At 37.4% G+C, this 72,089-nt stretch overlaps 2 protein-coding genes across 3 annotated transcripts; one reads left to right on the plus strand and one right to left on the minus strand.

The window, feature by feature from the left end:
• Positions 1 to 8,078: 8,078 nt before the first annotated feature.
• LOC131059852 (uncharacterized) lies at positions 8,079 to 57,049 on the minus strand. 2 transcript variants are annotated; one of them, XM_057992902.2, is made up of 4 exons: positions 56,893 to 57,006; positions 23,299 to 23,572; positions 8,969 to 9,122; positions 8,079 to 8,784 (listed from the first exon to the last, which is right to left on the minus strand). In XM_057992902.2, the coding sequence occupies exons 3-4, from the start codon at positions 9,104 to 9,106 to the stop codon at positions 8,524 to 8,526; spliced, it is 399 nt and encodes a 132-aa protein (XP_057848885.2). In that variant the 5' UTR covers positions 9,107 to 9,122; positions 23,299 to 23,572; positions 56,893 to 57,006; the 3' UTR covers positions 8,079 to 8,523. The 2 variants fall into 2 exon arrangements, with proteins under 2 accessions (XP_057848885.2, XP_057848884.2); XM_057992901.2 differs by lacking the exon at positions 23,299 to 23,572 and having other exon boundaries at positions 56,893 to 57,049.
• On the plus strand, positions 33,997 to 35,304 carry LOC131059865 (uncharacterized). The gene is made up of 3 exons (XM_059212358.1): positions 33,997 to 34,552; positions 34,634 to 35,008; positions 35,132 to 35,304. The coding sequence occupies exons 1-3, from the start codon at positions 33,997 to 33,999 to the stop codon at positions 35,302 to 35,304; spliced, it is 1,104 nt and encodes a 367-aa protein (XP_059068341.1).
• Positions 57,050 to 72,089: the final 15,040 nt, after the last annotated feature.

Genomic DNA, 72,089 nt, shown 5'->3' on the forward strand with positions numbered 1-72,089 from the left:
TCCAATTTGAAATCATATAAGAATCCCCCGGATTGGCCAGAGGAAGGAGATGTTGCAGTGCCAATGGAAATGTCATAGCCTACAAGAGACTATTATTGAAAAATTGGGAGAGCAAAATATGGGTGTTCAAACAAAGGATGTTGTAGAACAAATAGAGGAGGAAGAGATTGAAATATATAATGTGGAAGAACCCTAACCTAAAGCAAAAGAAGTTGCACCACCAAAGAATATTAATTTAGATAGGTTGGCGGAAATGGCTATTAGGGAGATAGATGAGGTCATTGATACCATCCTAAGATAAGAATTTGCCCTAATAACATAGCCACACATGGAAACTATTGTCGGCACTCAAGTTCCACACATCCCTTCCTCAATCTCTTGGCCTTCTATCATGCTCAAATTGTGGAAACAAGTGAAATAGTTACAGCTACGAAAAAAAGGATTGATAAGAGAAAAGGAGAAAATGCTAGAAATAATGGAAAAGATGCTATAGGAAAAAGAAATAGAAGTTGCAAAACTGAGGAATAAGGTCGACACTATGGTTGTCATGGTTCCACAAATTGTCAACTGCTAACCACTAGCACAGGTATATATGTTATTTCTTTGGGAGCAATTGCTTAACTTCCAATTTATGCAAATGTATTTAGATTTGTCTTTTTCGATTGTCTCTCCTAGAGATTTCATTCATGTTTTTCAAACAGCTACTCTAGAATTACAGAATATCTTGTGCGAGTTTTATATCCACACCCTTGTTGTGCCATACAACACTAGATGGAACACCATTCTATAAGTAGGAGATGTTCAATTAAGAGCATTTTGTTCTTACTTAAAGAATGAAGAAAATAGAGGTAATCAAATGCTCACATATAAGGAGATTGAGAAAATGGCTTCACTATCCCTTTGGGTTGAATCAAACAATGCGGATGCTAAAATGAATGAGTGAGTGTTTCTCATCGGTAAGCCTGTTATTCAATAGCATATACGAGCATCTAAAACATAGATTTATTCAGAGTATGAGAGAGTGATTCATACATGGGTCAGGGATATTCTAGATTGTGTTGCAACATGTTGGCAAGAACTCACAAATGACTTACAACAGAAAGAACCTCATTCCCTATGCAACTTCCATGTCACTATTCGCAGAGCTAGGAGGTATATAGAGTTGGCCAAGGAGTAAAACCTGAAGTTGATGTCGCTTGTTTTCTATTCTCTACTCCTTTTGTGGCCCACACTAGATTACAAAGGGATTGATCAGTATAACAAGGACACTGAGGAACCTAGGTGGCAAAGGATTGCAAAGTAAAATGGATTGTATTGTAATCCTTCAACAAGAAATTTAGGAGTAACTGCTCATTCTGATTTTAGAGAGAGGTCTTTCATACAAAATAAGTTAATGGGACCTACTTTGGAACAAGCAAGAACCTAAGTTGGGGAGGATGATAGATCTTTGATTTGTTCATCTTTTATCAATTACATTGCAGACTTCAATTAAGTTTGATGGCGTAAGTGTTATGAACCTGAGTCATAGTATGACCTATTATGGTATTAAGACTTCATTTCAACACTTTTAATATGTTTAGTTAATGACTAATGTAATGTATATATGCGTATAAATGTGCATGTTATTGGATGGAAATGGTTAATTGCTATGATTTGCAATGTCGTATGTACTAACTTGTTGTGCAACACTTTCTCTCGAGTTGGAAGTGATTGTTCCTATAGCTAAGCATTGTGTCAACTCCCACAGCATGGACAGAATCATCATTGATTTGGCCCAAAGCAGTTTTAGGTGGACCAAGCTATCTAAGGGTGGCACTCACACATGGATGTCCTCCATCATGATCTAAACCACCTGGGAACGTGTCATTTAGTAGTTTGTTGACCTGATTCAAGTGGATATCAACATCTTAATTGGTTGTTAGTTATTGCAATCCTAATGGGACTCTTCTTCAATGTATGGTTCCTTTATTCAATTAACAAATCTCTCTCTAGATCTGGGGATCAAGAAGTAGTTAGTTAGAGAATTAGTCATAGGTGTAATAATATAAATAAAGCTTGCATTCTACCTGAAAAGGTTAACAATTTTGTGACTATACCAATAGTTATGTTTTGAAGCAAGTATGTAAATCATAATGAATATAATACAATGCATTTATGAACCAGTTGTGTAATCTTGTGATTTTATAGAGAATACTTACCCAAGGGGGGCCACTTGAAGTAAAGCTACTCTTAGTATTAGTTTAGTTGGTTTTGTCTTAGAAGTTTAATATTGAAGTAGTTATTTTGATTTCGGTAGAGTAAATAATTTCATTGTTTACTATTTTTGTAGCAACTAGAATAGATAGTGCAAGTATTAGTTAATAGTTGCTTTGCTTTATAGTACTTAATTGTTTGCTTTGTTTAATTACCTTAGATTGAATTGCTATAGCATAATGTTTAGTTTACATTGCACACTTGTTCATTCTTTGATATTTCCATTTCAATAATAGTTATCTTCAGCAATTGTTTTCCATCTTTCTCTTTTACTACATTTTTTGCAATTAACATAGGTTAGAAACCCTAGATAGGTTTGTAATGCACGTACAGTGTTGCACCATTTCAAGTTATACGACAGCAATTGTTTTCCATCTTTCTCTTTTACTACATTTTTTGCAATTAACATAGGTTAGAAACCCTAGATAGGTTTGTAATGCACGTACAGTGTTGCACCATTTCAAGTTATACGACCCCTAGTTGACAAGTAAATGTGGTCTTTTAATTCATGAAGGATTGCTCAACAAGGATAGATATCCCTAAGTTGCGAAGATATGTTGTAATCTCAATTGGAATTATAAGGCTCGACACATCCTCTATGACCTATCGAGAACATTTGGTCAGTCTTGTGCATGTGATATGCTCAAAGGCCCACAGATGTACAAGCGTGCAAGTCGTGAAGCTATAATACTAGCACTGGCTATGCAGCAATGTAAACAGCACCTCATAGCCCCCTACTTCTTAGCTCTCCTTCTGTCTTCCGTGCCTGCCTTCTGTATATGGTGGCTACAGTTTCGAGGGGACCGAATGAAGTCCATTCCCATCGTGCACTTTGTCTGCCCCGCTCTCTGGCCGGAAAGTCTCCCTCATCATGCAACGTGACTAGGAGAAGGGGCCCCTTAAAAAAATAATTTGCAGGGGACATTTAAATATTAAAAAAAAATTATTTATATTTTTAAATATATTTTATTTAATATTTATTATATTTCATTTAATAAATTTTTAATATTATTTTTAGTAAGTTTTTAATATATTTTATTCAAATTTTAAATTTTATATATTTTATTTAATAAATTTTAATTATATTTTTAGTTGATTTTTAATATATTTTATTTATATTAGATTTCTTTTATTTTTTAATAAAGTTTATTATAATTCAAAAATGTATTAAATTTCATTTATAAAATTTTATTTATAAATTTAATAAAGTTCAAAAAAAAAAATTATAAAATTGAATAAATTCTATAAGCGAATAAATTTTCACTTTAAATTTTATTCAAAAGTGAATAAACTTCCATTTATAAAACTTACAAAGTTTTCACTTATAAGTGAAACTTTTTTCACTTATAAATGAAAGTTTATTCACTTATAAGTGAAACTTTTTTCACTTATAAATGAAAGTTTATTCAATTATAAGTGAAACTTAATAAACTTTATTAATCTTATAAGTGAAACTTTATAAGTTAAAGTGTGTTCACTCATGAAGTTTATTCATTTTTATAAAATTAAATATAAAAGTATGTATTCAATGACCCTAACCCTATTCTAGCCCCAACCAAATGACCCTAACCCTATTCTAGCCCCAACCCTAATTCTAACCCAAACCCTAACTATTATCTAGCTGTCATCACCTACTATCTTTAATTGCAATCCTAAACCTAGCCCTAATCTTAGCCCTAATCCTAATTATAGTTCTAACCCTAACCCTAATTTTATTTATAATTAATAATTATAATCTTTAACCCTAACCCTAACACTAATTTTATTTATAATTAATAATTATAATATTTAATCCTAACCCTAATTATAATCACTATGATTAACCCTAAGCCTACCCTAATTTTATTTATAATTAATAATTATAATCTTTAACCCTAACCCTAATTAAAATCACTATGATTAACCACAATCCTAATCCTAACCCTAACCCTAATCCTATCAATTTTAAACTTTATTAAATTTATAAGTAAAAATTTATAAGTGAAAGCTTATTCATTTTTGAGTTATAATAAAATTTATTTTAAAAATAAAATATATTAAAAATTAACTAAAAATATAATTAAAATTTATTAACTAAAATATATAAAATTTAAAACATAAATAAAATATATTAAAAACTTGGTAAAAATAATATTAAAAATTTATTAAATAAAATATATTAAAAATTTAACATGTTGCGTGATGAGGGAGACTTTCCGGCCAGAGAGGGAGGCGGACACGGTGCACGATGGGAAATGTACTTCATTCAGTCCCCTCGAAACTGCAGTCACCGTATACAGAAGGCAGGCACGGAAGATAGAAGGAGAGCTAAGAAGTAGGGCAAAGAAGTAGGGGGGTAGGGGCTATGAGGTGTTGTTTACATTGCTACATAGCCAGTGCCTATAATACTCATGGTGAACATATTGTTTGAGCTCGTGCTAAAGATGACCCAACATGCTCCAACCCCAAACAAATAGTTTGTCACTGCTCTATGTCTCGGATACAATGGAAGAAGCCCCCATGCAAACGGAAACCTCAAGAGTCTATGACGACGCAAAGTGCCACTATAGAAATCATGATCCTACGAACCTAGGGCAATGCGGGTCACCCCTACTTGAGGCACCTCAAGTAGATATGTCATATCTTGTCCTCGGGAAGGACCCAGTCTATGCAAAAGAGTTGCATTACTCACACGTCTCAAGTCATTTGTCCCTCCTCATAAATGACTCTCCCTTCGAATGGAGAATCTCCAAACCCAATAGACAGCAACCAATATAATGATCATCTTCCCTATTGGGAGATGAAACAAGGAGTTGCATCCCACCTCTCCATGAGAGCCATTAGCTTGGTTGGGTGGAACCAAATCTCTGGCATGCCATAGACCAAGCAGAGCCAACCCATTGTAGCACTCTACGCTCAACATCTATAACCTCATCTTTGTGGCTACAAAGCAGAGATAAGATGGCTCCACCAGTATGCCGACTAACCTCAGGCAAGCCATGTAAAATTGGATTTATATTATGCAAAATATTCTACCTATATCCAATCTACTTACTCTTACTAAGAAATCTTCAATCAATACATACTCCTTGTGCAACTTTCTATCTTTCTAGCTGACTGGACACTTACCCTAACCTTGGATGCCAACATGCCTCAGAGACAATAGCGCGTACAAGGGACGACAATGCGTCAACAATGTCAATGCATCTGTGGGATGCCTACGCAATGCATCTTTTTCTAAGCTAAAATAATAGTACTAAATGAAGATGAAAATGAAAATTTCTCGCATAACTCATCAAGTGGCTCATTGCTCTCACAGTAGATAAGAGCTCCACGCATGGTATCCATAAATCTCATCTATGAGGCATATTTGTTGAGGCGCTATAGAAAACTCAACACATGTCCTCATCATGAATAGTGAAAATGACCCCTAAGGGACAAACCTTTGGAGTATATAATCAATTTTTTGCCCATTTTTCAAAAAAATTGTGACAAATACGACCTTGACTCCCTTGCCTTCTTCTTTTCACCCTCTTCATTAGAATTTCTTTCTGACCTAATGCATTCTTTAGGTCATGGTAGCTTCTACTATTTTTGGGAATTGGCATTTTTTGATTTTGTAGAACCCAAATTTCATGTCTGATACTATGGTTTTTTGCTGAGCTAGAACAATGGGCGCATCATCCACATCCGCTTGGTCCACCTCAGTGCCCTCTATAATATCTTTTTTCAGTAATTAACGTACTTTTTGTAACTAATACTTTATATAACTTTTCAACTACTTTAGTGCAATTGATCTGTTTGAATGATCAACTCACTAAAGTGGGAGCTAAATGTAGTGTTGTAAATTGCATCTTGTGCCAATTCCACGCGCATTGCACCCAATATATTTATGACAAAAACTAAGATAGGAATTTCACGATTCCGATTTCATAGGCGACAAAGATGAAGAGTTAAACAAAAATAATGTTTAATAAAAATTAACACATTTTTTCCTACAAACTTGTTCTGAACTTCAACGAATATTTTTTGATTCCTGAATATTTGACGAATTTCGAACTTCATGATAGAAGTTCACCGAATGTTGTGACTTAGTTTGAGAGCCCATCGTCTTGAGAGTAGTGAATCCCTTCCTTTACACTTTGATACATACACAATTGCATCTGGCTTCAAAGTCTAAAGCTATTATAAAAAAAATGTTAAGGAGACTAAAATACTAACAATAATACTAAAGAGAAATGCTTATAAATAGTATTCATCAAAACAAATCTAAGCTTCATCGTGAAAAATGATCTATCAAAACCCTTAGCTGATAGAGAACTCAATTCAGCTCCTTTTCTATTTGCAAGTGTCCCAAAACTCCTTATTGATTGTGCAAGCAATTCAATTATTTTGGCTTATGCAAAATTCTACATTGCATATCATATCATATTTGCTCAAGAAGGCTCAGCAAAAGGATCTTACCCTACTTCATTGACTCCCCTAATATACATCCTTTTAAGCATCTAGGAATTGCTTTCATCATTTATAAATTAGTCATAATTGTCTTTATTTTTCACCATGTGCAATATGCTATTGCAAGAAATTCACTTTGGAAGAAAAACTGTCAGATATTTTATGAAATATTAAACAGTGGTCACTTTTTTGAAGATTTCCCATCTACCACATCCTTACATCTACCGCATGCCATATGGAAACATGGCACTACGCAAGGCCACTTTGGATCCTCTCTCTCTCTCTCTCTCTAGATCACGCTCTTGGGGGGAAGTTGTTGCCCAACAGGGTCAAGCATAGGAGAGAGGAAGTTCAAGGGTGGGTAGGACACTGCAAGGTGAGTAGTTTATCTAGGGGAGATGCCTCCTAAAGAGTCATGAAGGCTGCACTAGCCCTCATGTGCAATCTATTTTTTTAGATCAATAGTAGACGCTAATTTTTTTGTTGAGTTGTTTTTTATTGAAAGTGATTGACAATAGGTCTATCTCAAGGACGCTTTTGATTTTTCCTTAACCAAAACTAGAATTCTACAACATTTTACGGCTGAAGTTATCATCAAAGCCAAAGCATTACAGCATGATTCTTTATACAATAAGAGGCACCAAAGCCAACTTTATGAATATCTAAGCACACCCAACCATCACATATGTTGGGGAAAAGTCCACATACATACACAAGCAGAAGCACATATTTAAGGCATATTTTGATCACTCCCTAATTTTTGTATTTGATGTCCCTATTCACAAAATGCAAGGGATACAAGTAAAAATCTTAAACCTAGAGACACGTCCCTTCCAAATACTACACTACTTAGCAATTCTTTTGATAGGTAGGACTTCTAATATGTTTTGGTTCTATGGTGTAGGCCTTCATTCGGTTTATAGGGTGCCTAATTGGACCTTTATCACAGCCCACTCACCAATTGCCCTTTTTCCCCTTAATACAGATTTGGGAAAATTAATACATGTGCCATGCACAATTCGGATATTTTTTATGTTCCAAATGGGCAAATCCAACATAAATACATCTTGCTCAGTTTTGAAAAAACTTTACTTCAGAGATTGCTGCAATACAACATGCAACAGTCACATACAATTTAATATGCCAATATTCTTCCAAAGAAAATAACAGCACAAAAACATTAAAAACCCAAACCAGAGACGATCAAACATTATTAAAACAAAACTCAAAAAAAGACACTTCGGAGATATTTTTGCAAAAACGACTTAAACTTACATCATTAAAATCTAAAATAGCAAACAAGATGACTGTGGGCAAGCTAGCTGGCATAGAATATTAAGGATGCCTGAACCATATGACCTGAGTAGCTACAAATTTTGCTTTCTAGCACAAGAAACAATAGGGAAATTCTCAATATAAAATGCAAAATTCTTATAGAACAGAATAATTCATTAGAATGAGCAAAACCTTTTAAATAAAGGTTGAGTGAAATTATTTGTCCTGTATAAATGAATCGGTGCGGCTAAATTTTCATGCCAAAGACCTAAATGAATCTTGTCCTCTGAAAGTATCTGACCGATAAACGAGAGCTGGTTCTTGTTTGCTGCCAGATCATCCTGTTTATTCAATTATTTCTAACAAAAAAAAGTATTTTTCTTTTCCTACAGGCTACAGGATTATTCATTAATTAACAATTCATTTTTTGTATGATATTTATAAAAAGCTGATAAAATCTAATTGATATCAACTCCATAACAATATCCAATATTTTCCATGCAAAGCAAATAAAATCACATAATGGGTATTTTCTAGTACTGGCATTCAAGTCTTGCCATTTCATTCAATCCAATAGCCTTGATCTTGGAGTTCTTCAATGACCTCATCCCGCATTCTAAGCCATAACTTTTGTGATTCTCTTTCAAATTTTTCCTTCTGATGTTTGATCTGAGGACTGTCCCCAGTATTATCCACAAACCCTTTGGGCCCTATTGTTGTCCCAAAGGAACCACCCTTTGCAATGAACTCCCTAACTGCTTCCTCGTCACCAGGGTAAGGAAATTCTCTACGTTCATAAAGATGTGCCATTTGTTTTTCTTCCTACTACCAAATGTTCAACTGTAAGTGTATAATTTATGCTTATTTCTAAAACACAAAAGATGAACACAAGTTTCTCAAATAAGAATGAATAATTTTTTAGCAAAGAACATCTAAAGCCTATCCTCCACAAATTTGAGTAAGCATATCACAAGTACTATCTTGATGAAAATAATGAATGCTAGACCTTAGTTCGAGGCTTTAACGTCCACCAACCAAGAGGTGATGTTTCATTCCATAACCATGCTGCTCCACCAATAGCATAGACAGTAAGAAGTGCTTTTCCCAATTTTCTCATTTGATTCCAACACCAAAAGTCAGCCATCTTTCATGTAGGTTTTCTGTGAAAATTCAAACATCATGTATCACATAGTTACATAGTTGCCATGTTTATAGAACATTAGTCAATCATCTTCAAGGAATATTTTCCTTCTATTTTTATTTCTAATTAATTCAGGGCAACATATATAATTAGTGAAGAATTACATTAGAAACAAAATTGAGCCCTAGCCCTTGGATGGGAAATCTTACATTTTGAATGGAAGATCCTAATAAATCCTGAACAAAAAAATACTTTGCTGGGTTCTGTATTCTCTTGAAATCTACAAAGGATTGCATATAATAGACAAACTGTAGACAATTACAATTTCTAGATGTTTTATGACACATCTTAAGCCTCATCAAATGAGAACCGATCAAACTGATTTAATACCATTCAAAATTTGAGAAGACTACAAATAGGATTTAAAAAGAAGGAAAAAATGATGCAAATTATCAAAACTTCTTTGAGAATTCCCTAAGTTGCCAATTTGGGTACGGGTGCAGGTACAATAACTGGAACCCGGTATGATGGTAAAGCAAAAAAATATTCCATATATATATATATAATGTTCAAAAATATAAATTATAAGAACAATGATATTCATAATTGCCAAAAAATAGAATATTTAAATACCTCAAATTCATAATTTGCAAAAACGAAAATACTCAAGTCGCAAAATGTCATTAGACAATGAAAATTCAAATTACAGTCGATATTTATATTCATATTCTTCTTCATTAGAAGAATCGAGCTCAACATCAACATTTGGTTCAATTTTATTTGAACCACAATCAGTTGGATTGCCACTCCCAGCTGTGTCAAGTGCAGAAGCTGCTTCAATTTCATTTTGCAAAAATTTGAAAAAATGTCAAATCATTAACAATACAAGGAAAGTGATTTCACAAAACATAATCAAACAGCTGCTACATATGCATAATGTAAATCAACTGAAATCAATCTCATTAATGCTGATATAAAGTTTAGTAACCCCATGTTCACAGGTACAGCTCACAAAGTTAACTAAAAATGATATTTAATTGCTTGCTTACTGGCATATTCTGATATAAAATGCTGTTACAAAGTTACGATACAGCTGGGAATGGACAGAAAATGGCATACCCTAAATGATGGAGAATGAAATTGAGGTTATAATGTATCAAACTACACTTGGGTACGGCACTGGGTTCTGCCTGGATGCCTGGGTTCGCTGTGGGTCCTCACAGAAGGACCCAAAATGAACCCAGGCGCCCAGGAAGTACCTTGGTCATACCCGAAGCCATACCCAAACCGTACGCATACCCATGCCATACCCATACCAGGACCAGGGCTTTACCAGCAGTACCTGGTAACAAAGAGAATTCCATATTCATTTATAGAAATCTGCTAATATTCCATCTCCTCTGTTCTGTAGAATTTCAGTAATAAAGCTCTAGTCCTGCAGAAAAATTGCATAGATCATTGCCAACAAAGTTTGAAAGATCAATTTTGGCAGGAAGAGTCTAGTCAACTGCTAACCCTTCATTACTAGTAGAGCATTAAACCTTGTCTTGGGCATACTTAAAATTTCTAGAATTAAGAACTTATCACTCACACTCTACACAAGTTAATTATTGCCAATTTTGCCATCATATGCCTGGGAAACTTCCTTCAGCCCAACTCATTTTGATGGCTGCGAATTTCATTAGAATTTTTAGTCATGATACAAGTATTTCTCCTTGCACAAGATAGAACTGAAGATTTTTTTCTTGATATTTTGTATCCATGCCCCCTTCCCTTCCTCCTCATTCTTGGTAGCAACTACAATTTTGACTGCTACTTTCTTCTCCTTTCCTAAAGTTAAAAGAATGTATAACTAGCACTTGCACCTCAGCGAGGTGCAATGGTTACGCCGATAGCAAGATATGCTTTGGATAATGTTGACGTGTTTTTTATGACAGCATCGAACACAGAATAAAGTTACCAACGGTCACCTTACCCTCTCTTGATCAAAATTAGTCTGTATGCTAAGATTGCACAAAAGTTCAAACGGCTAATTCCAAGGTTCCTCCAGTGTGTGGACGTGACTCAGTTGATTGATGGGTTTGTTGTTAACCCAAGGGGCCTTACATATGTTCAATTGAAGAGATAATAAACTCATGCAAGTTCAAGGATTTCTATATGAATAATTTGCAATGAAAGCCCTAATTTTGGATTTTTTGAATTTTCGAAATATGCTGAAAGTAAATGAGACTAGGGTAGAGAGAACTATGCTAAAGCTAATCTAATCCTAAGAACAAGAGACGGGATCACTCATGCAAAATCAAACCACACTTCGCTTCACCAACAGAGAACAACTACGCGAAGGCGGTGCAATCTTCAAAGGGTGTGTAGAAGTTTTTTCAGATCACCAATGTAGACCATCAGATCGAACAATCTCCACTGATAATCGAAGCTAAACATAGACTCATAACAAAGGCTCAAACTAACTTTGCACAGTATGCAACAATCAGTTGCACACCAAAAGTATGAGCTCGGACTCTGCAACAAGTAATCCTATCAAATCCAGTTCTCCTCACAACATGTAAGCAAATCTAACCTATGAAGAGAGCAAGACCATGCAGATTGCTAAAATAGAACAAGAATACACCATCAAAATCGAACAATGTATTAAGTTGGCTACTTCAACAATCGTGATGCAACAATCTCAAATAATAATCTCTCCTCCTTTACAAATGAGGGGGTCACCCCTTTATATAGGCCTCGGGCCATGCAAACCCTAATTAGGGTTTCACCCTAGAAGATTCCCCACTCAAGATGCAACAAGGTGGAAATCAGCAATAAATACCCCATAAAGCCCATATACAATTATTCCAAGAGCCCAAAATGGCACCCACTAGTGCATTAAATGTACCCCACTACATCTAACATGCCCAAAATACAATAAACATCCCCATGCAAGAAATAAATGCCCATCATTCTTCATGCAACGGTGACATGCACGAAGAATCTGTCATAGAATCATAAATAAGGCGGCTACATGCAAGAAGATTCCTCATGCATTCAACATGCATTGACCGGACCACCAATTAGTCAAAAAAAAAATACCCCGGCAGTAAATACGCCACCACTATTCAACTAAAAGATTCTCGTCCAAGAATGGACAACCATTATCCCGTTCATTTATGGCGTATGCAATGAATTTGTTGACAACTGCTTCCAGCTCTCCGATGGAGACACTTGGCACGTTTTCAATATCGAATTCCATCAAGGCAATTTCTTCCTCGCTCTTGGAAAAGAAGCTTTCCCATTCCATCATGATTTCCTGTGTCTTCTTCATTATACTAGAAAATGAAGAAACATTTGCAAAATGTTCCTTTGGGAATGAGCCTACGAAGAACTCGTGCAACTAAGACTTCAGGGAGTTCACTATTATTCCACTGTTATTGAGTTTCCTTACGAACAGTGCCTCAATTGCACTGATGATTTCCTCCTACACCCCTTTGATTGAATCTTTCAAAGTTAAGGACTCTACGCTGAATTTATCGAAGGTGTTCTTTCCTGAGTAAACGGCGTAGAACCGTCGGGGAAAGTCATAAGCTTCATTCTCCTGAATTACTTTCCCATCAATTAGAATTTGCCTTGGAATCTTTGTCTGAGCCCTGAGCCGCAGAATGGTTAAGTCCTGGTATACGTGCACATCTTCCCACAATCCTTCCGCTGTCTCCAATCTGCTCAAGAGTTAAATGAAGCTGAGCCAGCTCTTCGATGAATTTTCCCACTTCTGTGTAAACATCTTCTATCCATTCCCTGGAATTTTGTGCCATTGCTCTAATTATCTCCGCATCATCAACAACTTCCTTAGGAAGGGAAGGAGGAATGAATGAAGGACCTGCCTCCCTAAGTGGCCTTTTAAAACTTTTGATGTACTCGCATAGGGCTCTATTTTCTTCCCTCAACCTCTTACACTTCGCCTTTGATTTCAGCATCTTTTCCTTCACGGCTAAGGAAGATTCTTCAAAGTCTCCCATTACTTGACCTATGGAGGCATGACCAAGATCAATTTGTCTGATAACATAATCTTCCTACCTGATTTCGCTCCTGTCCTTATCCACTGCAAGTTCAGCAATGTGCAGGGTCCGGGATCCATACTCATCCCTTACAACCTTAGAAAATTTTCAGGGAGCCTTCCTTTCTACTGGCTGATCCATCTTTTTCAACAACTCTTCTAATTCCCGAGCTGGATCAATTTCTTTTTCTGATTCCTTCCTCAGCCTTCCTATCAACCAATCTGGAGCGGGAATGGAGTGACTATGAACTTCCATGTGTTCCTGCTCCTGTGATTCTTCTTCCATTTCACCAAGGATGACTTCCACGAAGCTATCCTGACGAGTCTCTTTCTGGTGTGGGGGACTTTCTTGCCTTTAACTTCTTGGCTGATTGGGTCCGTGCGAAGCATTAACGCTGAGTATATCTGGTGCCAGAGTGTTTTCTAGAGGTGGACTTGCTGGATGTGCAAACATCTCTACTTCCTGTACACTCGAGGAACTCGCCGGTGAATGCTCCCTCTCTATCCTTGCTCTCTTTTGCGGAGGTTCTTCCTGTTGGACTTCTTGTTGAACCTCCTGTAGAACTTCTTGCTGAATATCTTTCTTCCTTGCCATCCTTGGTCTCTTTGGGGCATTTTTCCCTTTATCAATTCGGACTTCCCCTCTCACCTGGGCCTATGAAGAACCTTCGGTTGCTTCACTGTTGGAATCTAGACTTCCCATTAGCTGATATGTCAAATGAACATTTCCTTTTGCCAACTTCCTTATCTACCGGTCAACCCAGTGCCTAGTGAATTTCAACACTAGTCTGGCTAGGACATTCAAATCATCAATTTCGGGCTTTGACCAATCGAGCAACTAAATGGGCTGATCTTTTACTTTCTCAAATTCAAGTTGCACCAAATCTGAATCCTCCTTCACCTGATCGGACACCTGGTAAATTTCACTTATCCTGATGGTGTCAAGGGGCAATTTGGAATGCATTTTCTTCCGGACCTCAAGGTCATCCTCAGCACCTGCCCAATAATCTTCTAAGTGAAATTTGTGTATGAATTTCACGCCAGCAACCTTCCTGATTTGGCGGTAAGGATCATACTGGGCCTTGGATGTATAAAATGGCAGGCGATAGAATGCCAACTCCCCTGTTGCACTCTCAATGGCCTCCAAACCTGGGCATATTTCCATGAAGTCACCTAGGACAACTGGGAATTCAATTGATTCCTTCTTCTTCTTCTTCTTCTGTAATTGATCATAAGTCGTTAACTGCCTCATGAGCTCCAACAATATGAGCTTGTCTGATGGATACCTCGGCAACTTGTATGATTGGAATGAAAATCCTTGCATCCTGATGTAGGTGAATTTAGGGAATTGTAAGAATGTGGCTCCATACTTCTAGACCAAGGCACTTGCTTGCGGCGACACCCCTACGTGCAACTTCTTCTGCATAAGCCGTGTCAAGTACATAGCGAAGGCATCATTCGCCAACCAGTAAGAACTAACATTGTGAAGATGCAGTTGGGGATAACACTCATGCACTTTCAGTTGTGCTGGTCCGCAACCCATGATTCCACTTGTTGGCAAACCATCAAATCCTCCCCTTCGCGCAAGCATATAGATCAGGTAGGAGCTCATGAAGAAGGATAGAAACTTTCTTTCTTTTAAGTTTTTCAGTTGTCCGTGCAAGTAATGACTAATCAATCTGGCCCAGTCAACTAGCCCATTTGCATTCATGATCTCGCCTATGTAGAAGAACATCCATGTTTCAAAGTTCACCGAATGTGAACACCCCATTACTCTGCTTAGCATCTTTACTAGGTCCACATACTCTTGCTTGAACTCAAAGATAGTGAGAGTCTTTGGCATCTTGGAGGCATGCATCCTAGGCTTCAACAACCACTGTTTATTAACCAAGTCAGCACACCTAGTAGGACCACCTTCATATACTGCTTTAGCTCCGCTGCTGATCCTGTACGTCATGGAATAGTGTGAAGGAATTCTGAAAGCCTCACCAATTGACTCTAGGGTCAATGTCACCAACAGCTTGCCATCTGACATTGAAATTGTCTTCCGCTCCGGATTATAATGCTCTGCACACTCCAAAATCAACTTTGGACATTGAATAGTAGGAGGAAAACCAGCTGCCGCAACAATTCCGCTCTTGACAATTTTGACAGTTGTTCGTGATGGACTATGCCCTGCTGTTCAAAACATTCTGATCTTGAATGCAGCCAGATTGAATGTGCCCAAATTTGTATCGCTGATTTCCTCCCATCTGAAATTCATCTGGGAACGAGGAAGGAAACCTTTCATCTTTACCTTGATCAATGCCTGCCTAGTGAGGGGCTGCCTTGCTTGATTCCACCATCTTGAAAAGCACCCTGGAAATGATGAAAAAAAGACTAAGTATGACCTCTCTTCACTTCTCCAATTCTTCTTTCTTGAATCTTGCACGTGAGAAATGAAATGCCTCTCCATGCTTATATAGAATCCTTCAAATCGTACTACTAAGTTAGGAGGCATCAATTTAGCAATTGAATTTATGATGCGTCATACTTTCCCAATCACTATGCCATGCAAAAGAAACTTCCCTTGTGAGTGAGCTCGAATTTAGAAGTTTCATTTAATGCACTAAGTTATGCGTCATACTTGGAAGATTCCCTTTGCGAACTCATTAACTTCCACTCTTTCAAATTTTGGAGGGAGATTGAAAGATTCTTTAAGATTCGCTTAATTTTCATTCTAACTTGTCGTCTTCTGCTTCTGAAGGAATTTTCACGCCCTTTTCAACATCCCCTACTTTTTAGGGATCCTCCTAAAATTTAGGAGCCAGGTTCATTGGATAGAATCTATAAAATTTTCCAAAGGAATTTTCACACCCTTTTCAACATCCCCTATTTTTTAGGGATCCTCCTAAAATTCAGGAGCCAGGTTCATTGGATAGAATCTATAAAATTTTCCACATTCTGATAAGATTCAATGTCTAGAAATAGTAAATTCAAAAATTTTCCCGAGGGGATTTTTTACTTTTCATTCCTTCTTGACCCCTAGACTTTCATGCCTTAGACAAATTTTCAATTTTCAAGCTTAAGCATGGAAGTCACTATGTCTTGGAATTTGGTCATTTTTCCATGTCTTAATCATTTAGGAGCACATCTCTGTGCATGGGCGTGGATTCCACTTGGGAAGGAAAAATCATGCTTTTTTCTCATTTTCCATGACTACCTAGGCCTGGTGCCTTCCTCATGCCTTGGGCGGAATTTTACCTAAGGCAAGGAACTCACAAATTTCTTCAATTCTCCTTGCACATTTCATTTTGGCACCTTCCATTCATCTTGGGCGCTATTTCACCTAGGAGAGGGAATTCACAACTTTCTCCTTTCTCCATTACATTTCACTTTTAGAGCCTTCCTTTCATCTTGGGCGCTAATTTGCATTGAAGGAGGAATTTCTCATTTTGGAGTTCTTCCTTGACTCCCTGAATTTGGCGCCATGACCTCTTCTTGGGCGCTAATTCTTCATGAAGGAGGAATTCACACTTTTTTCCTTCCTTCCAAGCATTCTTCAGTTTGGCGCCTTCCTTCACTTCCAGGCGGTATTTTGACTTGGTCAAGGATTCACTAACTTCTCTGTGCATTCCAAGAACTCTTCAATCTATCGCCCTTCATACTCCTAGGGCGGAATTCTTGCTTGTGGAGGAATTTCATCATTTGTCCTACTTTCCATGCCTTGTGTGTTTCAGTGCCCTCCTGAGGAATAAAGCGGAATTTTGCATTGGAGAGGGAATTTCATTGAATGTTGAATCCTCCATGACACTTCTATTTTGGCACCCTCCTGAGTGTTTGGGCGGAATTTTGCCTTAGAGGAATTTATAAGTTTTTGTGAATTCCAAGGCATATCAACTTTAGCACCCAATTCCATTTCATGGCGCTATTTCTTCCTGGGCATGGATTCTTGCAATTTTCAATCTCTCCCTACATGCTTCATTTTGGCGCCTGTCCTTGGCTTGGGGTGGATTTTTACTGTGAAGGAGGAATCCAACATTTCATGCTTCTTCCAGACTCGGATGGATTTTGAGCCTCTTCCGGATCGGGCCACCAAATAAGAATTTGGGGTGATTTCCCATACAGAGACAAATTTCTCGAGCTTTCCACTTTAGGAATGGGCTTCCAGCAGTTAACCATTTTCTGACTCTCCCTGTCAGCTTTCTGACTTTCCGGAATTAGAAGTAGTCGCAAATGCCTAATCTTTGTCACCTTGCCCGAATGGTCCTGTCAGAACAAACTTTCCAAAAATAGAAACCTTTAAAATGTAAGTGTTAGATCCCTAGACAGGACACAGGAATGACTTACTATAAATAGAAACTTACTAAAAATAGAAATTACTAAAAAATAGTAAGTTTGATTTTTGGCAAAATGACGACATTTCGGGACTCAGTAAAATCCCTAAAAAATAGGAACTTTCTAAAAAATAGAAAGTTGCTTTGTTTTGGCTCAAATTTTACTGGGAGGTTCCTCGAAGGGTCCTGATTCCAATTGTATGTTTAGTTTCTTCAAAACCCTAACAGAAACCCCTAAAATCTAGGACTAAAGGCAGAAACCCTAAAAAAGGACAAAATAGGACCTAGACTTCACCAAATTTGCTCAAACGGAAAAGCAAACTAAATCAAAATAACCCCCAAACACTCGCAAAACCGAGAGACTAACGAAACTGCCACCAAAACCCACAAAAAACCAAGACCAAACGACCAAAAGGGCCTAAAAGGTAGGGGGTCCCTATCTAAATGGGATGATGTGTGATTAGGTCATAACAGGTAATATATTGGAAGGTGGGCAAAAATTGGAAGAAATGAACATTACATTTGCTAGGTGTACTTATTTAGAATACAATTGAGTTTATCTTAATATGGAAAAAAATTGAATATGAATGGATGCAACTTAAAATTTTTACTGCAAGCTATGCAATATGTTTTTACAATGTATGCAGATGATTAACTTAGGATATTAATTACATTGAGTAGATTTGTTGTTGGTTGTTGAGACAAATGTCTTATATGCAATTGTCGCAATTTGGGAGAGAATGTGTTTATGTTATATTACATTAATATTGCAAGTGAGCCTATAATTTGTTCTTTATCGCCTCGATTGTTGATGGTGGGTTTCTCAAGGGCATTCGAGACCCCAACAAAAGGCTTCAGATATAGATTTCTCAAACTCACATTTCTGTACTGTCTACTTTCTTCTTAGTTGTCACGGGATTCTTCTATTCCTACTGTTTTCCTCAATCCATACCCATAAAAAAATTTCATGGTAAATTTTCTACCAGACTCTTTAACTTGTCACCTTTCAATATATAAGCAATAAGATGAATAATTTTCTTGCTCCAAGGGGCTATGTAAATCTTTTTATAATATATCTAAACACTGGTTGCTCAGAATAATTGTTTTTGGTTAAAGGGGTCAAGTAGGTTTTGAAGCAGTGTTCCACGGGCGTTGGGGACGGGGGGACGCGTCTCTGGGACGGGGGGCCCAAGGGTCTAAATTTGGGGACGGCGGCGGGACGGTGGCGGGGGGGTGGTGGTGCAGGGAGCACCCTTCAAAGGGCTCCCACCATTTGATTTTGATTGTGTTCTTGCTTCTTTAAGAAGCCATTGTATATACAATAAGCGCCATGTGCTCATTGGGTCTAGTTTAGGTCCTAGTTGAGGTCCTAGGGTCATAAGTCAAAGTTGAGTTTTTCTTGAAAGTAGAGGGTATGGGTGCCTTTGAGGTGTTTAGGGTGCTTCTTTGCATGGTGGTGTCCTTAGGATAGCCCAATGTGGGTCTAGGAGTCCAAAAAAGCAACATTGAGAAAGTTGCTCAAAAGTTGCAAAAGTTGCATGACAACTTTTCGAAGTTGTCAAGCAACTTTTCCACCTAGTGGTCAAAATCTTTAGTTTAGCGTGGACAACCCTAATATGGGCACACAGACCGAGGATAGGGTAGTATAAGTAGTTGCAAACCCTAAGATAATGGGTTGGATGTCAGTTGTTGTACGGCCAAAGCAAAGTGACGACTATGACTGTAATTTTGTTGCCAGTCGGCACAAATGGAGTAAGACAAGATCATTAATGGATTTATTTTCAAGCAAAACTGTGTTGAGTGTCTTGTATGGTGTATTACTTCCATTGTGAGCATTTAGATTAGGTTTTGTTTTGCAGGTTGTGTGTGTTTGTAAATACTTTGTAAACTTGCTTCTCACTGTCCAGTTTTGGACGGGTTTGTGTCAATGGGTTCATAACTCCATTCCCCATTGTGGAATCACCATGAAACCATGGGGAATGAGAGTGCAGACCCTGTACAGTACTTCAAAGCATGCGAGGCCCTTGAAGATGCAGGGAGGCCATCTAAAGACCCACTCCTAGGCGAGACTGGACAGTGCCCAGCTAGGAAGGGTTAAGTTGCAGAGGTCTTGGAGAGCAAGGAAGGACAGAGGAGGAGGCACCCTTTGGAGGAGTTGTAGAGGGGTGAATGGAGCACCATTGGTGAGGAGGAGCTTCCACCAATCCAGACAAGATGGTGAAATCAACAAACCAACACTGTGACCCTGGCAGGCCTAAAAACCCTCTTTAAAACCCTTAAAATCCACCTAGGGCAGTGTACGGACACTTGGAGGCCCAAAACCAGAAAAATCCTTGAGCCCTTGCCAAATGAATAGCATGTCTTTTGGGAGGTTTCACAAGCATATGCATCGTTTGCAAGAGTGAGCCCTAAAGGACCGGTTAGGAGGCCTAATTGGTCACAATCCTTGTAGCCCCATTTTGTAGGTAAAAGACAAAATAGTGAAATCAGTAAGGGGTAGGAAGCTTGAAACTTCTTGGGGGCACATGAATGGGTGGAAAACCATGTCTTAGACCTAACCTATCCTTGCTAGGACCTCAGAAGGTGTGGAACAAGCCAAACCCTTATTAGCCTAAGTAAGGGTTCTTTGGATCACATGAGTACGTGAGACCTTAGGAGCAAAAAAATTCAAGTTATTGGTGGGTGGATTGGGCAAAGTCAGGGGATTCCACAAGCAGGGGAAGTCCTAGAGACCCTAGGGTGTGGTTAATACACCTGGTGATCCAAGGAAAGGATCTAAGAGCATAGACTAGGCTAGTCTATGCCAATCCCCATCCCATCAGGGGGGGGGGGGTGGCGGGGTGGTGGTGCTCATATACTTATACATATAGTACTTGAAAAACTAGTTTTGAAAAGATGTATAACAGTATAATAGTATAAGAATTAGATTTCAAATTTTCAAATGAAACTATAGGAAATACCAAGATTACTTAGATTAGTAATACGTAACTAATTGCTAAAAGTAAATAAAATTTGACAAATGAAATTGTCAAATTGGAGATTTCTCATTTCTATCATATGAATATCGAAAAAGGAAAACGAAAATATGAATATCTGATGCCATTGCAAAGTCTATAATAATAAAGATGACTACATGATTCATCATTACAATGAGTAGCCAAATACAAATACGTGTAGCAATAGCATTACAAAAGAGACTAGAGTCAAATACAAAATGACAAAACTCAAAATGTAGCTAATGGAGGCCTCTAATCATCTGTGAACTCCTCCTCACTAGAACTGTTGGAATCCTGAGGATCAAGGTCCCTCAAGCTCACACCAACTAGCCCTGCATCTGAAGTGGTAGGACCATCCTCATCAATCTGTGAAGGCTCCTCTGGCTCTACATCCCATCGTGCCGCTAGACTCTCCTTGTACACAAGTGTCTTGCGGTCCATGAGACGCAAAGCACTGTGTACAGCCACAAGCTTCTCTGCTCTCTTAGAGGTAAGTTTGTTCCTCTTAAGAGAGTGGATGAAGCTATATGTAGACCAGTTCCTCTCAGCAGCTGAAGAATTGGAAACCTGGGATAGCAGATGGATGGCTAGAGTGGTGGTCAAAGATTTCAGGCCATGACAATTCCACCATAAAAGTGGGTCCTCCTGTGTCATGTTGTCTATATCCATCTTTGCCGCATCTGAATAACCTCTAAGAGTGGCAAATCTTCCCCACTCAGTGCGCATTGTGTCGGCATCTTTGGAATCAAACATCTTCTCTATGCACCTAAAGAAACCCGCCTTCACCTCATCATCCTGAATCGGTGTCAGTCTACCCGGTCTAGCCTTGTACCACTTAGGATTCAAGGCAAAGGCAGCCATATGCAAAGGAGTGTTCAACTTGTCCCATCTACGTTGAATGATAGGCTGGATTTGCTCATTGTAGAATGCTAAAGAGGGGTCCTTCACTCGCACAGCAGCCCTCATCTGGTCAAGCATAGAGTCAATGCACTCATACACCTCTCCAAGGTTAGGTGCATCCCCATCCCCATATCTGATCACCTGGAATACTGGAGAAATGATAGAGACAATGTATTTTGCATTAGTCCAAAACACATCACTCTTCACTATCTCCTTCACCCTTCTCCCTTGCTCTGTCTTGGCCTCAGCCCACCTATTCCACTCATTAGTCATAACCATGAGTTGCAATGCCTCTTGCAACTCAATCATTCTCTCCAAGAGAATGAAATAGGATGCATATCTAGTCTCAACTGGTCTCAAGAACTCCTTCTTCGCGAAGGTCCTGAAGAGTGCATGTGAAGTGTGGTGGTTGCAGAGAAACATCTGCACATCTCTCGCATCAGTGACCACTCCTCTAATCCAGTCTATCTTCCCCCTGTCCTTTAGTGCATTGTTCACGGCATGCACACAACATGGGGTCCACCAAATGTGTCTATAGGCTGCCTCAATGAGTCTCCCTGCTGCTCTACACACATGGGCTGCATCTATCACTACTTGGACCACATTTTGTGGCCCAATGTCCTCAATAGCCTCCCTGAGGACCTGAAACTGGAAATCAGCATCTTTACGATGCCCTGTACAATCAACTGCTCTAAGGAAGTATGGGCCCTCTGCACATGTGACCATGACGTTGATGAGTGGACGATGGCTAATGTCCGTCCACCCATCCATAACTATGATGCACCCCGATGCCACCCAACATGTCTTCATCTTCTCCATCAAAATATTGACCTTGGAATAGCATTTATCCAAGATCGAGGTCCTCATTTTCGTCTCCCCTAGTGGCACATAAGATGGTCCTCCCTTGGCCACCATAGCCATCATCTCCCTATAATAAGGAGACCGTGTAACATGAAATGGAATGCCATTGGCAAAGAAGAACTTGCCAATGGATTCATCTATCTCATCTCTCAGTTGCACATTAAACATATCAGCAATGGGGTTGCTCTGTGGTGTCTGCAACTTACGTTTCCCAACCCTAGCGGCAGTAGAAGTGGAAGTGGATGGAGATCCAAACATCATTCCTCCCGTCTGCGAAGCATGAGAAGTATGTGGCACATTCTGGTTGCCCTGAAGTGCTGCCCTAGCAAACCAAGTAGTAGGCATTGAAATATTTGTGTCATCTGGAACCCCCCAAAGCCTGTTAAACTCAATTTTGTACTGTATATTTTTGGCTTCCTCCAAAAACTTACAATGTTTCACGCCTTCTCCTCTCCAAAACAGAAAGTGTGCATTCACCCTACTAATGCTACCGAACCATTCTGTGTCACAAATATTGCACTTCCACTTCCTTGTTCCCCCACTTGAATGTGATGTGCCTTGTACTGATATTCGTGAAGCAAACTGTTTTAGAGGAGACTTAGGATCAAAATGACCCCTAGCATATGGTGCCAACAACTCTGAAGGGCAACCTGTACTAGCTGGTGCACTTGCCATAGAACTAGATTGGGCTCCAGGATAAGCCCCATGGTCACCCCCCTCATTTTCAAGTTCATATTCTGAATCATTCTCACTATGAGAATGGATTTCCATGTCATCTTCACTCATGCCTTGGGAGCTCATTGTGAAATTGACACTACATTTCACAAAATAAAAATAAAAATAAAATCAGCCTAGTTTAACAATATATTTTTTAATTTTTTTCCTATCCATCTAAAAATGAGATTTGATGTTGAATCTTGAGGGCAAAATGATGAATCATTTTGCCCTCAAGATTCAACATCAAATCTCATTTTGAGTCTTGAGATGAATAGGGAAAAAAAATCCAAAAATGACAGAGAACAATGAAAATCAGAAAATAAAACAAAAAAAAAACAAGAAAAAGTTGAAAAACCCTACCTTGTGCTTGAAAAATCTCTCCAAAATGTAGAAGAATCTTCTTCTTCCTCTTCTTCTTGCTTCTTCTAGCTCCTATCACGCTTGCAATCAGCTTTTCTCACCCCTTCAATCAGTCTTCTTCAAGTTTTTCCTCCTCTTCAGCTTGCTGGAAAAACAACAGGTCCCTGCAAGGTCGGAAATAGGAAGCCCGACAATTGGAAGTCCCTGTTCGTCATTGGTCACCAACTGTTTCTTCAGGTTTAGCGCAGAGGGGTCACCAAGCGGCAAGCCAACACTGCATTCATCCAGGTATTTACAAATTATATTTTTGTTTTACAAATTTTATCTAGTAGTTTTGTTTTATAGAATTTATTTAAAATACTGTATAATATACAGTATATTAAATTTTACTGTTAAATATATACTTTTAGATTAAATTTAACAGTATATATTATCTTACTAATAAATTTAACAGTAAAATAGATAAATATAAAATTTAACAGTAAAATAGACTAATATAAAATTTAATTTATCTGTTAAATTTATACAGTTAAATATAAGTATATACAGTTAAAATTTAACAATATACTGTATATATTTTACTGTTAAATTTTTACTGTATATAATTATATTTATCTGTTAAAATATACACTGTTAAAATTTGTCTAGCTATATTCTTAAAATATATACTGTTAAAATTGGAAAATCTGTCTAACTATACTGTTAAAATCTGTCTAACTGTTAAAATCTGTCAAGTATATGTTTCTGAGTACTTATTCTTCATTCTTCATATATTTTACTGTTAAACTATAAGTATATACTGTATAAATGTTAAAACTTAAAGTATATACTGTATAAATCTTTAAGTTTCTGAGTAAAATATAAGTTTTAACAGATAATTTTTTACTGAATATAAAATATATACTATATATATTTTACTGTTAAATATATTTTAATGCTAGACAGAAATTTGTCTTCCCAAAAAGTATAATTTAACTGTATATAAGGTTAAGAAGAATGTATTGTTGTTTCTAGAAGGTCTGAAATTATTCTTCAATGGCTTAATTTCCACGTCTGCAATTTTAATTGCAATCTCAATTTCAGATTGTATGCTATGTGCTTACTCATGAAAAAAAGTGAATTTGCTGTTCGATGCAATTTGGCTTAAATTGTCTTCAAATGCACTGTTTCATATGAATGTTCTTAAATGGTGAATGAACTTTAGAAAAACAAAGCAATCAGCAAACAGTCATATTTTTCTAACATGTTCAAACAAGCCAAAACCATCATAACCTGTTGCATCAAAATCCTCAACTCAAAAATTTGATTTTCTCACTCAAAAGTTAAAGACCGAGTGTAATGTCTTTGCAGATCTGATTCTTGATCACAATGCCACGTCAAAAAGACTTTGCGTGGACAGATTGCACAGTAATTCCAGGTAGCACAAAGGTCAAGTGCAATTGGTGTCTAGAAGATATCAGTGGTGGAATTTATTGTTTCAAATGGCATTTGTCAAAAGAACGAGGAAATAACACCGAGATATGCAAAAAATGCCCTGCAAATGTCTCGTATCAGGCAAAGAAATCTCTTGACGGGATTGCTAAGAGTAAGGCCAAAAAGGCGAGAATTGGGGTTGAACTAGATTCTAGTTCTACAAATCCTAGGAGGAACCATTTGGGTGAGGAAGATGGCGAAGATGGGAGTTTCAGGGAATGTGGGTCAACACCTAATTCTATAGCACGTGGACCAAACACAGGTGGAGGAAACATTAATACTTTCTTCCAACCTCGTACTCTACCAGGATCGCAAACCACTTTGGAGAGTACAGGATGGAGGAAAATTGTCACTGAACAAGCAAAGAAGGCAATTGGTAATTATTGTTACTCCTCTCACACAGCATTCCATGCTTCCAGAAATCCATATTGGCAACCCATGGTAGATGCTATTGCAGCTATAGGACCTGGGTTTCAAGCCCCATCTTATGAGTCATTGAGGGTTGGTATGTTGAAAGATGCAGTACAAAATGTTCAAGATGTTGTTAAACAACATCGGTTATAGTGGGCTAGAACTGGTTGCAGCATCATGTCAGATGGTTGGACAGATAGAAGGAACCAAACTCTCATTAACTTCCTTGTCTCTTGTGAGATTGGCACTATTTTTTTGAAATCTGTGGATGCATCTAATATGATGAAATCCACAAATGCATTGTTTGAGAAGTATGACGTGGTAGTTATGGATGTAGGGCCACAAAATGTGGTTCAATTTATCATAGACAATGTTGATGCTTGTGTTGCTGCAAGGAGACTTCTGACAGATAAATACCCTTCCATGTTTTTTACACCATGTGCAGCACATTGCCTTGATCTAACCCTAGAGGACATTGGAAAAATTGAATGGGTTAAGGCGGCATTTCAGAAGGCTCACAAGATTACCAAATTTGTTTATAATCATACGAGGGTTTTGGCTATAATGCGCTCTTTCACAGGAGACAAGGAGCGAGTTCGACCAGGGTGACAAGATTTGCAACATATTTCCTTGCATTACAAACATTATGCGAACAAAAAGGTAATTCGAGGCGAATGTTTGTTTCAGTTAAGTGGATGGAGTTTGGCTTCATAATTCAAGCAAATGACATAGCAGTGGCAGAGTATATGTATTCTACCACCTTTTGGGAATCGATTGAACAGATTGTAGAATTTTCAGAGCCTTTAGTAAAAGTCTTGAGACTAGTGGATGGGGAAAAACCCCCCATGGGATATGTGTATGAGGCTATGGATAAGGCCAAGGAGGTGATAAAGAATAAGATGGAAAATAACAGGGATAGGTATATGTCGTTGTGGGACATAATTGATAGGAGATGGGATGGACAGATGCACACTCCTCTCCATGTTGCGAGATACTTTCTCAATCCTTTGTTATTCTATAAGACTGACTTCATGGAAATTGATGCTGAGATCAAACAAGGCTTCTACAAGTGCATGGAAAAAATGTTTCCTAACTTGGAAAAAATTGATGCGACTACAATAGAGTTGGAAGTGTACAAGCATGCTAAGGGTTTTTTCTCTTCTAGGGCTGCTATACAAAGCAAAAAGACCCTTCAACCAGGTAGACTCTATAAACTTTTGACAATCTCTTTATTTTGCCAACATGCTCATTAAGTTTGTTAAGATTATATGATATTCTTAGTCTTAAAATATCATCTCCATATAATGTGTTTTTCAGCTGCATGGTGGGCTTCTTTTGGAGACGAAATACCAAATTTAAGGTGGATGGCAATGCGCATTTTGAGCCAACCATGCAGCTCATCAGCTTGTGAACGTAATTGGAGTGTTTTTGAACACATACATTCCAAGAAATGCAACCACCTATCACAACAATGGCTAAATGACTTGGTATTTGTTCATCACAACCTCCACTTGAAGATAAGGAAAGCTCAAGGTGAGAATATTAATATATAGTTGCAGTTTTTGAAATTGTATTCACTATTCATTGTGTTTTTCAATTGTAAGGCAAACACTAATTTCTACATGGGCAAAATCAGGAACTATTGAGGAAGGCTTGCCAATTGACCTCAATGAGATATATCCAAACTGTGAGTTGATTGCTGCTGCTACTGCTGATGATGATGATGATGATGATGATGATGATGATGATGATGATTGTCCGCTTGAGACTGAAGATTTTGATCTCATGAGGCAAGCCAACTTTGATCCTGAATGGGTTGATAGAATTAGGACAGGCTCTCACCCGGGAGCTTCATCATCAGGGCCTCCTGCCCTCTAGCATGTCATTGCCTACATTTGATATTTTGGAATTTTATACTTAGTTTACAGGTTGACTTTGTTCAAAGTCGCAAACTATATTGTAATTGACATTTTGACATCTATCACCATCTAGATATTATTTATGGTGTAGTATATTTTGTGCAACGTAATCAGTGATATGAATATAAATAACGAAAATCTATTTCCTGCAATTCATGTGTTAAAGTGTCTATTTTATTTGCCTACAATATCTCTATGCTATGGAAATGCCCTGAAATATCAACAAAAAGTAGTTTTTGATTGTTAAATCCAATTTTTTCAAGATTTTTTCCCGATTTTTTGAAAAAATCTTATACTTTTGTTTTGCCGATTAATTCCCCAAACAATTATTGCTTCCTTGAGTAATATAGCACATAATTTGTTTTAAGCCTAATAACCATTAAAGCTAGGTTAAAATATAATAATAATAATAATAATAATAAAAGATAGTATAATAGTAAAGTAATATTAATCATAATATAATAATATAATTTTATTATTATAATAATATTAAAAAATAAAGGTATGAATATACAATGGAAAAATTCTATACAATCAAATCTAGAAACATCATTACACAACATCATGGACTCTAGAAATCTAATAAGTTTAGTGCAAATAAAATAAAATAATTATTATATAATTTTGACATAAAATAAGATACCTCTACTAAATAAAATCTCTTTTTAAGTCTAAGTTGCCGGTTAGGGTTCGAAGAACCGGTACACTGGTACGGCAAAATTTTGAAAAGGGATTTGGGTTTGTTTGGGTTCGTTTAGTACAAAAACAATTAAAACTTATATATATATATATATATATATATATATATATATATATATATATATATATATATATATATATATATATATATATATATATATATATATATATATATATATATATATATATATATCTGTCTTCGGACATGTAGTGTCGTGGTTAAAACACTTCATTGGTGAAGCGGCCACCATGGTTCAAATCCCTAGTGGGCCTTTGTGCTTGCAAGGCCTTGTGCCTTTGCTGAACCATTGTGCTCGCGGATTTGAACAAGTGAAGTGTGGGGATGAGGTCCCTCGCATTTGTGGCCTCACTGGTTCATAGCTCCAAGTCAAAAGCGTTTACCCCTTATTTTAAAAAAATATATATATCTATTAAATAAAATATATTATATTATATATCATTGAATTTCAATTTATAAAAAACCTTAAAAATAAGTAAACCCCGATAGCTACTTTGACTGTTGCTGAGATACTCTGACCAAGGGTTGTGGCATGTCAACTGAGTCAGACGAAATGTCAGCAACAGGAGGCCAAAACAAAGTGCAAAACATAATATAAATTTCGCCCAACTAAGTCACCAAACCGAACCGTATTTGGGCAATACAGGGGCCTATATAGCCGAACCTGGTAACTTAGTTTTAAAAATTGGAGCTTTATCTCATAAATTCCAAGGTTATTTGAAGAGCATGTCAAAATTAATTACTATTCTGAAAATGTCACAAACCTACAATTATTGTATATACTATATATTACTATTTTTAAGCATAAATTTGAGAAAACCTGCACAGATTTTGTATTTAATATTTGTAAGCAGTAAATAGTTGTTCCAAGAGACATGTTTAACAAACAAAATGCAATTGCCAGCTTTTCACTATACTGACAGAGATAATTCCTTAATGGTGAGATTGAAGAAGACGTCTACATCGAACAGCCAGATGGTTTTGTGATTCATGGAAAGGAGTCTCATGTATGCAGATTAAAGAAGGCTTTGTATGGCCTTAAACAAGCACCTCGCACATGGTATGAAAGGATTGACAAATATTTGATAAGCTTAGGATTCTCCAAGAATGATGCAGATTCCAACCTCTACTTCAAGATCATTGAAGGTAAGGCTCTTATATTAGTACTTTATGTTCATGATTTATTTCTTACTGGAGAAGAAAAAATCATTGTCCAATGCAAGAAAGAATTAGCTTATGAATTTGAAATGAAAGATCTTGGTCTTATGCATTACTTCCTAGGACTGGAAGTATGGCAAAGACCTAATGAGATTATTCTAAGTCAAGGGAAATACACTATAGACATCTTGAAGAGATTTGGGATGATGGACTGCAAGTCCATTCTACACCTACGGAGACAAACTTGAAGAAGTTGAGTGACTCTACAACTCATTCAAATTTGGTAGATCCTACCATGTATAGATAGTTAATTGGATCATTAATGTATCTAGTTAACACTAGACCAGATATTTGTTATGCAATAAATGCCCTAAGTCAATTCATGGTGAACCCAAACAAATACATCTTGTTGCAGCAAAGCATATACTAAGGTATTTGCGTGATACAGTGCATTATGATTTGAGATACACTTCCTGTGAAGATCTGATATTACAAGGCTATTATGATTTTGATTGGGCAGGGAGTGCAACTGACAGAAAGAGTACATCCGGTTGTTGTTTCAGTTTGGGATCATCCATGGTTTCTTGGTGTAGCAAGAAACAGACATTTATAGCTCTAAGCACCGCAGAAGCATAATACATTGCAGCATGTGTTGCAGCTCGAGAAGCAATGTGGCTTCGCAAGCTCCTTGTAGGATTGTTCGGTCATACACTAGAGCCAACTATGATTCTTTGTGACAATCAAAGTTGTGTAAAGCTCTCAGAAAATCCTGTCTTTCATGATAGGTCAAAGCATGTGGAGATCAAGTATCATTACATCCGAGACATGGTGCAGAGGGAAGCCATTCAACTCAAGTACATTTGCACTGATGAGCAAACAGCTAATATTCTCATCAAGCCTCTCTCCAAAGTGAAGTTTGCGTATTTCTGAGACAAGCTTGGGGTTGTGGAGAATGTAGCCCTTACTGAAAAGGAGATTCAGCATTAGTGAGTCTTGTCATTTCTCTGAGACAGAGAAACATCCTTGTACATCTCTGAGATGGAGATGTGGCTTTGTATACTTTTGTTACCCTTGAGTATGTCATGTTGAGAGACTCCATGACATCCACAAATGGGAGTAGCCATTGTGGGCATCACGTTGAGAGACCTTGTGATGAGCTCTTGGACATCTCTGAGACTAAGATGTGTTTTCCACACATGGGAGTAGCCATTGTGGACACCATGTTAAGAGAATCCATGACAATAAGCATCCTTCCACAAATGGGTGTAGCCATTGTGGACATCATGTTGAGAGACTCTGTGATGTTTGTTTTCCACACATGGGAGTAGCCATTGTGGACGTCATGTTGAGAGACTCCATGATGATATACTCTTCATCCACAAATGGGTGTAGCCATTGTGGACATCACGTTGAGTGACTCCATGATGAACTCTTGTGCTTACCACAAATGGGTGTAGCCATTGTGGTTGTCATGTTGAGAGACTCCATGACGAAATATCTCCTTAGCTAAGAGGGAGTGTTATTTTTTAAGGTAGCTACAAGAGATATTTCTCCCATTGGCCACCTATACCTTGCTGGCCAACCTAGGAAATTGGCGCCCAGCACACATATATATGGAGGATCAAATCCTCCAATTTATGATCCGAAAAAGGCAATTTTATAAATTCGCTCCTACAAGCAGAGCAGCAATTCGACCCTCAGTAGTAGTCGTTTGTCTTTCAGCATCAGCATTATTATTTGTATTTCATAGGAGAAGTGTCTCCTCAATTGTATCCAGAATTTGTTCATCTAATCTATATATAAGAGATATATGACTGGGTTTTTCTCCCTCGAGTAGGAGGGTTTTCCCAGGATAAATTGTTGTGTTCATTGTTCTGTGTGTTACATTTCTGCTTATATTTCAATTCTGATCTAAAAAAAAAACTAACATGTCTAGAATCTAGAAAATATCCAACTGCATTCGTTTCCCAAGGCAATTTCTCCAACCTTGCATAAATCTCCTGTATCTATGGATGTGATCTATCTCTTACACAAAAAATCATGTACTACTTTATGGCTTTCATTCCAACTACAATGAGGAATCTTTTTAATTCCTATATCTTTCATCAATCTTCTTATCATTTGAACCTCACCCCATCTACCCACTTCTAAAAAGATGTTTGAGAGAACACAAGTTGTAACATTTTTAAGACCCAAATCAAAAAGCAACATCATTGTAAATATTTTGAAGTCAATATCCCATGTGCTCTACATGCACCAAGAAAACACATCCACACAACCACGATAGGTTTAACTGCATCCTAATGATAAAGTTTAGGGTGTGCTCAAGATAACCAGTATGAGCAAGAAGGTCAACCATGTAGACATAATGATCAATTGTAGGTGTAATGCAGTAATGGTCACTCATGTGATTGAAGTATGCACCGCATTCATCCACTAAACCGGCATGGTTGCATGCATAAAACACAAGCAAAGCTTAGAATGTCAAGATATGTTCTAGAGTGCTTCATTAATTCAAATATTTTGAAAGCCTCCTTGAAATATCCATTTTGAGCATATCCTACATTCCATGAGATGGCATCTCTTTGAGGTATTCCATCAAACAACTTGAATGCCTTTTTTATGCTTCCACATTTTGCATACATGTCTACCAGAGCATCTCCAACTATAATATCTAAATGAGATCCCCCAACCATTATGCTTTGATGGATATCCATACCATGTTCCAAATTCCCATTTGAGCACAAGCAGGAAGGACGTTGGCAAAGATTGTGGAATTTGGCTTTACACCTCCCAATTGCATTTGCTTGAAAGTTTCTAAAGCCTTTTCAACAAATCCATTTTGTACATATCCTGCAATCATTGCACTCCATGAAACCACATTTATATGAGGCATTTTGTCAAACAAATCAAATGCCTTATCTATGCTTCCACATTTTGGATATATGTCAGCCATAGATTCTTCAATCCTTTATGCTTTGATCGATGTCCTGCTATGACCTTTTCCGCACATCGCCCCATTGAAGATGGGGACCCTCTCCTTTCCTGCTTTCTAGGGTTTTTTGTTAGTGCTCGTGGCCTTCCGCTTCAGTTTTGCTCGATTCTGTCAAGTTTTGAACGGTTTGAGTCCTAAAGATTGAAAGTCAGTCTGTGCAAGCCAAGTGATAACAGAGTTCGAATACCGTCAAAGTGCCTAGAAAGGCCAAAGGACGAAGAACGCAATTGATTTGAACTAAGTCACAGAGTTCGCCGAACTTCTGGCTTGGAGTTCGAAATTTGGCAAACCCATAAACGCTGCCAAAAAATCGTAAAAATACGCCTAAAGTTTGTCCCGATTTTCAAAGCATTTTTTTGTGGGCGCTTTTTAGGGTTTACGTCATTTTTTTTTAATAAATATGATCGCGCCGCGTGGAATAGGGTTTTCTGTTTGTTTTTCCGCTCGCTTCGTGCCTGTGCATGCCGTGTTCGTGCCTGTGCGTGCCGTGTTCGTGCCTGACCGTGCCTGACCCTGCGTGTTCGTGCCTATGCGTGTCGTGTTCGCGCCTGCTGTTACCGCCTGTGTGTTCGCAGTTCGCACCCTGCGTGATCTCCATCACACTGTGTGATCTCCATTCGGGCGCCTGTGTGTTCGCGCCTGCTGTTCCTTCCGTGATCTCCATCACCCTGCGTGATCTCCATTCGGGCCTGCGTGTTCAGGGAGGCCATTATTTCTTCCCACCTTTTTTTTTTATATTTTATAATAATTTATTAGATATTATTAATATTTTATATTTATATAGATTATTATTTATTTATATTTAAATGTTTTTATATTTTATATTTATATTAAGATATTAAGATGTTTTATATTTATATTTAAATGTTTTTATATTTTATATTTATTAGATATTAAGATATTCTCCAATCTTTTATATAAATGTTTTTATATTTTTATGTTTTATTAGATATTAAGATAAATTTTATATTTTATAATAATATTTGTATTTTAGATAAATTTTATGTTTTCTAATTTATATTTTAAATAGATGTTTTTATATTTTATATGTTTTATATTTTATGTTTTATGTTTTACATAAAAGATAAAACATGTTTTAGAAGATATATTCAGATTTTATAATAAAAATTGATATATTTTTGTTTTATGCTATTGAAATATAATTTAATATTACTTTTCCTTTTTAGAGTCAAAAGTAAAAATTTCATATATTTAGTTTTGATGTTTTTTAAATAGAATGTAAATAATTTAAATACTAAATATTGTTTTTCTTTTGAAACATTACAAATTGTAACAAAATGCCTCCTAAAAAATCAGATTCTCTAGTATGGAAATATGTGACACGTGATGGTAATGAGCTCTTTTGTAAGGAATGTAAGAAACCTTTCAAAGGAAGTTTAACAAGGGCAAGAGACCACTTACTTGGAATCAGTGGGGGTAAAGGAGGAGGTGTTACTGCATGTCCAAAAGTGACTGCAGAAATGAGAGCTAGTTTAGAAAGAGAACAGTCCTCTTCGATTGTAGGAATGCTCAAGACGACACAAAAAAAACAAAGAATTCAAGAGGATGTGTCTAGGTTCACATCTATCTCTTCCTCTTCCAGTTCACCCAATGCCTCTTCCAGTTTACCCAAGGCCACAGGTGCATCAGGAGAAAGTGGAACATTGAAAAGCTTTTGGAAACCGGTAGAGAAACAACAAGTGGATGATGCATTGGCTGATTTGTTTTATACAAGTGCCATTCCATTCAACGTGGCAAGAAATCCTCATTTCCGTAATGCAATTTAGAAAGTTGCAGAGTTTGGCAAAGGGTACACACCTCCAACTTCAGAGGCTTTCAGAACAACTCTTTTAGAGAGGTCAAAAGATAGAGTGACAGAAAAGTTAGCTGAGGTCAAAGCTTCTTGGAAAGTAACAGGTTGCACCATATTGAGTGATGGATGGTCAGATATATGTCAAAGGCCATTGATTAATGTTTTAGTAGCTTGCCCTGAAGGTGTTGTCTTCTTGAAAGTGATTGACACCATGAACCAAAAGAAAACTTCAGAATATATTTTTCAGATACTAGATGAAGCCATTCTTGAAGTAGGGGTGGAAAATGTGGTTCAGGTGGTTACTGATAGTGCAGCGAATTGTGTGGGTGCTGGGAAGCTGATTGTAGAGAAGTACCCACAAATATATTGGAGCCCATGTGCAGCCCATTGTCTAGATTTGCTACTTCATGACTTGGCAAAATTCCCATGGATACATGAAGCAATCCATAGAGGAAGAGCAGTGGCAAATTTCATTAGAAACCACCGTCTCACATTGAGTCTATATAGGCAACATGCATCTAGGGAGTTGTTGAGGCCTTGTGACACAAGGTTTGCTTCATTTTATATCACTTTGAAAAGAGTGATTGAAGAGAAAGCAGCTTTGAGATTGGTTGTTTGTTCCAATGAGTGGGAAAGTTCAGCATTTTCTAAAAGTGCAAAGGGGAAGAACATAGAGCAAATCATTTTGAGCAGCAACTTTTGGGAGAGTGGAGCAAAAGTTTTGAATATATGTGGACCAATTGTTGATGTTCTTCGTATGGTGGATGGTGACACTCCTTGCCTTGGCATGCTTTATGAAAGCATGGACCGTTGTAAGGAATCTATTCAGCGAGCACTAAATAATGTAGAAGCAGAGTACATGGAGATTTGGGAGACAGTTGATTCCAGATGGAAGATGATGCACACACCTTTGCATGCAGCAGCATGCTATTTGGAGCCTAAGTTATTTCATATTGATAGACAAGCTAATCCTGAAATCATGCCAGGGTTTTATGAAGCCATTAGCAGGTTTGAACAAGATAGAACAATTGCAGGTCTAATTAGAGACCAAAGTTGGAAATACAGGAGAGCAGAAGGGTTGTTTGGAATAGAAGCAGCCCGAGATGATATGACACGAGATGAGGTACCTGGCTATAGATGGTGGATGAGCTATGGAGCACAAAATCCTGAACTACAATGCTTTGCCATTCGAATATTGAGTCAGGGAGCCAATTCATCAGCTTGTGAGAGGAACTGGAGTTGCTTTGACCACATCCATTCCAAAAAGAGGAACAAGTTGCTGTCCAGAAAGTTGGGAGATTTTGTCTACATTCGGAGCAATTTAAAATTGTTCATGAATAGATCAGCAAATGACTCCACATCTTCTTCACAACAACGAATTTCAGAAGGCATGGTAACTGGAGTTGCAGATGAGCCTGAGGATGACTTTGTGGACGATGAATTGGGCAGTGATACTGATCATGATGATGCTACAACAGCAACTCAGCCATGTGCTCTTGACGACCTGGAGCTTTTTTGAAGCTCTATAGTCTTGAATTTTGATTATACCTTTTTGACTAAAAACATCTTCGCAGTCTTGATGACTTGTAGGCTTGTAGCTTTTTTGAAGTTCTAAAGTCTCGACATTTGATTGTATCTTTTTGATAAAAAAAAACTTGACAATCATGATATCACATGTTTCCTATGGTTTATATTAAGAATGTTGCATCTTTCTATAATGATTTTGAATCTATTCTGCAATCTTAAGTATATTGATAATTTGTTGGATATATTACTAATTTAAAAAAAAAATTATATAAGGCGAATTTGATGCCGAATTTTTTTTCCGAACTTTTTGCCCTTGCCGAACTTCATCCGAACTCCATAGCTGCCAAACTCGAACTCGAACTCGAACTCGAACCTTGTGACTTAGGATTTGAATGAATTTGAACAAATTTCTATTTTTAGAAAGTTTGCTTTTTTGCTTTTTCCTATTTTTTAGGAAATTTTGTTTTTGGCATTTTAGCCCGATCCCCGGTATGGCTATTTTTAGAATGTTTTCCCTATTTTTTAGGGATGCCTGATTTTTGCTTTTTTGGAGAGGGGACCTAGGGTTTGCACTGGTACCACTAACCTGCTTCAATCGTGATCGAAAATTTTCAAGGTTTGACCCAAAAAGCTAAGTTCCTACATTTTAGGGGTCATGGCGCTTCAGATGATTTGCCTGAGTATGGATTCCAAATTTCAAGTTAATCTGGTTAAAATTGAAGAAATTGTGAAATTTTGAAGTTTTCCAAATATTTTCTAAGTCTGGCTAATCAATGATTGATGGTGAGTGTTATGGTAGGAAGTTCAAAAGTCACCCCAAGTTGTGGTCTTCAAAGGTCCGCCCAAGGTGATAAGTCATGAACTCTACAAACTCCGCCCTATGGAGAGAGTTGGAAAAGTTTGCCCTATGGAGACAGTTGAAAAAGTTCGCCCTATCGAGAGAGTTGAAAAGTCCGCCCATGATGGAGAATCACATAAAGTCCGCCCAAGGATATGGTGAATGGCAAGTGGTCATAGAATGTCTGCCCTCCCACTTGAGAAGAGAATAAATTGAACTCCAAAGTCCACCTTCTTGAAGCAGCTCAAACTCCGCCCTCCAAGTTGCCTAAGAGGTGAAAAGTCTGCCCAAGTGGATGAAGGAAGATGCCTACCTCTAAAAGTTTGCCCAAGTTAAAAAGTATGATGCACAAAGTTCGACTTCTTGAACACTCTAAACTCTGTCCCTTCAAATGAATCAAAGTCCGCCATGTGAGAAGGGATAAAAGTCCGCCCAAGCAAAGTGGTGTGTGAACTTAACAAAGTCCGCCTTATGGGATGATAGCAAGTGAAATAGCTTCAAAACTCCGCCCTTCCCTTGCCTTGAACAAAATGAATGAACTTCGCCCTTGGTGATCTCTCTAAAAGTCCACCTAAGGTGATGAAGGAAGATGCCTACCTCTAAAAGTCCGCCCTATGGGATGATGGTGAATGGTTATGGCCTGTCCAAACTCCGCCCTATCTATGATGACATCAAAGCATATCTATCAAACTCCGCCTTGAAGGTGTTAAGGGTAGCAAGAGGTAAGTCTAAGGCAAGCAAAAGTCCGCCTTAGAAGACATGAAAGATGATTTCAAAGTAAAGAAAGTCCGCTCTACTTGGAGATTGAAAGATGATGCCTATGTCAAGAAAGTTCGCCCAACCTTGCAACAAGTTAGAAATATGACCAACAAAGTCCACCTTGAGAGAGATGTGGTTAAGTTAAAACATGAAGTGCACATAAACATAAGGAAAGTTCCCACTCTAAAAAAGGTTCGACTCGCCTTGCAGTAAGATGAGAAGCAAAACTTCATAAAAGTTCGCCTAAGTCAAAATGAAGTCAAAGATATTTGCTAAGGATTAAAGAGAAGGGAATATTCCTTGGTGATGTCATCCAAACCTTCATGAAATTCGAACTAAGTTCCAAATTAGAAAGGGATATTTGAAGATCAAGTTTGAATATGAGCTGGAAAATCAAAATAGAAACTTGAGTTTGTGAGAGATTCGAACTTAGAAATGAAAGTAGAAAGTCTCTTGAGAAATGAATCTTGAAGATTGAGTTGATTTTGAAACTGGAATTCAGAATAGAAAGTTGCATTCAAAGGAATTCAAACTCAAGGGTGATGACCATGCAACTTGAAGCTGAATTAGAAACTTTCCTCATGAACATTCAAGACTGAAACTGATTTAGAAACATGAATTGGAAAGATATTTGCGGGTTTCTAATTGTGAAAATCAACTCTAAGTTCGAGAATTATTCTTGCAGGTTGAAGGAGGTTCAAAGAAAATTTTCACAGGTTAAGCTTATTTTTGGTGGTTTTGAAGGCATTAATCATCATTTCCAACCTTGTTCTTCATAACGCTGACAGATTTTGGAGTATAGCCAGCTGATAGGAAGCAGATCATTCGAATTTTCTGAGTTTTTTCTAAAAGATCTTTCTGTTTTCTTGTCTTTTTCTTCTCTCCCCATCGAAGGTGAAGTTGGTTTTGAATGCAGATTTATTACATTTTCTGAGTTTTCCAAGTTCGTTGGAGGTAATTTTTACAAATTTATCTTAATTTTCAGTGAGAAATAGCATGTTGGACTGAATGGGATGAGGGTTTTCAAGGTTATAAGACCTGGTTTTTGGATTGAAATAGTAAATATCCCTAGAGTGTGGAGTTTACATGTGAAAATTCCATCTTTTTGTGACTAAGTGTCAAGAAGGAGTGAAATACCAACCACTTAGTCATCATCAACCTCAAATTTTAATCTAAGTTCTGATTTCTAACTTAAGCTTCATGTTTATTTGCAGATTTCAGGCACGATGAAGTTCCAAGTTGACAAGGATGCTCCTTCGGAATCAAGAATGAACTCAAAGTGGAAGAGTATCAGTGATACCAACCTCGGGCATATCAATCTGAGGGAGTTTAAGAAGCGGATGTTCAGCTTACATAACCTTGTGCGTACCGTGATCGCACGTAAAATGATGAAGAGTGGTATCGTGCATGCTATTGGCTTTCTCCCTACCATGCAGTGCACGGAGTTGGTAGTTGAGTGCGATAGGCACTATAACCCCATCAGTAGAGATATTGTGGCACCAGATGGAAGAGTGTTGGCCAATATCAGTGATGAGGCCATAAGGGAAGCTTTTAGGATTCCGGAATATCATAATGTTGTATATGTGACCAAAGATGAGGTTGATCGAATGTATCAAGACCACATGGAGGAGTACGACGCCACCATCAATCATTCATGGTTGGACAAGCCAAGAAAGGGTGCCTCCAAGTTGTCAAGGAAAAGCTTGGTGAGGGCATATTTTAAGGAGGATATTGGAGATATGATTGTCCTGTTGAACAGAAAAATGGGTAATCCCCAAGGCGCTCCATTTGAGTCTTGGATGTATTACTTCATAAACGAGATAATGAGTGGAGTCAAGATGATTGACTAGACTCACATGATAAGCAATAACTTGGACAGCCAGCTGAGAAATCTGGAGGCAGATAGGAGCTTTTACATGAGCTCATACTTGTTCTATTCCCTTGCTGGAACCTATAGATATAGAGGCCTCACCTGTAGAGGGGAAGTGGGAAATAAAGAGAATCAATTTCCTGTCTACGATTGTTACCCTCAACTGCACATGGACGAAAAGTTACATTTCAAGAGGGTAAATGATACATTTTTTATGCATATCACACGAACACTGCAAGGTGGATTACATCAGAGACTCTCAAAAGAGTCTATGGATTTCATAAGCAAATTCAGGTATTGGTATATTCAATACCTGAAATTCACCTATATCAAAATTTAGGGATTTTCTGGATCTCCCTATAAGCTCCCAATCTACCCTACCAACCGAGTTGTGCTACTGGAAGTTGTGAGGCAACTAGAGGGCTATATGACAGTTCAAAGAGAGAAGCAAAAGAAGGCAGGAACATCCTCTCTAACGATTGAAAATGGACTGAAGACATCCCCGTCATCACAGGCTGCTGCCACTGCAGAGAAAGAGTTGGCTTGGTACCCTTTCTACCAATACAAGGCAAGAGGGAACTTTGATCCATTCCATAAGATGAAAAAGGTAGAAGGAATGGTATTCGAGCACACAACTGATTTGGAAGATTATTGGGCTAATGCAGCCGATAGTTTCGATATCAGAAGAAGATTTTGGTCAAGGATTCCTCTGAGTATGGTGAGAGCAACAGAAGTATTCAAAGTTGCTGATCAAATAGAAGACAGCCCTGAGCTTCAGCAGTCAGGCTTCAAGAAGATAAGAAATGAGCCACTGGCCTTGGTTGATTAGTCAGAAGGAGAAAAGTCAGATTTGGCAGACCTTATGAGATCAGTGGTCGAATACTCCAAGTGGTGGACATCTGAGAAGACAAAGCAACTGAAGTCCAAAGGTGTTGCCCCGACTTATGATTTGATGGGAATGGATGACTCTGTGTCTTCCAAGCCTGGTATCTCTACAGGCAATGCTCGGAATCCAGAAAGTGTTGGGTCCCGGAAAAGAAAAGAACTTGTGGGAAGCTCTGGAAAGGCCAAGGGAAAGAAAGTTGTTGGGGAAAGACATGAATCCAATGAAGGTCATTCCATTTTGAGTGTTGCATCTGATGTGCCTGACCAGAATGCAATTGAAAAACAAGAGATGGACACAGATATGGGGAATAATGAAGTAAGAGTGTTTTCTCCTTCAATTGAAGAAATAATGAGAGGCTGTCCAAAACCCGAACAAGGAACAAGTTCTTACTAGAGCCACAAAAGTTGAAGAACCTGAGCCTCCAGTAGTTTTCCTTGATGGTATAGTTACTGGACCAAGAGGGACAGATGGTGGATTTGATCAAAATGCTATGGAGCAGTCAACCATTCCTAATTGGTTGAGAGAAAGGATAAGGGCTAAGGGTCCTAATGAAACCCTCTCTGAAGAAAATACAGCAGCATTTTTGGCAAAGGTGAACGAACCAGTCGTGATTAAACCACCTAAGCCAACTAGAAAATTCTCTTTGATTCAGAGGGATAGTGCAGGGGTTAGAACGGTTCAGATAGCTGTGCCGAAAGAGGGTAAAACTCGGGACAATATTGCCCCGGAAGATTATAAGATTACTACTGTAAAGTTGGGTAAGCCTACTCAGGACCAAGAAGTCCAATACTTTGACGACTCTTGCAACGCCCTCAAGGCAAGGCTAGCCAAGTAGAAGGAAGAAAGAAAGAAGGTTGAGGAAGAGAATCAGCAGTGGAGGAAATATGTTCTCCATCTAACTAAGCCACTTAATCATGAGATACCAATCACCCCTCCGCAGCCTCTTCCACAAGAGTCGATGAAAGATTATGAGGACATGAAGGGCACGTTCACGCAAGCTAAGGAATGGATCTCAGATGCTTCGGCACATGCTGACATACTTGTGGAAAATTTGGTATCAGCACATGAGTCGGCTTCTTCATTGGTTAGCAGAATTCAGGACTTAGCTGCAAACTGGGAAGATATTGAAGAAATCCAAGGTGAAATACTTCCGCAATTGAGGGTTAGCTGAGGCCTGTCAAAGCGAAACTTGGTAGATGCAGGTGTCATCCAGGCTGGGGATAGGTATGATTTTAACACTTGGTATTATGCTTTGGTCACCAGGATTGAAGTCCTGAAGAAATCTGAAACTAAGTGTTTTGAGACAGAGGAAAGTGTCAGAGAGATTTTAAGTAAAGAGTTTCGTGTGGCATCAAAAATTTGGCAAAAAGAGAGTATACGAGAAAAACACCTGCAAGCACAGAACTTGAGAGCCAGAATTCAGTCGAGCTTTTTTCAAAGACTCGGGGATGATTGATAAGGGTGATCTCTCAAGGATCGTGAGTTTTCTCCTCATTGACGAGAACTTTCTTGTCCAGGTAGTTGAGTGGGAAGGCATCCTCGCCACGTGTACTAATGATGTGGACATCGTCGACTTCCAAATTAGTAACCTGCCAAGTGTCACTATGGAAGAGGTTCGGCTCATCATGTCCAAATACATTGGATCTGCAAAAAGGGAAACCGAACACTCACCTCGGTGACAATAGAAGCTATGCCACATGTCACTTTTTTGTCTGTTATGACTAATAGAGTTTTGAGAAACCCTAATTAGGGTTTATAACTTTCAATCTGGGCCCTTGATCACTGTTTGATCTTGGTCATTCATTGATTTCTGAAAACTATATAAGGCTACCTCCTCTCATTTGGAGGGTGTGAGGTTTTTGATATATTGTTGCGTGAAGGTCATTTTTTCAAATAATACATTGCATGTGCGCTTTCTCTTAAGGCTTTGTAATCTTTGTTGTTTGAGTGATTAGCATGGTTTCAATTTCCTCAACACATTAATTAGAAGTTAATTTAGATTTGCTTTCATGTTGCTAGAATTGAATGAAGGATTTGATAAGTATTAATTAACGGTGTATCTATGCTCATACTTTTGGTGAATGGATAATTTCCATTTCACTGTGCAAAGTAGTCTGAGCCTATCCCTTGTGTATGCCAACATTTCGATCATAAGCACAACCCGTTGAAGATTGCACCCGCTTTGTGTAGTTTCCTTAGTGTGGCGAACCAAAGTGTGGTTTCCCGAGAACACCTAGTTAATACCGTCTCCAGAGTTCATAGGTTTAGATCAACTTTCTTAACCTTATCTCCCTTTTTTCCTTTTTGAGAGTCTAAATCTCGGAAAATCAAAAAAAAAAAAAGAGCCTAAAATTGGCAAATCCATCAAAGTCCAGAAGCTTAAAAGACATTCATAAACGTAAGTCCCCCTTGAGATTTTCAGCATACACTACCCAAGTACCTATCCCACTAAAGTTGCCTGTTCGCACATATAGACCTTGGAATTGTTGTTTATAACTAGGTAAGAGGGTTCGGATTGCCCTAAGGCAACATCCGAACCCATATAGGACTAGGTCCTATCCTAAAAGGGTGACGTGCCCCCAAGACGGGACCAGCCCCATAACTCCACGCCACATATGTAACACGCCACACTAAATTAACTTGGCACCAAAATGCATATATTCTATCAAGACCAACTTGGGGTTATATGGGTTAAATGCTCATATAAATAAAGATCAATTGCAAAACACAAATCACACATTCATTATTCATTTGATCCTATGCAAAATATATGTCTGCCAGTTGCGAGTTAAGGAGGAAGAAATATATGTCTGCCATTGCGAGTTAAGGAGGAATAAACATGTCTGCCATTGCAAGCTAAAGGAAGTATATTAGATCTGCCATCACAGCGAAATACCTCAGTTACATCAGCGAACTACTTCTGCCAATTAAAGTGTGAAATTCATTCATGTGAAGAGCAAACTGGTGTGAAGGAGTGCAAACTGAAGTTGCAGCCAATCAAAGAACAGACTTCATACATTACCAACCTAGGGTTTGGACATGATTGCTGTTTGAAGGGTTAAAGGTGCAGATGTGACTACTTGATGCTTGTGAAAGTGCAGTCTTGTGGAAGACATTATCAAAAACCTTCAAGTACTTGAGATAAGTGTTGTAACCCTCATATGAACATAATTCATAATCAGATCTGAAGATCTTTTGGCTGGATTTTTCCTCCTAGGAGGTTTTCCCAGGGTAACCTTGTCTTGTGTTTATTTGTTCCTTTCTTTGTTATGCTTAAATCTGGAAAATAACAAACCCTTCATCTAATCAATTTAATTAGTAATTAAATTCTGATTTTTCTGAGTTTAGATTAATCTGAAAGTGCTAAATTTAACATGGTATCAGAGCCAAGTTGTGATCAGATCTAGCATCCTGTAGCCTAGATCTTGCACCTTCTTGTTGTCGTGATGACAGGTTCCAGGATTGAGGAAAGTTTGAAAAGGTTTCCTGATCAAAGGTTTAGCATGGTCACATCTTGATCCAGCATGCTTGAAGATCCGACTCTTCAGCGTCATCCAAGCTAAGTATTTTTAAGTCATTGCATTCTTGATTGCAAGATATATTATACTCAGCTTATCCAAAGGATTATCGTTTGGCTGACCTAGTTCTAGATCGTATTGATTTTATGATTCTAATTGCCTTAGTTGGTAGACTTATCTAATATAGATATCATCATGATTTGCATACTTTTTTGGGGGAACTTAGAAGGTATTCTAAATTTTTGTTTGAGTATTGCAAGGTATTATAGATCGACTCTTCGTTAATACTTTGATTGGAATCAGGAATGTCTTGGACTCATCATCCACAGTTGTCATCTATATAACTATGATCTAAATACTTGTTATGCTCTCTACACATGTAGTTTAGATATTGGTATTATGTTAAATAACATGGACTGGTTCTATTATTGACTTTTGCTCTAAAAGTTCTAAGTGTCCTTGTGATAAATACTTATACGCATTCTAAGTGAGTAGCAATGCTTGGTTGATTTATGTTCTTTTAAAATGATCTTCATTCATGACACTTCTTATTGACTTGAATTTCTACTTCACATGAACAACTTATGGAGATGTGTACAGTCATGAGGAGCTAATGATTGTTTGCCTTGGCATCATTGATATTAGTATACCGACTGAGGTGTAGGAATTTTATGTTCTATTAATTATGAAGATGAACTCTTAATGAACAGATCGAGATCACTTTGACTCAATATTTTGGCCTATGTGTAATTTTACTGATAGGTGTCCCTGATAGAAAAGTTTAGTTGAAAGATGATCTGCAATCATGTTCATAGTATGCAAGGATTAATGTTAGACGAAGAAACTTATTTTTCTTGTCTATTACAGCCTTGTAGTTCGTACAATATAGATCTTCTTCTTGTGCCTTTTTTTTTACATATGGGATTCTCCTACTATCATAAACTACCTTGAGATCTGTTTGGTTTTGATCAAGTATAAAATTGTGCTTGATGGATAACAAAGAGTATAACTAATGAGTATTTTATTAATATCATTTTGCAGAATGATGTTGTTATTAGATCAATTTTATCAATGCTCACTTGTTTTGATTACTTCCTCTGGACTGAACTGCAAATAGATGAACTAATGGATATTATGGCTGCATTCAGTCTTTAGTCTTTTCTAGTGTTTCTTTTGAGATGTTCTCAACCTTCAAATCTGACCATTGATGTGAAGAATGAGATCTACTATAAATGTTTTATGAAGAAGTTATGATTTAGGGCAAATCTCTCTTGTAATACCAAAGATAATGATCAACCATGGACCTTAATGGAATCTTGAGTTCTGTTGTCTGCTCCAAGAGATTGAATTTATATCTTGCCTTCTAACGTTGCATAATATTGTTATTCATTGGCTGAAACTATTTTTACAAATCTATGATTCTATTTGTGATTCCCCTTTGAAAGACTTCGCAATTGATTTCTTAGGATTTTCGTTTTCTATCGATAACATTTATTGGCAATCTTGTTGTGTAATCTCTTGATGGAATTTATTCTCATCTTATCCCAACAATTGTGCTATGAGTCCACCTTATTGAAAGATAGATGGACAGGATCCTTGAGATTAACATAAAAGATTGATTGTGCAGAAGTTAAGGGGGAGCGCCTCCCTCTGAGTTGGTATACTCTAACCTATGTTGGTTGATTACCTTTTATTATGAGTATTAGCATCTAATTCTTTTCTTGGGTCAAGCATTTTCAATTTCATTATGATTGAACTGACTTGATGCTTAAGAGCTAAGTCACAAGGTTCGAATTCGACAGCCATGAAATTCGGATGAAATTCGACAAGGGAAAAATTTGGATAAAATTCGCCTTCTATAATTTTGTTTATTTTTAAATATATGTATACTTATAATAAATTATCAGAATAGCGACCCTTGTTGGAGAAAATCCGAGGGCAACCCAGCAGTTGCAGACACCCATGACCCAATAGATACAAAGCATATAGAAAGAATACCCACGACCAGCTGAGTTGTGTTTAGAGGCGGATAGCAGTGCTTTATAGAGGAAATTTGATTAAATTCGATTTTTTTTATAGAAGTTTGAAATTCAATTAAATTCGAACCTCATCCATGAAAATCGCCGTATCCTGTGACTTAGCTTAAGAGTATGATTTCCTATCCCGAAGTACAGGAAATTGATTGGATCTTTCAGTGGCTTGGAATGCTTCTGAAACAAGGTATGCTAATTCTTCAAGGGAAATTATTGGGATGGGCATACACTCAAAGGATGTTCAAGTACTTTGGAAGCTGTGATTGGACACAGCTGCTGCTGAGAGGGAGTTCCAGCTATTTTGGTATATCTTAAGGGGTTATGAGATTCAGGTGTCCATGTATGGCCTCGAACAGGACTCTCGTGCTTGGTATGAAAGAATACTTGTTAAGTTTAGAATTTTGTAAAATGATGCTAACTCTAACATCTACTTTAAGTCATCCAATGATGAAATGCTAATTAGAGTTCGATATGTGGATGATTCATTTCTTACTGGTAAAGATGAACTTATCATTAGATGTAAGAAAGAACTAGCTTCAGAATTTGAAATGAAGGACTTAGGTTTAATGCATTATTTTCTAGGTCTAGAAGTATTGCAAAGGTCTAACGAAATTTTTCTAAGTCAAGGAAAGTATACTATTGATATTTTGAAAAGATTTAGAATGATCGATTGTAAACCTATGTCTACTCCTATGGAATCTAACTTAAAGAAGTTAAGTGTTTCTGCGGCTAATTCTGATTTTGCAGATCCATCAGAGTACAAGCAGGTGATTGGATCATTGATGTATCTAGTTAACACTAGACCAGACATATGCTTTGCAGTGAATGCTCTCAGCCAATTCATGAGCTTCCCCAAACATGTTTATCGTGTTGCAGCCAAGCACATCCTAAGATTCTTGAGAGGCACAGTTGATTATGGGCTGAAGTTGCTTAGGTTTAGATTGGTCAAGAAGTGTTACGGACAAGGAAAACTCTTCAAGCATTCACCCACTACGATCTCTTGGACCTACAGGGACAGTCCTCGGTTGCATTAAGTATTACTGTAGATAAATACATTGTTGCAAGTGTTGCATCAAGAGAAGCAGTGTAGTTTCTCAAAATTCTTGTTATGCTATTTTGATTTATTATCAGGGTTGTATATTGATGCCTGACAATTCAGTGTTTTATGGTAGGACAATCTTGTATTGCAGATGTTCTCACCAAGTCTCTTGAAGCTTGAGATAGACTTGGAGCTGTGGGGAACACCGCCTTGGTTGAGAGGGAGTTTCAACCTCTGTGATACATTGTATTGTATCAACCATCCTCTGCGGGCAATGTACGATGGTATTGTATTCTTCTTTGGGAGAAGATTGAGGTAAATACAATGAATGATGGATATGCGTGATCGATGGCATGGAAAGACTCCATGATGTGCATGAATAATTGTGTATGTATTCATAACTTGCAAGTGTGCATGTTAAAGGTTGAAGTCATCCTCCACAGGCATTACAAGATGGATATTATGGGATATGGTGCAAATAGGTGCAAAGAGGCACCATTCAGCTAAAGTATATTAGCACAGATGAACAGGTTGCAGATATTCTTACCAAACCCTTATCCAGAGTGAAGTTCAAATGCTTCAGAGACAAACTTGGCATTGTGGAAAATGAAACCTTGGCTAAGAGGGAGTTTCAATCTCAGTGACTCTATCTGCAGCGTTTTGATCATTCTTTGCTTGTGTGCAAGAATGAAAAGTATCCAATCTATGCTTGTGTGCTAGATGGAAAATTATGATTATGTAAAGACCCACTTGTGTATTACACTTTCTATGCTTGTGTGCTAGAACCATCCTATGCTCGTGTGCTAGGTGGAAGATGTAGTTCTATGCTTGTGTGCTAGATCCATTCTATGCTTGTGTGCTAGATGGAACTCTAAAGGTTCAGATTATGTATTCTCTTCTTCCCTAGTTAAGAGGGAGTGTTGTTTATAACTAGGTAAGAGGGTTCGGATTGCCCTAAGGCAACATCCGAACCCATATAGGACTAGGTCCTATCCTAAAAGGGTGACGTGCCCCCAAGACAAGACCAGCCCCATAACTCCACGCCACATATGTACCACGCCACACTAAATTAACTTGGCGCCAAAATGCATATATTCTATCAAGGCCAACTTGGGGTTATATGGGTTAAATGCTCATATAAATAAAGATCAATTGCAAAACACAAATCACACATTCATTATTCATTTGATCCTATGCGAAATATATGTCTGCCAGTTGCAAGTTAAGGAGGAAGAAATATATGTCTGCCATTGCAAGTTAAGGAGGAATAAACATATGTCTGCCATTGCAAGCTAAAGGAAGTATATTAGATCTGCCATCACAGCGAAATACCTCAGTTACATCAGCGAACTACTTCTGCCAATTAAAGTGTGAAATTCATTCATGTGAAGAGCGAACTGGTGTGAAGGAGGGCAAACTGAAGTTGCAGCCAATCAAAGAACAGACTTCATACATTACCAACCTAGGGTTTGGACCTGATTGTTGTTTGAAGGGTTAAAGGTGCAGATGTGACTCCTTGATGCTTGTGAAAGTGCAGTCTTGTGGAAGACATTATCAAACACCTTCAAGTACTTGAGATAAGTGTTGTAACCCTCATATGAACATAATTCATAATTAGATCTGAGGATCTTTTGGCTGGGTTTTTCCTCCTAGGAGGTTTTCCCAGGGTAACCTTGTCTTGTGTTTATTTGTTCCTTTCTTTGTTATGCTTAAATCTGGAAAATAACAAACCCTTCATCTAATCAATTTAATTAGTAATTAAATTATAATTTTTCTGAGTTTAGATTAATCTGAAAGTGCTAAATTTAACAGGAATCAGCAGTGATTTTTCAGGAGAGGATAGAATACCTTTGGGTATCTTATTCTAATGTTTGGTAGATGATAAAACGTACACCATGTCCATGCCCTGTTTCAAAGCTCCCATTTTGGGACAGGCATCGAGGACGCTATCAAAGGTTGTGGAATTCAGCTTTACACCTGCCAATTGCATTTGCTTGAAAGTTTCTAAAGCCATTTCAACAAATCCATGTTGTACATTTCCTTCAATCATGGCATTCCATGAGACCGCATTTCTTTGAGGCATTTTCTCAAAAAGGTCATGTGCTTTGTCTATGCTTCCACATTTTGCATACACGTCAGCAAGGGCAGTGGCAACTACAACATCTGACAAAATTTCTCTATCTTTTATGCTTTGATGGATATCCATACACTGTTCCATTTGGCACAGGCAAGGAGGATGCTGACAAAGGTTGTAGAATTTGGCTCACTTCACATGCTTTGTCTATGCTTCCACATTTTGCATACATGTCTACTAAGGCAGTTGTAACTAAAACATCTCACAATATTTCTGTTCTTTCTGTAATGCCCATGTTCCAAGTTTGTTTGTTTTTTTTAAATTCTTCTGCTGCCTCCTATATTACAAGAAAGAACATGATAATCACAACAGCTAAGAAACAAGATATTCTTGTTTGATGTTTTTTTCTTCACAGACTAAAAATTTCAGTTTTAAAAAGATCAGACCAAATTTACAATAGAGCAACAATTATAACTCATCTTTTTAAATGCAGGAACAAGCAAGCTTGCTTCATGTAAATAGATTTTTGCTAACTGGCCTTCTGTTTGTTTGTGCCCTCATTGCTAGGTTACGATTAGCACATTCAATCAAAGGGAGGGAAGATGGTTACAAGTGCCATATTTAATGTTCTACCAGGGATGCTACTCATTCCTAATAGCTAATGTAAAAACCTGATTTTATTGAAAACATTGTATTGTGATTGGGAAACTGCTCTCTATACATTATTATACACTCTAGTTACTCTGGTATTTATTGTTTATACACTCTAGTTACTCTGGTATTTATTGTCTAGCAATAAATACCAGTAATGATATTTATATACGTGTAGCGATATAATAGTTATATGTTATGATGTTCTGTATATGGTATGGTAACTTATCTGACTCTGAAATCTTGTAGTATATTGTTGTATGTTTTATTTCCTTTCCACCTAGAAGAAAATGCTGAACTGGGAACAATCAAATATCATTGATTAATAATGTGCATTTCTAAAGATCTTTTTGTTTGAGGTATGGTGGGATTCTTTGATATGTGAATGATAACTTATAGATTAAGGATCTCTAAAAAGATTAGTATTATTTAAAATATTATAATGAGTGTAAAAAGTAAAACAATAGTGTAGAAACTAACTAATCATTAGACTGTTCCACCTTTATTTTGATATAGGTACTTAAGACTATTTTTACCTGGGCCAGGGAATCATCTACAGAAAGCTGAACTGCACTTTGGCATGTACATCAGGCCTGTTTTCAGCATGTTAACTGAAGGGTATCTCAAGCAGCAGACCTTTGTATTTTTTATCAAAAAGTACAACAGAACACAAAAATGGAAAATGATAACAAAAAAGAAAATCCTAGATAAGACATAAAAAAACATCTAGGATTCCTCGTAGATGAACAATAATCTTGAAGTTGGGATGGCTACTTCATCTTTCAATCTTCAACATTTATATGAAGGATTAAATGTGCTTTGATACCATAATAAATTGTGGAAATGGAGAAAATTGCATTATGAAAGAACAAACCAAACAACTGAAATAGAATTTCACTTCACACCTGCCAATTGCATTTGCTTGAAAGTTTCTAAAGCCTTTTCAACAAATCCAATCTGCGTCTATCCTTCAATCATGGCATTCCATGGGATCACATTTCTTTGAGACATTCTTTGAAACAATTCACTTGCCGTGTCATTGATTCCACAGTTTGCATACATGTCTACCAGGGCAGTTGCAACTACATTTGGCAGCTACAACTACAACATCTGACATTATTTCTCTTTGCTTCATGTTTTTATGGATGTCTATACCAGCTCTAAAGCTCCCATTTTGGCATAGGCATAGAGGATGCTGGCAAAGATTGTGGAAATTGGCTTTACGCCTGCCAATGGCATTTGCTTGAAAGTTTCTAGAGCTTTTTCATCAAACCCATTTAGTGTGTATCCCACAGTCATGACAGTCCATAAAATCACATTTCTTTGAGGCATTTTGTCAAATAGTTCACGTGCCTTAATAATGCTTCCATATTTTGTGTAAATGTATATCAAGGCAGCTACAACTACATCTGATGAAATTCTTCTATTCTTTATGCTTTAATGGATGTCCATGCCCTGTTCCAAGACTCCCATTTTGGCACAGCAGGGAGAACGCTGCCAAAGATAGTGGAAGTTGGCTTTATACCTGCCAATTGTATTTGCTTGAAAGTCTCGTAAACCTTTTCAGCAAATCCATCATGTGCATATCCTACAATCGTTGCAGTCCATGAGGACACATCTCTTTGAGGCATCCCATCAAACAGTTGATGGGCCTTATCTATGCTTCTAAATTTTGCATACCTCTACTAGAGCCATTCCAATTACAACATCTGACAAAAATCCTCTTTCTATTAAGCATGTCCATATCCTGTTTCATAATTTCCATTTTGGCACAGGCCAGGACTATGCTGCCAAATGTGAACTGATCGGGTTGAATGCCTGTTTGTTGCATTCAGCACACCTCTTCAAGTCCTGAAGCAAATTGTGAAGATTTTGCCACTGTCCACCCCAAGTAATTGCTTTTTAAATCATTGATTATTAATAAAAAATTCAATTTAATTTTGATTGTTTCACCCATTGACAGTTTATTATTAAGGTGCTTGGTCATATTGAAACCCTTGCCCATGGTTCTAATGTTGTCCTATATCATTTCAGCTACTAAAACAAGAGTTTTCGTTTATTCTACCAATCTTGCAGGTTCCATCAATCAGGGTAGTATATGTAAGAAATCAGGAAAACAATGAGCATGCCTCATTTTGTGCAAGAGCTCATGCGCTTCCTCGATTTGATTCCATTTCGCAAAGCCTTTTGTGAGGGTGTTATAAGTAATAACGTTTGGATGTATTTCCATCCCTTCCATTTCAGCAAGAAGGGAGTTGATTCTACAGAGGTCGCTGTCAATTGCAAGACCACCCTAAAGCGCAGTGAAGGATACGACATTGAGAGGAAGTCCTTCAGTTATGGTTGAATGTAAAAGATCCCAAGCCTTGTTCGTGTTTCCCGATTTACAGAGGGCATTAATGGACTGAGTAAAGTGCACAACATTAAATTTGTGCATCATGTGACGAAGGGCTTTCTCTTGATTGTGTGCGTGTTGAAATGGCGTTTTGTATTTTTTTGTCAAGAGAGTAGAAGTTACCTATTTAAAGAGGGGGCATGTCGTGCAGCATCGCCATCTTCATGGGGTTAATAGAGCAAAGCAGAACAAAACCCTAAAATTTCTTCTCCTCTTGTAAACAAATAAAATAAAAGCAGATATTATTCCCAGATGACTATCAATGAAATGATCAATTGAAAGCATGTAGCTCATTTCAGACATTAATCAAGTCCTCCCGCTTCACCATTACGGATTTCGCGTTGATCCATTATCACAAACATTCATCGAACCAAGAACCAATAGAGAGAGTAACGGAAAGCAAAAAAAATTGTCCCCCGAAAATTTCAAACCACCTCTAACCTAGGCGCAATTTCACCTTCCATTCGCACAATTAGTTCATAGTGAGCAAACCCATGCCAAGGCCACACCTTGATCAAGATCTTGCCTTAGCCAAATTTTCACCTCAAGACTTTAATGTGCCCAATGTTTTCATGCTTCATCATTTATCTATTATTGAAAGCAACTTTGGTGACTAGTCTCTCAATTTAACCCATGCCACTCTGAAACCCTAATTCTTAGCATCTCAAAACCCTGAGACCTTTCTTGCTTGCAAAAGAGATCTTGATTATTTACTAAGGCAAAACATCCTATTTGGAGCTTAACTCAAACTAGAAGGCAAAAAAGGGGGTCCCCATTAGCAATGGGGCGATGTGTGAAAAGGTCACAATAGGAGGGAAGTATTTAAAATATGCCCTAAAGTTCTAATGATAATATTATATTATTTAACTTTAGTGTTATATTTTATAAAGTTGCTTTATGTCCCCTCAAGTGGATGCCTAGGGAAGGGGGTTTGCACATAAAGATTATTTTAAATTGTCAAAAAAAGAAATTTGAGGGAAAATGAATTATTTTGAATTTAAAATTACTCTTTTTTTCTCCCTCCAACTCTATAAAAGGGGGTCTTCAGCTCTCATTTTGTTTATGCAAAAGGATACACAATAGGTTGTCGTCAGATTGAACTTGTGAGTTCTTCCAAGATCAACTGAAGATAAAAACCCTCCTTTGGTTGCTGGTTTTGGATCTAAAGGACGATCCCTAGCTGGTTGGAGTGATTCCACATAGGGGTCACCCTTGTTATTCACAGAGTTTCAAACAAGACTTTTAGGAAATGAAGATTTTTTATGGTATTTTGATGTGCAGATATTTTGGGGTTTATGTTTGGTGAATTTACTGAGTTGTGTGATGAATATGAAGAGATTTTTTAGAGTCCATCATTGCTCGCCAAATAGCCATGTTTCCAGTGATGCCCTAGCAGGGCTGTACCATCATTTAATTCTTGCGAGGTTATAAGAAAAAAAAAGACGAGATCATCAAGGTTTTTCCTTATGGCTGGGTGCCAGATTGAGGAGGTTTTTCAAGGGTTTGCAGCCGATAAGAAATTATTGGAAGAGGCCGAACCATTGTACAGGCCATAGTGTCATCCTCAGCTGAGCGTGAGACTACAAGACAAAATCACTGAGTGTTTTGAGGTTCTTTCATGCTGGACAGTGGCACCAAAGCTTTGGAATTGGTTTTAAATAGCTCTCAGATGTTATTGGTGATTTGGAGGTGACATTAGGAGTCGTACAGTCCATTATGCCTGCAAATGTGACTGTTGTTGACTATTTTTCAGACCTGCAACCTTTTGACAGGGCTATGTAGCTTTGGGAGAGATAGTAGAGGTGCTATCAGGCATAAATCTGCCTCTTTCCAGCTCGGGATGAGTTGGCTTCGAAGTTGCAAGCTAGCTGGGCAAATTCCTCTCTCTGATTGGTCTGATACAGTATGTTTTTCTGCCCATTACAGATCTGCTATCATGATTCCAGCCTCTCAGAAAAGACCTGTAGCTGCTCTTTCCTTTGCATTACTAGAGTGTTAATTTTTGCAGGGCCAGGGTTATGCTGTGTAGTATCCTTGGAGGTATCCTACACAAGTTTGGAGAGAGTCTTTGAAGGGGTATCTTGCTGTTTGGTCCTCTGACTGCTAAACAGCAGCCTGTAGCTGATTATTGGAGTCATATCAGACCTTTAGCATTGTTGTTGGCCTCTTATCCAGCACTCAGTTTGATAGCAACACCTTGTCAGGACATAATCAGACCTGCAGCTATCTATTTTTAGTCATCCAAGCAAGGCATTTAAAGGTTGCTGTCATATGAATGTTTCACTTAAATGTCTAAAACATGTATTAGCAACTTATGAATGAATATCCAACAAAATTCTTGTAACAGCAGATCAACGCTGCTGCTTTTTATTGGACTTCAAAACTGCAGTGCATCTTGTTTTTGCAAATTTACACTGTTATCTTTACTTTCAAAAATCAAAAACGTGTGGTGGGAGGGCAAGGGTCTTAATGTACCCTCTGTTGAGTTGGTTGTGGTGTGTGTTTACAACAGGGTCCGTGACCACTAGTTGATATATGCAGATGTGTTCTGATATTCTCTGCAGTTCAGTTAGTATAGCTGTTTAATTGCTGTTGCATATGCTTCTCATGGTCATTTTATGAATATGACTCTTTTAATAGAACCCCATATATGATCTAAAAAAAACAATGATGCAGAAAGAGTTTGAAAGATGCAAACAACCTTACTTCATGAATAGCATTGCAAAGAAGAAGCTTAATCCAAGGACGAACATCAAAAGGTGATATCCTCTATGAGACTGAATTTCTTCACAAGCAGCAAACTAAGGGAAGAAACCTGGAGATGTCTCGCACAGATTTGTTTACTTTAATGACTGAGACACCTAAAAAATATCATCTGAACTCTGAACCCAATTAACACAACCACTCAGCATCATAATATGAGATCATCAAAAGTTTCTATTTCAACAAATTTGATATGTTGCTTGAATGCAAAAAAGTGGTGCTTCCAAAAGTCAAACAATAGCAACAATTGGCCACAAAACAGTTTCTGAGGTGGCTTCTGCTGTGAAGATTACAGACAACAGATGGATCAGAAAATTAATCTACATATTCTGATGGTAGGAGGACCTAAGAATGATAACAACCAGGCTGGCATGATTGAACCTAAGATATAAGATGGCGGTAAATCAGAGCAGAATACAGTTGAGGAAACCAAAACAAGAAGGTTCGTGCCAAACTTCAACAAGGAAGTTCTAGCCAGATTTGCTAAAATATGATCAACTTTAGAATTTGTGAGAAGTAAAGAATGTCTGGTATAAAAGTATCACGTGACAAAAGCATCAAGCATTGTTAAACGCCTTATTCGGTGGTGACACTCTAAAAAAACTCTGTGAGAAGGATATGGAATATGATATAGGCAGTCAACAAAGGCAATGCCCTAATATCTAGTTCAGCAAGATTCATGTCACTTCTGTGGGGGGCAATAATTCGGTTCTGAGAAATGCTTCCATGATATTTTTCTATTTTCACAGTGATTTCTGTTAAAGATGGTAACTTCAGCAGATATCATGCCTGCCGTATTTATGGATTTCTCAAGCTCTATATTTGTTACTCTTCACCGTTTTTATATTAGCTGGAAAATCATTTCTTTTTCCTCTGAAGTTTGCCAGCTTGTGGTATATGTCGGTGTGTAACTGACATTGTTCTTTATGATTGGCCTTTCCGCCTTCTTCTTTAGGGAAGTTTATTGGGTCTTGGAGTATGTTATATATTCATATGCCGTGGGACATAGAGATGATGATTGACATTCATTTAATGATTCTTCGACAGAAATCTCAGGTCTTGGATGCTGCGTCTTCATATTTACTCTAATCTTTCGAGATGATCATTTATATTCGGCTGTGAACAGTTGTGTGTGCAGATTCGTTCTATTAGCATCTTCCTCTATTATATTTTGTAAGCAGTTTCTGATAATCACCTTCTATTTGAGCATTATCAATCATTGTTAAAATAATTGTCTTCTAAATGTGAGAGTTATGTACTTATTTTGAGTCTTCAATAAAATCTATTTTTGTGTGGCTGGGTTTTTCACCCCAGGTGGAGGGTTTTCCCAGGATAATTTATTGTGTTCTTGTTCTCTTAAGCTTTCATAGGTTCTATTATCTGAGTTTATAGCATTCTGGTTCTATTTTTAACAATTTCATGCGCCATTGGAGTCTGTCTGGGAAGGTAACTTGGTGCACTTGTTCGAGCTCGTGTACTATATTTGTTGGGTATGTATCTACTGGTGAAGGTCAATCTTAATTTTATCTGTCTGTCAGTGTTTTATAGGATGTTCTCAAAAGTCCTTGCCTGTTCCTGCTCTAGTATTAGTGAATATGGCTCATCTCGGCCCTTATACATATTTGGTGCCAACATGTAAGGGTTTGTTAGTTCTGACCCTCTTATTTTTGTCTGCATGTAAGTGCTTTTATAAGATGATCTCAAAGGTCCTTGCCTGTTCCTGCTCTAGTTATGGTTAATATGGCTCATCCCAGCAATTATGAGTATGTAGGTGCGAACGTGTAAGAGTCTGGTAGTTCTGAGCATACTTCAACTAGTAATATTATAGCATGTATTTTTTATGTTTTAATACAGTTTCTTTCCATTTTATTCTATCAAAAATTAAAAAATAAAACGTTTTGAATCGAAATTTCAAAAAAGCTGTGGCAAGCCACTTATAATTCCATGCGAAAGGAAAGGATTGAATCCTCAAAACTGCATTCACCATTAAAATCTAAGTGTTAAATTATCTACAGAGATGAAATTTAAATAACATTAGCATCTATAACATAGAACAATGATTCACCATTAAAATCCAAGTGTTAAATAATCTACAGAGATGAAATTTAAATAACATTAGCATCTATCGCATTGAACAATGAACATTCAGCATTTAATGTTGAAAAATGAACTCATAAATTGAGTAAAACACTAAAACACAAATATGAAATTGGTAAACACAAATATCTGATCGTTGTATTATTAATGATCATGAAAAATACTGTTCTAAACTTAATCCTCGTCTCCATTTCCCAAATTTATTTTTTTTTATGTTTTTCAAAACAAATGTTGATGAATGGGACATCAGGACATCGCCGGATTGCTTTCAGCAGATTGGGAATGTCTGTTGATACCCCAGACAACACAATGTACCCAACTACCGCCTTAAATGACAGGATGCCAGAAAAACTCTGACAGATCCCAGGACATGAGACTCGTGCAGAAAAATGAGGAGGCAATGGGGTGTCGCCTTTGCATTGCAACATCCCCAAAATGTTCAGATCAGCAATAGAGGGCAGGGGACACTTCTCCAGGTATACTCCAATCAACTAATTCAATGTATTTGGATTTTAATGTGCCCTAGATTCTGACGCAACTCAACATGTGCTCCCCATTTTCGGCATTTAGGTAATCATCACTAATTGGAACAATTGATCCAAGAATACAACGGAATAACATATCAAGCTAAGAGAGAGATATTGGGAAAATTCATACCTCCTATGGTTATAAAATTCGCAACACGGTTGAGAGCAGAGGATGAACTTCGCTAATTCGGAGCGACTGGGAATTTATTCTGCGTCTCTGATATGAAGAGAAAAGAATGAATGACATTTTAAAAAAATATTGAAGAAACCAAAAAGTATGTTTTTTTTAAATAAATAATTATTTCTTTCCTTATTTGCAAACTTAGGTTTTTGACGCTAAAGTCTTTCCATCCCTCTCTTGAGAAAACTACTTATAGAATTCACAATCTTACTAGTAGTGTACAATTACAAAACAAACATTTTATTTTATTTTTCTAAATATTGTGACATAAAAATTTTTAATTGGATAAAATAATTTTTTAATCAAATGTATACTGTTCATTGATAAGTTTGTTTTTTTAAAGCAAAATGTGTCTTTGTAGTTCATTGACTTTGTAATCAATCTTAAATCAAATTAATCTTAAATACATTCAAGAACTGACAAGAAAATGTATTTTGTATGCAAAAATTGTAAAATACTAAAATAAAAGTTACACTTTGTGTCAAGGTCCTTCACTTTAGTCTTGTATATGACACACATCACTGAAATTTTTATTAGGGGAACTATTAGAACCAAGAATTTCTATAATATTTCTTCTGCAAATGAAAATAAGATGTCATTAAATCCAATTCATGAATATTTATTACAAGATAAGTAATTGCAATGATAAATAAATATATCCACATAAAATGGAAAAGCAAAAAATAATTGTATCCTAAGTGATAAGATGAACAACTAATAAAAGGAAAATAATTTTTTAATTAATGACACCCTAATAATGAATGCTATTGTGAATATAATTTAATAATTAACACACACACACCCACAAGTGCAACTTAGGGAGGCTACATATAGAAGCTAAAAACAGAAATAGGTCCTAGCAACAAGACTTGATCAAGTACATATTTACAAACAATGATCTTTTATAATAGGAGAAAAAGAGAAAAAGAAAATGGGAGAAAACTCCTCTCTAAAGTGAGAAAATAACATGTACATGTTACAAAGCATAAACATCTAATTCTATCACAAATACATAATGAATACATAACAGAGAGTGGATGAAAGAGATTAAGATTCCCCTCCAAGAAGTGTAATGTCTCTAGTTTAAGCAATATTGATTTGTGAGCATTTAGCCCAACTTTCAAAATTTTCTAGAAATTGCCTGGTGAGTCAAGGAGAACTCCAAAGTTCTTGGAGTGCTCAAGATCAATCTTGCTAAGTTGATGTTGCTAGTAGTGGGATCAATTTGCCTTGGTGAGCCCAATGATGGTTTTAGAATTAGTTTCTAACCTTCTGCAAGTTATCCAAACTTCTTGAAATAGCAAGTTGTTTTCAATAAGTCTTCAATATTGTGTTGGGTATAATCCAAATTTTATTTTTGTATTATTTCAATGTTTTCCACACCTTGACTTATTTCTTGAGGTATTAATTAATTATTCACTTAAGTTGTCTAATGTTGAAAAATAATAAAGGGAGAACTTAGTGTATAATTCATTAAAAAGGTTTTAAGATGTGTTTTAAGATGGACACCTAGACTTGGGGGATTGTGTGCATCAAAAGTACTATTGTTCTCCTAAAAGGTCTATGTGGGGAAAAAATAAATTATTATATTAAATAAAATTGGTGATTTCCCTCAAGAAAAGTTGTAAAAGGAAGTTGATATTTGTTATGATAAGGTGACATTAACCTTGTAAATCCTAGGTCATTCACATTTCTCCATGATCTTTGGAAAGTGTTCCCTAGGACATGTGAGAAAAATATTTAATATATGTACTTTACAACTAATTGTAATTGCATTTCCAATAGGTGAACATGAAGAGGTGATAAAGATAAATTAAAATGGACAAAACACACTCTCTCCCACCTTCACTTTGAGACGTGAAAATTCATGCATTAGGTGCCCAAGTTTGGGAAAAGAAAAGGTGTCCATTTGGGGATCTAAATAGTCACCAGGAGTTCAAGCACTCGGAATATCAAAAATCTAAGTGGCTTTGGGTTTGATGCCCAAGGAGGAGGATTCACTTGAAGAGCTTTATTATTTTATTGTGTCTATTGGATATTCATTCTCAAAGGCGTGTGTTTTTGTAAGTGGTTTTTGCCTCTTCTTTTGAGAAAACAACAATGATTTTTCCTCTCCCATTTGGCTATAAATTGGAGCCAAGATTTAGTTGTTTCATCGCAAATTTCTTTGAGATTTCCAAGTAGTTCTAGGTTTAGTTGGAGAAGCGTGGTGAAGTTTATTATTGCAGTGTTCTCTCTTTTGAAGAATAATAATATACTTTCTCTCATTCTCTAGTGGATTTTTTTTCCCAAAAGGGTTTCTTCATGTAAATCTAGTGTCTCTTTTAGTATGTTGATTTTATATTTATGTTGAATGGTGTAATCACCTGTTTATTTAATATTTGATAATCTAATTTCATATTTGTTATCACATAAGAAGGTTAATATTGCAAGTTTTCTTCATCTTGTTTCTCAACATTTGGTATTAGAGCTAATGGTTTTGTTGAGAGGGGGATGCCTTTCTCTTTGAATGTTGAAGTGTTTTTTACTATCGTGGGAGCCTTTATTGTGTAGTTTTACAAATTTGAGAAAAGGATTGAAATTCATGGCTTCTACTTCTCACATGATTATGGATAAATTCAATGGTACTAGCTACAAGATGTGGAAATTAAATATGGAAGATATTTTGGACGAAAGAGATCACATGAAAAGAAACTAGAGGACTCTACTTTGTTGGATGATGCTTGGAAGAAATCAGTCTAGAAGACATTAGGAATCATTAGGTTTTGTCTTATTGATTTCATTCAGATCTTGAATGTCTCAAAAGAAGATTTCACATACAAGTGTTGGAAGAGGATAGGTGACATTTATCAATCTCAAAGTTTGCCCAGTAAGTTGTTTCTCAAGAGGAGATTGTATTTTTTTTAAATGAAAGGATGTGAGTCTATTATTGGCCATTTGAATGCATTTTATTTGATTTTAAGTCACCTTGCATCAAGATGATAAATTAGAGGATGAAGATAAATGTATCTTTTTTCTTTACTCTTTGCTTGAATATTGGGAAAATCTAATTGTTGCAAGTAGCAATGGTAATACAGAGCCAAAGATGGACAACTTGATTGTCATACTTCTTTTAGAAGATGTGAGAATAAAGTCCATGAATGTTGGCTCCCAAGATGGCATGTGCGAGGAAGGTCCAAAGAGAAAGGGCCTAAATGGGATAAAATAAAAGGGAGAAGTCTAGAGGACATTCAAAGACTTGTTTGAATTGTGCAAAAAGAGGGCATGTGAAGAAGGAATGTAAAGTTAAGAAAAATAATGTTTATTTTTTCATAGAAAAGTAATTTAATGATGATTTTGATGCTTTGTTTATTTTTGGTGACACTATTACTGATTATGTTTGGCATATTGATTCAAGTGGATCCTACCACAAGAATTCTAACAAGGAGTGGTTTTCCACCTACAAAGAATATGATGGGGGAGATGTTTTTCTTTGGTGACAATTTAGTACAAAGAATATTGTTGGTAAAGGAAAGGTAAAGTTGTGTTTCAATGATGGAAGGTTAAAAACCATTGATAATGTTTTGTATTACAGGATTTGCAAGAATCTTCTTTTTGTGTCCAAGTTGAATTATTCTAGAACACATGCAGTATTTGACAAGTCTAGTTGTAGGTTAGCAAGAGGGAGTCTGGTGCTAGCTAAAGGATCTTAGATAGGCACTTTGTTTAAGCTTAATGCATCTAATTTTTGTAACTTTAACAATGTAACTAGCACTAAAAATGCATATATGATGTGGCACTAGAGATTGGATCACATTGGTGAAAAACATCTTAGGACCATTGAGAATAAAAAGTTAGTTGACAGACTTTCTGATTATTTTGTTGGTAAAAATGATTTCTATGAGCATTGTGTGTTTGGTTAACAAAATAGTTTATAAATAAAAAAGGTCATTAGAAGTTATTCATCTAGATGTGTGTCTGATCTAGTGGATATTGTTTCTTTACATAAATCTCAATAATATGTTTCCTTCATTGATGATTTCTCAAGATACACTTGGATTATTTTATGCATTCTAAATCTAAAGTATTCACTAAGATTAAGGAATTTAAGGCCTTGGTGGAAAAGAAATTAGATTATAAGATAAAATTATTGAGAACTAACAATGGGGCTGAATATTGAACTCGAAATTTGTTGATTTATGTATGCATGCAAGTATTATTTGGAAAAAGATTACTCCTTAAACTCCCCAACAAAATGGGGTAGTAGAAAGAATGAACCAAACCAAGATAGAAAGATCTAGGAGCATATTAAGTGGTGTTCATCTCAATAGACTCTTTTAGGCAAAAGTTGTTGCTACTGCTTGTTATTCGATTAATAGATCTTCTTGTTAGCTCTTATTGACAAAACTCCTTATGCAATGTGGACATGTAGAAATCCTTTGATTTTACACTTAAGGGTCTTTGGTTGTGAGTCTTTTGTTCATGTGCTTTAGGAGAATCAATCTAAATTGGATCCAAAAGCTTTGAAATGCATCTTTGTGGGTTATGGTGAGAATGTAAAAGGTGATGTAGTCAAGGTTAGAGCGTCTAGAATGGACTGTCCAACCTTGTAGCCAAACAAATACTAAAACACAACACACAACTAAATGCAGAATGAGACAACAAATTTTATTGATGAAAAATAGATTAACAACATGCCCGTAGGCCTTCACAAGTTCCTTACATTCAACTCATTGGCTCCACATGCAAGCTCACAGATGTCGTAGGCTTATTACAATGATAGAGTAAAATAGAACTCTTTTGGATCACCCTTCCCCTACCTATTATTCCCTAAATACCCTCCCTAACTTTTTTTATATTTCCTCCATGCCTCATGATGTGTTTATATACCAAGTCCAATCACTGGGATTGATCCACATCAGCCTCCTTGTTGTAATGCATGGATAGGTCCTAGATGCTTTAGTTGTTGTATAGGTCCAAACCTATTTGTGTGTCACTCGACCCCATGTCAACCATACAACACACTCCATAAGCTCTCTAATGCTCGATGAAGGCTCACGTGCTACTAGAATTGGGTCTAGTCTGGGTTCTTCAAGGACGCCCCTACGTTAGACCCCTAACATTATTTGAAAAGTGTGCCTTACACATTATCAAGTCTACCCCGAACTACTTTAGCTCATCCTCTAAGACCCAATTTGTATCTTCCACTAGTTTATTCTTCTACTTGGCCAAATATTATATGTACTCCTTATTCTGGTTGATGTGTATGGTCTAACTATCCAAGATCTATTCAATCCGCTCTAGTAGTACATGTAATAGTTGGTTCTATGGGATGCTTATGTGTCATCCTATAGTACTCCCTAAAATGGATATAGGTCAGCAATATGGAAGATTTGGGTATGCTCATAACCCTTGGTAGATCCACTTCATAGGTATTTTTGAAATCAAACTTCCAAATGATTTTGTAGGGTCCAAAAAATTTCATTTTCAACTTATTGTATGTTCCTACGAATAATCTCTCCTTCTGGAGATATACATGCTAACACAGACCAACTACGAGTACACCAAAAGCTCAAACTATTAGTAAGAGCACCACCAAAGAAGTTAGGGTGTCAAGAAGGATTGAGTATCCCATGCGACAATAATTTAGCCTCCCAAGCTGAGGAGTGTTTACTAGACACAGTCAACCCATAAGGTGAGTAAGTTGTTACTTGTGGGAGTCGAACTCTCCCAAGCTAAGTCACTAGTTTTGTTAACATAGATTAGGAGCCACTACGCCAAAATCTTGAATTGTTAGTGAGAGCACCACCAGAGAGGTTAGGGTGTCAAGGAGGGTTGAGGGTCCCACATGACAACATCACCATAACTTCATCTTCTACCTCAAACTCCTACCTTTTCTAGGTATTGGCTCGCTCTTTATATTAGTTATCCATGACCTCCACATGTTGTTTGACATCTTTGTGGACAACCCTCATGTATTTTACAAACTCTTATGCCTTTGCACTCTTCTTTTCTTATAAGATATCATCCCAAAGTTCAATCACTCCTCTAATATGTATTTCGATAATGACCTAGAATGGTGTCTTTCCAGTGCTTTGATTTACTAAATTCTTGAATGCAAATTCTTTCTTGCAGTAAGATCAAGTCCCAATTCCTGATTTTATCTCCCATCGAGCATATAAGTAAATTCCCTAAACTCTAGTTCATTGCTTTAATTTGTCTACTAATTTGTGCGTGAAATGTTGAGATGAACTTTAGATCTATCTGCATCTTCTTCTACAATGTTCTCCAAAAGTATCTAGTAAACTTTCTATCTCGATCTAAAACTTTGCTCATTGGTACTCCATGCAGTCTCATCACTTCTTAGAAGAATAGGTCAGCAAAATGAACTGCATCATGAGTCTTCTTACATGGAATGAAATGTTTCATCATAGAAAATCAGTCCACCATCATAAAGATAGAGCCATGTCCTCTATGCATCCTTGACGAACCCAATACAAAATCCATATTGATATCCTCCCAAGGTCTTTCCAAAATTGGAAGAGGTCAATACAATTTGGTGTTTTCACTTTCTCCCTTAGCTGCTTGATAGGTTTTATACTCCTACACATACTTTCAAACATCCTTGTAGATCCAAGGCTAAAAAAATCCTTCATTCACTGAGGCCATTGTCTTGTCAATTCCAAAATGCCCGACTAGTCCCTTGCAATGCTTCTATTTGATCAAATTATCCTTCATTAAGCTCATGGGGATGCATAGTTAGTTTATTTTGAATAACGTGTCATTCTGGATGAAATTATTTAACCACTTTCTTTGTTTTTTTGTCATCGATTCTCTACTTGCCTTCCATGCCTCTACAAAATTTGGATCATCTCTATACAAAAGCTTCGACTCATCCAATCCCATCACAACCACCCTCATCTACCTCATCAGGTTTCTCCTTCTACTCAATGCATCTGCCACCCTATTTGATTTTCCACTCTGGTGCTTGAGAAAAAAGTGTAACTCTACATGAACTCTACCCACCACATGTGCCTTTGGTTCAATATTTCTTGACTATTCATTTATTGGAGTTCTTGGTGATCTATGTACAATACAAATTCCTTTGATAGCAAGTAATGTCACCATTTCTTCAATGCTTGAATTGTAACATATAAATCTTGGTCATAGACTGGATATCTTCTTTGGGCACCATTCAACTTCTCACTAAAATAAGCAATTGGTCTTCCCTCCTACCTCAAAATAACTCTCGTAACATTCCCACTACCCACTTTAAGGACCTTATTGAAATTTGGTAAGGTTGATATTGGTTTCTCCATCACTTTCTATTTTAGAAGTTCAAAACTCTTATGTGCTCTGAATGTCCATTTGAACTCCTTTTGATCTCCTCTCATCACCCCTATCGTAGGTGCACAAATGGTTCTAAAGTTCCCAATGTTTTTTTGGTAAAATCTTTGTTAATCCATAGAAATATCTCACTTCCCCAAAGTTTGTTGGTGTAGGCCATTTTACAATTGCTCTTTTTCTCTATATCCATCTTCAATCCCTCAGCGGAGATCACAAATCCTAGGTAGACAAGCTCGTTCTTCATGAAATTAAACTTCTTGATGTTGATCAACATCTTCTCTTTCCTTAATCATTGGAATACTTGTCACATATGCCAGATATATTCTTCCCTTGTCTTGATAAAGATCAAAATGTCATCCAGATACACAATGAGTAACTTACCCAAAAATTCCTTCATTACTTCATTCATCAATTTCATGAATGTTCCTGAAGCATTAGTGAGTTCAAAGGGAATGACCAACTACTCATGAAATCTCTCAATTGTCTTGAATGTAGTCTTCCACTCATTTCCTTCCTAGATTGGATATGATGATATCCACTCTTTAGGTCAATCTTGGTGAAGTACCTTACACCACTCAGGCAATCCATTATGTCATCCATCCTTGGCAAAGGAAACTAGTGCTTGATTGTGATCTTGTTGATAGCTTTTGAATTAGTGCACATCCTTGATTCTCCATCCTTCTTCGGTGCTAAGACAATAGGCACTCTACATGGACTTAGACTCTTCTAGATCAAATATTTCTCTAGCAACTCATGCACTTGGCTGCTCAACTTTGCATTCTCTATTGATGTCATTTGGTATGTTGCTTTTTTAGGTAAACTAGCTCTCGATATCAGGTCTATATGATGGCTAATACTCCATATTGGTGGTAGCCCCTCTAAAAAATTATCAAACTGCGAGATTCTGCGAGAAGCGAGAATCGAGCCAAGATCTGATGTCAGTCGTAGATCACATGCAACTCCTCACACAACGGATGATTGAAGATCAAAATAGCTGAATGAAGGTAATTTCAATATGAGAGAGAAATAGAGACAAAGAGGAGAATTTGGAGAAGACTCTCACCGAGCTATCACTCCACTAACTTGACTAGTGAAGGTGAGAGTATAGTGCTTATTATATAGAAAAATATAAGCATATACATCCAAGGGGTGCATTAACTCCTATTCCCCATAAAAAGTGGGAGGTTTTACCTTCTTGGTAAATGCCAAAACATGTGGCATAACCTCCTTACATGAAGACAAAAAAGGAGTTGAGAAAGTTGGCACATAAGGCCAAAAGAGGGTGTGAAACCCAACTACCCCATAACCCACTTAGGAAATGACAAAATAGTGGTTATGAGAGGTGGCACAACAAGCCAAAAGAGAGTGTGTAACTGAACTACCCATGTGAGGTGGAGAGTTACACATGTAGCTAAAGTATTTCGCCACGTGTCCTCATATAAACCACTCCTATTAACCTAAGCAAGCTTAAATAATATATGTGTAGGAAAAATAAATACCCCCTAACATAAGGAAAATAAAAAACCTACACTAACACCCCCCCTTAAGCGTAGCTTAGGTGGGTGAAAATATGGGTCTCGACAAATGCAACTATGTTAGGTACCCATGTACATAGATAGCCCCCCCAAAAGAAGAAGCCCTCCATAAGAGGAATAGCCCCCCCCCCTAAATAAGGAGAGAAAGAAAGGAGGACTAAGAAGTCCCTCCTGCAGTAGACACCTGTCGTATCCCAAGCAGAGATCACAAATGAAGGAACTTGCTTTCAGTGAAGGGTTTGGTGAAGATGTCTGCAGTTTGCTCCATTGTAGAACAATACTTAAGATCAATGATGCCTTCCTGAATGAGCTCCCGAATATAGTGCATATGTATCTCAATGTGTTTCATCCTTTGGCGATGAGCTCGATTTCTTGAGATCTGTATAGCACTTTGATTATCACAAAAGATGATAGTAGGCTTCCTAACTGGAATACCAAACTTAGTGAGAATATTCTAAAGCCAAATAGCCTTAGTGGTGGCATTAACTAACCTCGATACTCAGCCTCTATTGATGAAAGAGAAATTGCAGACTGCTTCTTACTCGACCAACAAACTGGACCAAAACAAAGTGAGAAGCAATACCCTAAAGTGGATTTGCGATCCTGAGAATCACCCACCCAATCTGAATCCGTATATCCCACCAAGTCAATATCCATTCCTGCTGCATACTGAATTCCATAATTGTGAGTACCCTGAATGTAGTGGAGAATCCGCTTAGCTACTTTCTAATGCAACTCATGTGGCTCCTGCATGAATCTAGAGACCATGCCCACCGCATATGAAATGTCAGGTCTCGTATGAGTCAAGTAGATGAGGCTCCCAACAATTTGTCGATATAAAGTGCTATCAACCAAGGGTGAAGAGCACTTAGCCTCAAGTTTGACCCCAGACAAAAAAGGAGTAGGTGCAGGCTTACAATCAGCCATGCGAAATCTAGAGAGCATATCGAGTGCATATTTGGGTTGTCCAAGGAAGATGCCTGAAGAAACAAGAAGTAATGTAGAAGACCCAAGTCTGACATCAGAAATCTATCATGTAGAGCAGTTTTCACTACTTTGATGGTGGATGAGTGACTCCCTGTGATCAACAAGTCATCAACATAGAGAACTAGAAATGTGAGAGTATCATCCTGGTGCAGAATGTAGACGTTCGGATCAGAATGGCATCTAGTAAAACCAACTGTCAGAAGGAAGGAGTCCATCTTGGCATACCAAGCTTGAGGAGCTTGTTTGAGGCCATAGAGAGGCTTTCAAAGTCGACACACAAGTGAAGGATCTTGAACAAACCCTTTGTGGCTGCTCCATGTAGATTTCCTCCTGAAGGTCACCATGAAGAAATTCACTCTTGACATCCATATGATGAACTTCCCAACGATGGGTTGCAGAAATAGCAAGGACAAGCCGAATGGAATTCATCTTAGCAACTAGAGCAAAAGTCTCAGAGTAATCAACCCCTGGAACTTGGGAAAAGCCTTTTTCTACCAAGCGAGCCTTATACTTATCAACCGACCCATCTGCTGCAAATTTTGTTTGATAGATCCACTTGCATCAAACAAGTTTCCTTCCCTTAGGAAGAGGAACTAAATCCCATGTGTGATTCCTTTCCAAGGAATTAAACTCTTCTTGCATTGCAGCATCCCATTCAGGAACACCTGTAGCTTCTCAAAAAGACTGTGGATTAGAAGCTGAAGCAATGAAGAGATGTGGAGCTTGCTGAAATTGTGACCTAGTTCTTCTAGAATCTGATGGATCACCAAGCCAATCTCCTGCTGACTCAAAAGTTTGTCAAGCCCAAAGAGGCACTAAAGTTGGAGAGTCTGGGGGAGAATCATCAACCTCTGAAGGATGACTTTGAGAAGAATGTGAATCCTCACCATCACTATCACCATCTGAAGTGGAGGAAGAAGACTCCTCAACAAGATTAGGAGGATTAAGATCCTCAAAAGAACTGTCATCATCATGCAATGTCTCCAATGTGATAGTGGATGGAGAAGTGGTATGAGAAGAGACAAAAGAACTCTCATCAAAACGAACACTCCTCTCAATGAACAACTCATGTGTAGAGGGATGGAGAAGTCTATACCCTTTGACATCATCTAGATATCCAATAAATATGCAAGGCTTGCTCTGCGGATCCATAGCCTTGCGTTTCTTTGCTGGAATGTGGGCCCATGCAAGAGAACCAAACACTCTAAAATGCTTAACTGTAGGTTTCCGACCAATCCAAGCTTGAAAAGGAGTTACCCCCTTTACAGCTTTATGAGGAACTTGGTTCTGGATGTAACATGCACAATTGATGGCCTCTGCCCAATACTGAGGTGCCAAAGACTTGGAGTGAATCATACAATTTGCCATCTCCTTCAAGGACCTATTCTTCCGTTCTACGACACCATTCTGCTGAGGACTGTATGGAACCGTGTGCTGCATGTTGATACCTTCGGAAGCACAAAATTGTTCAAATTGATTATTAACATATTCACCCCCATTATCTGTACGTAGAATCTTGATGAACTTCCCAGATTGTTTCTCTGCAAAAGCTTTGAAATCTATAAAATTCTCAAATACCTCAGACTTTTGTTTGAGAAAGTAAACCCATGTAAATCTATAAAAGTCATCAATAAATGTTAAGACATATCTAGCCCTGTTGAAAGATGGTTGTGGAAATGGTCCTGCCAAGTCACTATGTACCAACTCCAATAGCTGTGGAGCTCTCAATGCTTTGCCTTTATCATACTTCTCCTTAGGATGCTTACCAAGAATACATCCCTGGCAAACTCCATTAGAAAATTGAATAGAAGGCAACCCTGAAACCATGTCCTATTGACTGAGTTGTTGCAAGTAACGATAGTTCAAGTGGTCAAATCGTTGATGCCACAAACAACTAATCTCATCTGCATGAGTGAGTAAAATCGTCGAAGGAGAGTCAAGAACAAAGTGAGAAAACTGATTTAATCTGGATTGATGATCTGCTTTTCCCACAGCAACAGTAGACTCATTATGCATTTCACTGATTACCACTGTATCTGGTGTGAACTCAACTCTCTTGCTAGAACCAGTGTGAGTGATCTGATAAATAGATAGGAGATTAGTTGATAAAGATGGAACACAAAGGACATCCTTAAATGTTCCTTCACCCACATCAACAGACCCTCTCCCATGCACTTCAACAGGAGTGTCATCACCCATTAGTATGGAAGGCATAAAAACATGGCTCTAAAGAGGTGAAATCGTCTTTTGAAGAAGCCATGTGGTGTGAAGCACCCAAGTCAATTATCCAAGAATTGGGTTGTGAAGCAACAACAACTAGGGCCTTACCCTTTCCTTTCCCTTTACTCTTATCTGTATCCTTAGAAGATCCTTCTGATGAACTCTGTTTGACTGAATTAGGCACCTTGATATTATTCTTTTCAAGAAGATTTGAAAGGTGATCAATTTGTTTCTTTAAACACTTATGTTCATCATGACCAAGCCTCTTACAATAAGAGCACTTGACCTTCTCCTTCTTAGGTTGTTCACCTCTTGATGAAGAGGTCTGATTATCTACTTTTGAAGTAGTAGATTTCTGATATTTTTTCTTCTCTCCTTGGTTTTTTTGTTTCTTATCTTGCTTACTAGACCCTTTTTGTTCTTTTGTGCCTTGATTTATAACTAAGGCATGTGACTTAGAGGGTTTTATTGTACCCATTTGAACCAATTTGTCTTGCTCCCTAGTGAGTTATGTAGCAAATTCATCCAGAGAAGGCATTTTGAATGTGGTACCTAGGGCACATTTTGTAGCATAGAATGTAGAAACAAACACTAAATAGTTAGGACCAAGCTTAGAAAGAATACTCAAGATCAGTTGCTTATCATCTTTCTTAGTTCCACACCGTTCCAACTACAATCTTACAGACTTAAGTTTAGTGAAGAAGTCTTGTATAGTATCAAAATTGGTTGGATTCAACCCTATGAGTTCATTCTCTAACTGATGACCTCTTAGCTCATCCTGCTTACCAAAGAGATTTTCCAAAGTGGTCCACACTGCATTTGGTGTAGTGGTAGATTCAATGTGAAAAGGAAGGTCTGGAGAGACTGACATACATAGAGTACCAAAAGCTTCATCACATTTATTAAACCATTTAATATTTTCTGTAGCATCTTGAGGTTCAACTTCAAGTCCCATAGTAACACGATGATATCCATATCTTTTCAGATATATTATCATCTTATATTTCCATTCAAAATAATTATATGGTGTTAAAAGTGGAACTATAGATGCATCCATGATAGTAGAAAAGAAGATTGCAAAGAATCAGGAAAAGTGCAAGAAAGAAGGCACAAGAGACACCCCCCCTTTTCACTAGTCTCAGAAATCACCCCCCCCCAAAAAAAATATTACAAGGTTGGCACTTTATAATTAGTGCATTTACAAGGCTTTTTATCAGATTACAATTCTTTTAAGAAACCAATAGAGATTTTAAATACAAATAATTTGAGACAAGATCTGAAACAAATTAGCCTTATAACTGCTTAATTTATCTCAATACCTTTCCAACAACTATTAGTTTTTGAAAAACAGAGTTGTGAGGAGAAAGATATGACCAGTTGAAGAGAAAATGAAGTAGCTGATACAACCTTTAATATCTGATAGACAAAGGCAAAAAATTTCAATTAGACCTACAATAATGGAGAGTGCTCATTTCCAACTTTTCGTCAAGTATTTGTTTGCAAAAATCTGACACCTGAAGCAAAAGTTGTGCAACTTTTAAGAAATGTTGTTGAATTTCCTGATAGAAAAATGGCTTAGGCCCTATTCAAGCTCGATTTCTACAAAATTTATTAATTTTCTAGAAATACCATCCAAAAACCAAAAGTTTTTCGATGCTGGGAAGAAAACCCAGAAATCGTTTTTCGTGAAAGTGAACAGAAGTTGGAACACTAAAGCCAAAATGAAAACAGCTCCAGTAAAAAAAATTTACTCTGATTTTTTACTGTGTCCTCCAAACTCTGATTTTGGCGAAGTAAAAGTCACTTTTGACTTTTTCAAGCCTTATGGGCACTCTGGAAATTCTTATTAAGCTTCCAATATTACCACAAAGCTGCAATCACCCAGATCTTACAAGAATGCATACATGTAAACCAAATTTAACTAGAAGCTATTTTCCTTTAAATTGTTCTGATTCTCCAGATCACACGAGAATGCAGGAGAAGAGCATACTTAGTTTTTAAGGAAAATATTAGCTATATAAAAGTCTCAAATCCCTCAAATAAAAAAAATAAAAAGCAATGAGCTATACCAGACAATAAGCTCTAATACCATGTGAGATTCTGTGAGAAGCGAGAATCGAGCCAAGATCTGATGTCGATCGTAGATCACATGCAACTCCTCACACAACGGATGATCAAAGATCAAAATAGCTGAATGAAGATAATTTCAATATGAGAGATAAATAGAGACAAAGAGGAGAATTTGGAGAAGACTCTCACCGAGCTATCACTCCACTAACTTGACTAGTGAAGGTGAGAGTATAGTGCTTATTATATAAAAAAATATAAGCATATACATCCAAGGGGTGCATTAACTCCTATTCCCCATAAAAAGTGGGAGGTTTTACCTTCTTGATAAATTCCAAAACATGTGGTATAACCTCCTTACATGAAGACAAAAAAGGAGTTAAGAAAGTTGGCACATAAGGCCAAAAGAGGGTGTGAAACCCAACTACCCCATAACCCACTTAGGAAATGACAAAATAGTGGTTATGAGAGGTGGCACAACAAGCCAAATGAGTGTGTGTAACTGAACTACCCATGTGAGGTGGAGAGTTACACATGTAGCTGAAGTATTTCACCACGTGTCCTTATATAAACCACTCCTATTAACCTAAGCAAGCTTAAATAATATATGTGTAGGAAAAATAAATACCCCCTAACATAAGGAAAATAAAAAACCTACACTAACACAAACATTATATCTTGGAACTCATTGAATAGTTCTGCTACTTCCTCTTGTGGTACCTCCTTTTCCCTTACATTGACATCTTCAACATCCCCACTACTACATTTCCTTGGAATGATCATGAAACAAGTGTTCACATGCTTCAATCCATTTAGAAACTTCCTTCCATCCACTAGATAGATCCTTGCATCACCAAATACCACCTCCTTCAGTTCTACCTCCAAGGGGATCAGGATATGTTTCTTTCCATCCTCGGTTGTGGTGTAGGTATTATTTCTCCCATCATGTATGGCCCTTCTTTCATACAGCCAATGGCTTCCTAACAATAGATGGTAAGCATCCATAGGCAT

This window comes from Cryptomeria japonica, chromosome 10 (assembly GCF_030272615.1).
Source record: "Cryptomeria japonica chromosome 10, Sugi_1.0, whole genome shotgun sequence".
Classification (NCBI taxonomy): Eukaryota; Viridiplantae; Streptophyta; class Pinopsida; order Cupressales; family Cupressaceae; genus Cryptomeria; species Cryptomeria japonica.

Coding starts and splice junctions, on each gene's coding strand:
- LOC131059852 (XM_057992901.2), bottom strand. CDS start 9,106: ATGGCTGACTTTTGGTGTTGGAATCAAATGAGAAAATTGGGAAAAGCA. Junction 8,785..8,968: donor CGTTAAAGCCTCGAACTAAG/GTCTAGCATTCA, acceptor ATTTGGTAGTAG/GAAGAAAAACAAATGGCACA.
- LOC131059865 (XM_059212358.1), top strand. CDS start 33,997: ATGAACCAAAAGAAAACTTCAGAATATATTTTTCAGATACTAGATGAA. Junction 34,553..34,633: donor TGTTCTTCGTATGGTGGATG/GTGACACTCCTT, acceptor TAAATAATGTAG/AAGCAGAGTACATGGAGATT. Junction 35,009..35,131: donor GGGAGCCAATTCATCAGCTT/GTGAGAGGAACT, acceptor TGAATAGATCAG/CAAATGACTCCACATCTTCT.